Source organism: Octopus sinensis, linkage group LG14 (assembly GCF_006345805.1).
Source record: "Octopus sinensis linkage group LG14, ASM634580v1, whole genome shotgun sequence".
Taxonomy (NCBI): Eukaryota; Metazoa; Mollusca; class Cephalopoda; order Octopoda; family Octopodidae; genus Octopus; species Octopus sinensis.
In genome coordinates, this window is record NC_043010.1 from 45,130,428 (window position 1) to 45,202,516 (window position 72,089).

The following is a 72,089-nucleotide window of genomic DNA, read 5'->3' on the forward strand; positions in this document are numbered from 1 at the left end:
TGGGAAGGCATTCAGCCAGAAGTTAGGAATTTTATCCTTTCCTGGAGATTTCCATTTGCTTGACCTCCTGAGAGCAGATCTTATATCTTCTACCTTGACACCCTCCCACTTTTGCTCTTCTAAGGGGTCCAGTTCTGTAGATATTCTGTCAATCCAGGGGGCCTTTTCGTTGTGTGTTTTTTCTTCTGCCCAGATTTTATTCCAAAATCTCTGCACTTCTTCTTTTGATGGTACAGACCCTGCAGTAAACGCTGTTTTTCCTATCTTCCTGTAAAAATTCTTGGTGTTATTTTTGAACATGTTGTTGTCCTTGAAAAATCTAACACGCTTTTCATACCTCGCTATGCGGGCAGCTTGGCAGATACCTTTTGTTTGATGGTTTCTATGGTGGCATCAATATCAAGTATAGTTTTCATATTGTATTTTTTCAGTAATTTTTGGGTTTTTGTAGGTTTGGTAATCTTGTGAGCCTTAAGGTTTTTCAAATATTCAATGTCAGATCTAAATATTTTAATTTGTTGTTGCAGACGCTCTTGCCAAGAAGGCTTTTTGTGGACTGTTGCCGTTTTCTAATCTTTACACCACATAGGATCGTTGAGATTTTCGCGGATGCATAGTATAGGTGGTTGAGGTTTGTGATATCAACATCATTAACTGAAATTATATCCTTAAGTGCAAGTCGGATTTTACCAATTATTTTCATGTTTTGGTTAGAGTTGCGGATTTGAGGAAGTGTATCACGCTCATCCATGCTGGTTTCTTTAATTTTCAGCCATTCAATCATAATTTGATTTTTTAGCTCATGTAGTTCTGTTGGGTCAATATTTGTGTGACTTTCTTTATCTATTTGATGCTCATCTGTCTTAGTGTTTATGATTGGTTCAGGGCGTATTTCACTTTGCCTATCACTTATACTAACTCTTTCAATCCTCTCTTCGTTTTTATCCGCCCTGGGCTGGTCTATAATCATTTCCTCTGTATTATCTTCTCTAGCTGCAGCTTCGTTCATTTTATCCGATATTGCTTGTCTAACCTGATCAATCTCTACTTCAGTCAGTAATTTCTTTTTTATAATGTTTCTTCTAACATTGGCAAGCTTGTTACTGTCTATGTAGGGTCTTACTTCAGGGTGTTTCTGTCTCCAGTTTAAGTATGCTTGTACAGTGCTAGACTTATCTGTGGGGAAATATATGGCATGGTAGAAGGCCTCAAGAACTTCTTTATTATCTTCCCTAGACCATTTTTCCTTCTTTTTCTTTTGATTATTTGGTGATGAGCATGGATGGCCATCTGTTGGAATATTCCGGTTGTGGGGTTCGTCCAGCTCCTGTGTGTTGGGAAGATTTGATCCAGTAACTGATTTTTCAATCAGGATTTGGTTCAATTTTCGGGTACGTGGTCTTTTGTAATCCGCGCAATGACCAATGCGGTTTATTGTTTGATTTGTTGACCTTGAAGCATGACGAGCATCCATTCTTATATTAGGAGATGGATCTGTCAGTTTAGGGTTCACTACATGTAAGCATTGCTCATAGCGCCGCTTCTTAAGACTAGCAGATCTATATTCGTCTGTATTTTTTTTTGTTGATAGTTTTATCTCCGGACATTTTTTTTTTTTTTTCCTTTCCTCCTCTTCCTTTCTTCAAGGCTTACTGTGTCTGTATTAGTTCGAAATAATGAGAATAAAATACGGAGAAGGAAACGAAAAGAAAGGGAAAAAGACGGGATCTGTCAGTTATTATTGTTATTACTATCATCTTCACCACCATCACCATCATCAGCAACATCACCATCACCATCATCATCTTCAATGACATTGTTTTATGTGTAGCCACAGCCACCATCAACACTCCATTGTGTTGGAGAATGGGTGGTTAAAGAATTCATGTTCTTTGGGTCTATAAATAGCTACGGTAGATGGTGGAGACAAAGGACGTTAATGGTCAGTAAAAGGTCAAACCTGTTTACGTTTATTTATTTATTTATTTTTTTCCTTTCTCTTTTCTTCTTCACCACATGCATATGTATATGTATATATATGTATATTCACTCACACATATTATCTGATGTTTTCGTCGAAGATTTTTTTTTTTTTTTTTTTTTTAAATAACTTTCTGAGTTCAATGTTATGTATATATTTTTAAATTTCTGAATTCAGTTGTATGTATATAGTAGTAGGTGCTTAATTCCATAACTTTTTATCGTGCATTTAATTGTGTTGTTACAATAAAAGGTAATTTAAAAGGCAATTTTACACATTCTTATAGTCATGAGAGACGACTAAATGTAAATGTTCACACAGAATTGGAGATATTTATGTTTCTAATTTTTCTAATTTTTCTAATTATTATTATTATTATTATTGAGTGAGAGAGCAGTTCATGCCATCAAAGTGACACTGGGGTAAAATATACGAAGCCCAATATACCCATCATGACTACCCGTCTGATAAAGGTACACCAGGCACATGCATCACAACCATATGTGCGCGACATGGTGATCTCATATCAAGATAAACAGCACATGACCTTGCAGGTGGGGCCCAGTTAGAATTTTCTTCAGGTTGAGTAGCCCATCCCGCTCAAACGGTCCCTGAATAAGGGTTGTTTAAGGATGTTGAAAGAACCACCCATGTTTCCAGAGGTGAACTATTCAAACCCCAAAGAATCCCTCTCAACACATGGCTATGATGCTCCCCCACTACTTCTGCTCGTGATCAGAGATGCACATATCGTCAGCCACTAAGGGACATGCTCAACTGGTTATGGTCAAACAACTGACAAGCAAATCTGTGGTATTGAGCAGAATATTATTATTATTATTATTATTATTATTATTATTATTATTATTATTATTATTATTAATATTATTATTATTATTGAGTGAGAGAGCAATTCATGCCATCAAAGTGACACTGGGGTAAAATATACGAAGCCCAATATACCCATCATGACTACCCGTCTGATAAAGGTACACCAGGCACATGCATCACAACCATATGTGCGCGACATGGTGATCTCATATCAAGATAAACAGCACATGACCTTGCAGGTGGGGCCCAGTTTGAATTTTCTTCAGGTTGAGTAGCCCATCCCACTCAAACGGTCCCCGAATAAGGGTTGTTTAAGGATGTTGAAAGAACCACCCATGTTTCCAGAGGTGAACTATTCAAACCCCAAAGCATCCCTCTCAACACATGGCTATGATGCTCCCCCACTACTTCTGCTCGTGATCAGAGATGCACATATCGTCAGCCACTAAGGGACATGCTCAACTGGTTAAGGTCAAACAACTGACAAGCAAATCTGTGGTATTGAGCAGAATATTTGCTGTAGCCCATCTTTTATACCAAGACAAAACAATGTACATGATAACACTTCCAATCAGTTAAGATCAGAAGCCATGAGAGCCACTGCCTGGTACTGCATCATTATTATTATTATTATTATTATTATTATTATTATTATTATTATTAAAAGAAGAAAAAAAAGAAGAATGCAAGTGTTATCAAAACAACAATATTTTGACATGTAGTGTGTCTCCTACAGGTTCAAAATTAAACTTGTCAATCTACTTCATTTTGGTAATATTTATAGGATTAATATCACTCCTCCAGAATTTAAGAAAAAAACAAAACAAAAAAGAAAAGTGCGACTGTTGTCAAATGAACAATATTTCGACATCTGGTGTGTCTTCTACAGGTTCAAAAATAAACTTGTCAATCTACTTCGGTTTGGTAATATTTATAGGATTAATGTTACTCCTCCAGAGTTTAAAAATAAAAGTACGACTGTTATCAAATGAACAATATTTCGACACCAATCCTATAAATATCACCAAAATTATGTAGATTGACAAGAAATACCGCTAAGTATTTCTCCCAGCGTGTTAACGTTATTATTATTATTATTGAGTGAGAGAGACGTGCATGCCATCAAAGTGACACTGGGGTACAAATATACGAAGCCCAGTATACCCATCATGACTACCCGGCTGATAAGAGTACACCAGGCACATGCATCACAACCATATGTGCGCGACATGATGATCTCATAACAAGATAAACAGCGCATGACCTTGCGGGTGGGGCCCAGTTAGAATTTTCTTCTGGTTGGGTAACCCATCCCACTCAAAAGGTCCCTGATTAAGGGTTGTTTAAGGATGTTGAATGAAACACCCATGTTTACAGAGGTGAATCATTCAAACCCCAAAGAATCCCTCTCAACACATGGCTATGATGCTTCCCCACTACTTCTACTCGTGATCAGAGATGCACATATCGTCAGCCACTAAGGGACATGCTCAACTGGTTACGGTCAAACAACTGACAAGCAAATATGTGGTATTAAGCAGAATATTTGCTGTAGCCCATCTTTTATTATTATTATTATTATTATTATTATTATTATTATTATTATTATTATTATTATTTTTATTATTATCATTTTATGTTTGACTTTTGCTTTACATTTGTACAAGTTGGATCCAAATCTCACCCAGTGACCTCAAGAGACAAGTTGGAAGTTCATTTTGGTGTTATGCCTAGGGTACCATATATTTGGTTTTGTACACAGTGTTGTTCTAGAGAAGGTTTAAGAAACCATGAGAAAATTATGTTTGTTTTAAAACTTGAGATTACATAGAAAGTATTTTGCGTAGGATATGGGCTGTTCCCATGAGCACTATCTTTTGAATTTCTGCCATTTTGGGTTTCCTGATATCTGAGTTAGGTAGCAATCAGCCCCTTTTACTATCATTCCCAGGGCACCTATGACAACAGGTATTGTTTTAGTCTTCAGGCTCCACATTTTGCTAATTTCTATTTCAAGATCTTTATACTTGTTCAGTTTTTGGTAGGTCTTGACAGATACGTTTATATCGATTGGGACAGTCATATCAATGAGGAGACGTGATTTTTGTCTGAAGTCTTTCAATATGATGTCTGGCCTATTTGCATCTATCTTTCTGTCAGTTTGAATAGTGAGGTTCCAGAGGAGTGGGATGTGATCATTTTCAAGCACTGGAGGTGGTTTGTGTTCTCACCAGTTTTTATCATGGGGCAAGTCCAGGCTTTTGCAAATTACCCAGTGAATATATTGTGCAGCTCTATCATGCCTGTTGAGATAATCTGTAGGCGCAAGAAGACTGCACTTGGAAACAACGTGATCAATGGTTTCATTTTGTTGTTGACATACACGACATGTTGGGCTACTGCCGTTCTTTAATATGTTGACCTGGTAGTTCCTTGTAGGTAGGCATTGATCTTGGGCTGCTATGATAAACCCTTCTGTTGCTGATTTTAAGCCAGGGGCCATTAGCCATTGATGGGCAAGGGCTTTGTCAACATCGGCATTATTCGCTCTTTTGGATTATTTGCCATAGAGAGGTTTTTCTTGCCATTTATCTGTCAGAATATCTAAGGCAGCAGTTTTAGCACGGGTTTTCATGCGCTTAGCTTTTTCTTTGCTGGTTTCTCATATGTCTAATTCCGGAATTTGTTGTATTTATTATTATTATTATTATTATTATTATTATTATTATTATTATTATTATTACCATGATTATTATTATTATATGAAAACTAACAGCTTATTTTGCTGGATATGATGGAAAGTGTCTGCTGTCCACAGCCAGCAGACTGAGGTGATACTTGTTTACTGGGTATGCTTCAAGAACCCTGCGAAGAATTCTTGCAGTTCCAAGCAATACTGATTTTTCTAGGTGATATACCTTCACACTTGCACCGATCTTTATCAGCCATGTTGCTAGTTGAGTGCTGATGCTTCCAAGTGAACCAACTACTACTGGCATCACGTCTACCCTCTTCATTGGCACAACCTTTGTATTTCCCACTTTCAATCGTCATAGTTGTTTATTTTTCCTTCTTCATTCACATTGATCATGTTGCCACCGAGCATGCTATGTCGATTATCATACATGTTCTTTCTTTTTTATTCACCACGACAATGTCCGGTTTCCGATGTCTGCTCAGGTGATTGCGCTGGATCATTACATGCCACAGGATTTTGCAGTTCTCATTTTCGGTGACTCCTTCTGGGGTTTGCGCATACTACGCCATTGCTCTTTGTAGGCTGTGATTTCCACAGAGCTACCAATAGCTCATTCTTTCCACATTGTCATGGCGTCTTTTGTATTTGCGTTTGAAAGAATGAACTGTTCATTCTTTCCTCCAAGCTTAACTTTACTTCTCTTAGCATAGCACCCCACTCTCACTATCGTACAAGGGCAGGGCACCACTCTATCACATCTCTCTGTACTAGATCTAACCCATGCAGTTTTATTTGTTTATTAGCATCATTATCTCCATATCTGCTCGCCTGGATTCCTCTTTTAGCCACTCATTACCCCACGGACTTAACCTCGGTAAATATTTCGGAGTTTAATTTCAAAATCATTTGAGCGTTACTAGATGTTTTCTAAACTGAGCATGTCTGGGTCTCGTCTGATACACACACACACACACACACACACACACACACACTCAAACACACACAAACACACACACACACACACACACACAAACACACACACACACACACAAACACACACAAACACACACAAACACACACACACAAACACACACACACACACACACAAACACACACACACACACACAAACACACACACACACACACAAACCACACACACACACACACAAACACACACACACACACAACACACACACACACACACACACACACAAACACACACACACACACACACACACACACACATAAATATACTAGGAAATAATAAGCTAGGGATTATAGTAGTAATAGTGAAATTATAATAGTGAACAAGAATTACCCAGAATGATTAACAAGTGGTCTTTGTGAAACCGTCGAGTCGTCGGCGACTAAACTGGAAACCCCACTAAACTTGTTTGTTGAGGAGGGTGGATTTTTGACACCCTGCAGGATTAAAAACAAAACCCAGCAAAGGAACTTAAAAGAGTCAATGGCCATTCCGAAAACGGGTACACAGAACTCGTGAGCCTTGGTTGACAGTCTGTCTAGGAGAAGGAACACTCTGATTTAAGAGGAGGGGGTGATACTTAGGGGAAAGGTTTATCGATGGGGAAACCAAGGACTAAGGGTGAAAGATGGTAGTGTCGAGCAATGGAGAGAAAACCATAGTGAACTGACAAAATAGAAAATTAGGAAATTGAAAAATGAAGAAAGAAAAATATGGAAAAGGTATGAACAATGAGGAGGTCTTTGGAAATCTTCTATTGAGAAACGCCAGAAAGTTGTTGTTTTTTTTTTATTTCCAAAGTTCAAAGGTTTATAAAGTTTAAAAGAAAGAAAGAAAGAAAGAAAGAAAGAAAGATAGACAGATAGATAGATAGATAGATAGATAGATAGATAGATAGATAGATAGATAGATAGATAGATAGCATTTGAAATGCAAAAATAAGTGCGTGCAAAGAAAGTTAAAGTCTATGGCTATCGGAAACGTTGCGCGTGTGAGCTTCCATATTTTCTTCGTATCTGTCGAAATGATGCTTCCATGGTCGGCAAATTCCTTGCGTGTCGGCAATGCTGCATTGTTGTGAAGTGCATCGTAGTGTGGATCGCAGTACAGAGTTTTCTGTAGCAGGACGAAGGAGGGTGCATCTTAGTGGTGACGAAGGTTGTCATTCTTCTCCTCTGGTTTAGCCATTGTTGATATGAAGACGGCAGTCCTTTAGTTCGAAGTCAGCAAAATGCAGCGGTATGTTGCATTAGAAAGTAGCAATTGTTTTCAGCCGATGTCACCAATGTAATCGATGGATGTGACAACTTTTCATGTGATGGTAAAGGTGAAGGCGAAGGCTGCAATTATTTAACTCGGGGTCACCAGTGTGAAACAGCAGATAATAATTGATACACAATAGGATGGAACGTCGGAGTCACCAATTTGTGATAGTTTGTCACCAACTACGTTCTCACCAACTTTTGCTTACGAAGTTCTTGTTTTCATAACTATCCAGAATTAGTGAGAATTAGTCGTAAATATACTCCGCGATTTTTATGGCTTTCTTCGTAGCAATATATGCTTTTTCAAACTTTTTAAGGCTAAATTATCAATAATAATATACCTTATTTGCCGGTTTACTGGACGCCCCTTCGCAGCTGAAGGTCCCTCTGATTAGAATAGCCGCGCATCACGTCGCTTGATTTTTCTTTTTCTTTTTCTTTTTTTTTTGATTCAAGTACACTGTATCTCGTATCTCTTATTCCTGCTTTCAATCAAAGCTTGCTAAGTAGTATAACGACATCTATCTATTATTCACACATACACGCTTTTTTAAAAATCATCGCTACATTTGATCATACACATTGTTTATTTCAACAGGTTAATTTTTAAGTTCGTGAGCCAATATAGCCTCATTGAAATTAAGTTACTTGCTGCCCCCCTTCTCTCTCTCTCTCTCTCTCTCTCTCTCTCTCTCTCTCTCTCATTATTATAGTGTAGATTACTGTATCTAGTGATAATACAAAGTATATTTTTCAAAACCATGATTATTTTTAATCCCCGCTCAATCTTCCATTGGTGGTATGCACATATTAGACGCAATGAAGTTTTTTTGTAGGTTTTCTTTTGGAAAACCTGCGTCCAGTAGCTATCTCCAGTATTTTGTCGAGTACAGTGCTTTTCGCAGCGTGTTATTAAAGCCCTAAGACGCCGCCCAAACACCAACTACTGGATATGTTCCAGGAAGGTAAAAGTTATGCTGCAAAAGGTCGCTATTGTGTTGTCAACGAAAGCACCATACTCTAGATAAAGAACGAGGTGAGATCAGGATTACCGTAGCTGTACGTTTCTGTGAAAGTGCCAAAAAGATAACGATTGTGAGAAATAAGTATTTCTTTATGATGGAATCTGTCAGTGACTGCACGAAAAAACATCCCCTTGAGCGGTAACATCATCCGTGGGAAAGCGCGCAATTTATACCAGGGGTCGACAGAGGAGGCGGATCAGAAGGCACCGAAGAACCGTAACCAAGACCATTGACAGCACCGGAGCCCGAAGATTTTCAAACCAGCAAAGGATGGTTTGGCCGTTTCCAGAAACGGTTTAAAATAAAGTGTGTTTCCCTGTATGGAGAGACAGCATCAGCCAACAAAGAAGCCACCAAGAAGTACCTCGAGGACAAGGGATACAAGCCGGAACAATTTTCAATATAGACGAGACTGGTTTGTCCTAGAAGATGCTTTCCAGAACATACATCATGAAGGACGAAGCCAGAGCCCCGAGATTTAAGGCATAGAAGGAAAGAGTGATGCTAACTATGTGTTGCTGCTGGCTTCATGATGAAACCAGGACTTACCTAAAAGTCCGTGAACCTGAATGCTTTCAAAAATTACAATAAAAACCTGCTGCCTGTCCACTGGATGCACTACCCCAAGGCCTGGATTAGCAAAAGTCTGACTTTGAATTGGTTCCACCAATGTTTCATCCCTCAAGCCAAGGAAGGCCTCCAAAATGTTTGCATGAATTCAAGGTGTTGCTTGTTATGGATAATGCTGGTGGTCACTTATTGCATGCTGGAAGACGGTGCGGCTAGAGTGTGACCAGGACTGCGAAGGCTTCTCACCTGAAGATATTCAGCACGAGACTGTCAACAATGTGGTGAAACTGGCGAAGGTTTTGACAACATCACGCAAGATGAGTTCAACGAGCTCATCGATACCCACCCTGAAACCCTGACAGACGATGATTTATTGGAGTTAACGAAGTCTAGCAGCGAAAAGGAGGAGGTAGCGCTAGATCCAGAGGAAGCGGTGGATGAGGTGAGCCTTACAACTGAACGTCTGTCCACGCTTTTTAAGGACAACAAAGGAATTGTAAGGGAAGGTGGGAACATGGGATCCCTATATGGTTCGGTCTCTCCAACTTAAAAATACCATCGATGCTGCCATGCAGACATATAAAACTCTCCTCACTACCAAGAAGAAACAACGCCAGCAAATCCCCATCACTATGTTCCTCCAGCCCACCAAGAAAGCCTTACAGGAAGATGCGACATCCCCTAAAACACCCGGAGAAGAGGCGTCAGCTGAAGAGCTTTAAATCTTTTTTGTTGCGCAGTCATTACCTTCATTATTTTCATCCTCCTCCTCCTCATCATCATCATCATGAAAAAATTGCCTGTCCTGTGGATCAACGAGACACAACTCGGAAGAGATACGATTACGGAGACCATCATCTGCGAGAAAGCACGAGCGCTGCATGAGGGTCACCTGAAGCAGAACCCTGGAACATTGACGAAGGAGACATCATCAGACGTATTTAAGACCAGTCGTGGCTAGTTTGATAATCTCAAGGAGACTGGTGTTCATAGCGTCGTCAGATATGGAGAAGCAGCAAGTTCTGACACGAAGGCAGCTGAGGATTTCGTGCGTGAATTCCATCAGCTTATCGCGACCGAGGGGTACATCGCACAGCAGATATTCAACTGTCACGAAACTGGCCTTTTATGGGAAAAAAATGTCCAGAAGAACCTCCATAACTGAACGGGGAGAAGAAAATGCCAGGCCACAAGCCTATGAAAGATAGGCTAACTCTCGCCCTTTATGCCAATGCGAATGGAGACTTGAAGATTAAGCCGCTCTTTGCCTACCATTCCGAAAACCCACGGGAGTTCAAGTGGTACAAAATACTGAAGGAGAAGTTGCAGGTCATGTGGAGAGCAAATTTTATAGCCTGGGTCACCAGGCAATTCTTCACCGCGTGGGTCGACCTTGTCTTCAGACCAGCAATGAAAAAGTACCTTCTGGAGAACTATCATCCTCTCAAGGCTTTCCTCATCCTCGACAATGTTCCTACTCACCCTCCTAACCTCGAAGATGATATCCTGGATGAATTTAAATTCATAAAAGTTCTATACCTTTCGCACAACACCGCCCCTATCTTACAGCCCATGGTCCAATAGGTGATTTCTAATTTTAAGAAATTGTACACCAAACACCTGATTCGTCGGTGCTTTGAAGTCACCGAAAATACAAATCGTGAGTTTTGGAAGGAATGCAACAATATTGTTAACTGCTTGAACATCATTGATATTGCCTAGCAGATTGTAATGAGTGGAATGCTGAATTCGACATGGAGGCAACTGAGGCCTGACTGCGTATCTGAAAGAGACTTCGAGGGGTTTGAATCTGAGTCACCTGTAGTCGATCAGTGTCTCTTGGCCAGTCCATGGCCTCGAGGTTGATGATGAGGACATTAACGATCTCGTCGAGGAACACTCAGGGGAGCTGACGACAGATAAACGCCTGCAGCAGCTTCAGAAGCAGCAGCATTCAGATGCGGTGAAAGAGATTGGTTTCTCGGAAGACAGTGTAGCGAAGAAGGCTATCTCTAGGAATGATATAAAGGCAATGTTGGCAAAGTGGCAGTATGTTTCTGAATTTGTAGAAAAAAAAACATCCTGAAAAAGTATCTACTGGTCATGCAACTGCTTTATTTAATGACACTGCTCTGGCGCATTTTCGTAATATTTTGAAAGGCTGGTAAAATCAGGCTTCTCTTGATATGTTTCTAACGAATCGACCTGCAAGTGTGAAAAGTGAAGAAAGTGTGTCCAAACAGCCAAAATTAAACGAAGTGAGAGAGAAAACGTCAGAAATTGTTCTCATGAAGTCTTAATGGAAGGAGATTCTCTTTCCAAACAATATTCCTCCTCCACCAAGCTCCATCGTTTACCTCGCGCTCAAATCGCCCTATCTTTAAGGTAATTTAATTGATAAAACCAGTTTACATATATCTTTTGCTTTCTCTTTTATTGTTTTTATAACTTTCATTTTCCTTGTAACTGCACCTTTTCTGTTTTAAGGCCTATAAAAAAATATTTTGGGGGTGGTTTGGCGGGGCTGGGACGGATTAATGATGTTTTAATTAATTTCAATGGGAAAATTGATTTGTAAAACGAGTAAATCGCAAAACGAGCTCGGTCATGGAACGAATTAAACTCGTATTGCGAGGTATCGCTGCATGTGTGTGTGTGTGTGTGTGTGTGTGTGTGTGTGTGTGTGTGTGTGTGTGTGTGTTTGTGTATTATCCTGATTTATAACCCAAACCGTTGATGACTCGCTGCTATCGCTATTGTCATTGTTTGTATTAATTTTTGGTTGCACCCATTTAGATTTGAGAGGAGCATGGCATCGTATATCTATGGTCAGTTTTTCTGTCCTCAACTTTATTATGTGACATGCAAAATTATTGATTATATGATAACGGGTGCGCTAAGAGATAAAAGTAAAAATATTGTACTGCTTACACATGGTAAGACACTGCTAAAACATGGTAAGACACGATATTGACTTATAAAACTTTAATATACTTGGTAGTATATTATGGTTGCAAAATTATATATTGTTACCTTACCAGCAATTAAATTTGCGTACCAGTTGCCAAGTATGTGTTTAATATGAAAATTGATCTATCCAATTATGTTACACCGTTAAAATTAGTGGTCATTTCAACAATGTGTTCGTAGATAGTTAGTGGGCTAGCTGAGGTGCTGATGAAATCGCAATAACCCTTGAAATATGCATATACATTCGTGAACTATTTTTCTATCTTCGATCGTATTGTCTACATAAATATATTCGTTTGCAAAACATCGTAACTTGCAGTGCTGGCTCTGAATTCTATAGAAAATCTATTGAGATGAAATCGAAAATTTTGTATCAGCATACTTCTCTGTTCAATGGTAATAAACTTTGTTTAGCAATAGATATATATACATAAAGGAGTAAAAGTTAACAAATGGGTAAGTTAATTTTATATACAATGAGCATTTTGGTTTAAAAGGAAATCGCCTATATTGCCCACTTACTTCTTTTGTATGACATAACCCACATCATTTCCATTTTTCTTTTAATTCGCTATGAACAACAGAGTGCGTGAGAAAAATATATATTTCGTACAATTTTCAGTAATTCTCTCTATTTTCCCAGGTTTCTTTATACTCTTTTCTTTTATTTTCCGTTCTTTTTCTTCTGCCCAGTAATACTATAAAACGACATTCTTTTAAAAAATATTTTAACGGAAACAACGAAAAAAAAACAAGCAAGTTATTAATGGAAGTCTGTGAATATTCACGTTTGAATGTATCGGACGTTAACGTTTCTGTACATTCTTTTATTCTAACACAAAAGACAACACCCTAACTCACAGCTGTTCAAGGTAAAAATAATTAAACAACTATTCAAAACTATAAAACCACATGCTTTTTTAAAAAGTATTTCAGTTGGCATCCTTTTTGTCTCGGGAGACAATGGAGTTGCGCATAAAGTAGTCTTATCCGGCTTTTACATTTCATGTCCTGATACATTTCCTGCTGTGGGTGTGTAGTCCTATCCTGGACAAACACTCCCTCTGTCATGTACCGCAAATGTAGCGAAGACTGTTCCTGGCTGGTTGTAATGCCATAGTTTCTTGTTGACGTCTCTTCTTTTCTTTCCATCTCTCCTCTCTCTCTCCGTCACTCCTTTGTATTCTCTCTTTTACGGTACGTCGCCATTCTCCACCGTTGCCGGCAACTGCCTCCCAACCGCTAATATTGATGTTGCAGGCCTTCATGTCCCTTTTGCAAACATCCTTGTAACGTAAGATCGGTCTACCCACAGACCTAGTACCCCTAGCAAGCTCTCCGTAGAGTATGTCCTTGGGGATTCTGCCATCTTTCATACGGCTAACATGCCCAAGCCATCTCATACATCTTTGTGTGAGGAGTACAAACATGCTTGGTATTCCTGCTTGCCTGAGGACATCTTTGTTGGGGATATGATTCTGCCATTTGATGCGGAGGATTTTTCGGAGGCAGCGCAGGTGAAAGATGTTTATGTGACGCTCTTGGCGTGTGCATAGCGTCCAAGTCTCACTTCCATACAGTAGAGTGCTGAGTACACATGCCTGGTAGATCTTCATTTTCGTGGTCTTGGTCAGCTTATTGTTGTCCCAAGCCCGTTTGGAGAGTTGGGCCATCGCAGCAGCTGCCTTGCCAATGCGTATATTGAGCTCAGCGTCAAAAGATAGGTTGTAGGTGACGGTAGAGCCCAGATAGGTAAACTTCTCCACCTCTTGTAATCTGTGGTCTCCAATATGTATGTTTGGGATGTCCGATGTAGCCTGACCCATGATGTTAGTCTTCTAAAGGCTGATAGCTAAGCCAAAGTCGTTACATGCTTGCTCAAAACAGTTAATGAGCCTTTGGAGGGCTTCTTCTGTGTGTGATACCAGAGCGGCATCATCAGCAAATAACATCTCCTTGATCAGGACGTTTCTGATTTTGGTCTTGGCACGCAGGTGCGAGAGATTGAACAGTTTCCCGTCACTTCTACTGCGCAGAAACACTCCATCATCTGATGTCTGAAAGGCATGTGAAAGTAAGAGCGAGAAGAAGATGCCAAACAATGTAGGAGCGAGGACACAACCTTGCTTTACCCCGTTTTTTATTTGGAAGGCTGCTGATGTTGAACCGTTGTGCTGTATGGTGCCTTGCATGTCATCATGGAAAGACTTGATGATCCTCAGCAGCTTTGGTGGACATCCGATTTTTTGGAGCAGGATGAAGAGGCCTGTTCTGCTTACCGAGTCAAAAGCCTTTGTTAGATCAATGAAGGCCATATATAATGGCATTTTCTGCTCTCTGGACTTCTCCTGAAGTTGGCGTATGGAGAATATCATATCGATAGTTGATCTGCTTCTTCTAAAGCCACACTGCGATTCCGGATAGATTCGAGAAGCAAGTAGTTGTAGCCTGGCCAGGATAACGCGGGCAAAGATCTTTCCAACAGTGCTTAGAAGAGATATACCACGGTAATTGTTACAATCACCACGGTCACCTTTGTTTTTGTAAAGCGTAATGATGTTAGCATCCCGCATATCCTGAGGGACTGTACCCTCTTCCCAGCACTGACACAGAAGCTCATGAAGGTGCCGAAGCAGGATGGTGTTTTTGCCGGCTTTGATGATCTCTGAGGGGATTCCGTCATTTCCCGGAGCCTTATTTCTTGCTAGGGAGTCAACAGCCTTGGTGAGCTCTACTATAGATGGCGGACTGTCAAAGTTCGCACATGACTGGCAAGATCTTGACACTCTCGACTGCAGCCTCAGCCTCTGTAGTCTCCCGTGAGTAGAGATCTTGGTAGTGCTCCACCCATCTATCCATTTGCTTGCCTTGATCCCTGATGAGATCTCCAGTAGTTGATTTCAGAGGAGCTGACTTGGTTGCGGATGGACCGAGGGCCTTCTTCAAACCGGCATACATCCCACGGGTGTCGCCCCTGTCAGCAGCTGACTGGATACTCTGACAGATTTCCTGCCAATACCTATTTGCACAGCGTCTGGCTGTCAGTTGGGTTTTATTTCGTGCCTTTCTGAGTTCTTCGAGTGACTTTGTAGAAGAGTCACTCTTGTATTGCATCAGAGCTGCACGCTTTGCTTCGATAACTAGCTCCAGCTCTGAGAGCCCAGCATTGAACCAATCTGGGTTTTGCCTTTCTCTCATGCCGAAAGTATCTATTGATGTCGTATACAAGGCTTCCCTGATATAGTTCCACCTACTTTCAGCAGAGGAGGTTAGGCAGCTACTGAGGGCAACTTTGATAGAAGCAGCAAAACATTTTCGCAGTGTAGGGTCCGAGGTTCTGGCGGTGTTGATGCGTGGTCGGTCCACTTTCTTGGAGCGATGGACTTTTTTAGGTAGAATCCTCACCCTACTTCTAATTAGTGAGTGGTCTGTGTCACAATCCGCGCTATGGTAACTGCGGGTCAATAGAGTAGAATTCAGAAAGGATCTCCGTGTAATGATGAGATCCAGCTGATGCCAGAGGTGAGATCTTGGATGTCTCCAGGATGCCTTGTGGGATGGCTTGTTGGTAAAGAATGTGTTTGTGATGCACAGGTTGTGGTATGTGCAGAATTCGAGTAGTCTCTGACCATTGTCATTCATGTTGCCAATACCAAAGTGTCCAACACAAATGGGCCACGAATCATGGTCAGATCCCACGCGAGCGTTAAAATCCTCTAGAAGGTAGATATTTTCAGTCGTTGGTATATTTTCTATGACACAGTTGAGATCTTTGTAGAACTGGTGCTTGGTCTCCTCTGAGCTGTAGAGTGTGGGAGCATAGATGCTGAGTAGATGTACTGAGCCAGAAGAAGCCGAGAGGCGCAGTGAGAGGATATGCTCAGTGCCTCCTGATGGTGGTTCTATTGAGGAAAGTAGTGAGTTTCTCACTGCAAAGCCAACGCCATGTTGACGAGGTTCTTCTGGATCGCTTCCCTGCCAAAAGAAGGTGAAATCCTGCTCTTTGAGTTTGCCGTTTGAGGGAAGTCTTGTCTCCTGCAGCCCAGCAATATCTATGTTGAGCCTCTTTAGTTCACGGTCAATGATGGCCGTTTTCCTTGTGTCTTCAATCCTGAGTAGATCATCAGATATTCCAGGACACATGGTCCTGACATTCCAGCTTGCCAACCGCAGAACTGGTGTTTTCTTGACTTTTAGTTGTTTGCCTGGTGCAGAGGTTGCAGGCCGCTTTTCAAGTCATACTCTTAGCTCCAAGCACCCAATGGAGCAGGCGGCCTGTGGCGGGTCAGCACCTTATTAACTGGGGGCTGCCCAGCTTGAGGTGGGCAGTAGCTAACCAATAGGACACGGAGGTCCCTCCCACCGTCAGAGGTAACCCGTAGCGCCCATATTTTACGCCAATCTGAATGGACTTATCACTCGTGACTGTTACCTCCCGTGTTGTTTCTGCAGCTTTTTACAGCAGCACTGAAGTGTCCTCTCCAGTTTTGCGCAGGTCTGGGCTATAGATAAGAAAGTCCTGGGTAGCCCAATCGTCAGGTTTCCTCTCTCGACCTTGCTGATGTAGTCCAAAGGAGTGCAGTGTATTACGTTTGGCACCAGCTTGGTTGCAGGAGCTGCCGGAAGAGTGTCGAGTCGAACACTAGACCGCTTTCGGGGCTCCACTCCGGATTTCTTTGAAGGTTGTCTCCTTTCCATAACCCTGGATAGGGGCCCATACCGGGTACTGTCAGCCGGAGCCAGCTGAGCCCGGAACTCGTGTCAGGCAGGGTCGTCACTCCCTGAAGTAGTGAAGAAGTTCGCTACCCACTACCTTTTCAAGTAATATTAAATTATTATTAGATTTTTCATTCTTTTGCCTACGTTTATTTTATATGTATATTTTCAACCACTAATATTCATCATCATCATCAGCAGCAGCAGTTGTAGTAGCAGCAGCGAACAAAGTCGGTGCGTCTCGGTCATCGTATGGCAGAATAAAAAAATGGCCAGGACTGCCAGCGAACAAGGTCGGTCGGAATTAAGGGACGATGGTCAGAATTTATGCAAAGAGGCATAATATATTGTAAATGGGTATTTCGTAGATACTTTGAAATATAAAACCTACTCTTTTATTATCACATTACAACTGATTTTCTAATTTTTCCTAGGATATCAACACATTAAAACTATAAAGCCGCTAATACATTTTCATTTATTTCTAGATTGTTTCAGAAAATATTCGACTCAGTCTTATTCTCCATGATCCAGATTACATTTCCAGTATGCCTAAAGTTACAAAGTTTTCCGAAATTGAACAAGGGAAGATTCTTGCACTGTAAGTGGAAGGAATGACTAACCGGAGAATTGCCAATTAGAATCATTGAACCAGAACGCCAGTGGATAATTTTCTGAAAGATCATGATGGCTACAACAGAGGTCCCAAGGCTACATCAGAAAGGGATGAAAGAGCCATCGTCAGAGCTGTGAAGAAATCACGCTGCTCTTCTGTTTCCAAAATCAAAGCATCGACAAGAGCCTCGACATTCACTGTTAGGAGAGTGATTTTGAACCCTGGTTTCCACCCGAAGAAGAGGCTAGGACGTCCATTATTGTCTCCTTCCTACAAAGCTGTTAGATTGGAGTTTACTTGGCAGCATCAGACGTGGGATGGTGAATGGACCAGGGTTCTGTTCCCTGATGAAAAAAAAATGTAATTTGGATGGCCTCGACAGTTATAAGTATTACTCGGCAGATAAATGTATGCAAAATTCTACTTATTCCAAGTGTCAGAACAGTAGAGGAGGTCTAATGGATTGGGGAGCAATATCTATCAATGGGAAACTGCTGCTTGTCATCATTGATGGCCCTTCCAATACTGCACGATTCATCGATATGTTGGACGGGTTCACATTCACGAAGAAAGAAGGATCCATGGCAAGAACTTCATATTTCAACAGGACAACGCCCCTAGTCGTAAAGCAAAGGCAACTTTCGATTTCCTTCATGCAATTGCGTTTGAAGTCGTGTCATTACCAGCAAGATGTCCCAACCTTAATCCTACAGAAAATGCCAGGGAATATCTCACGTATGTTGTGTACAACGAAGATAAAGAATAGTCATCTGTTGATAAACTTGAAACGGCAATAAAGAAGGCTTCTACTTGATCTGTTGCAGAAGTTGATTGGGAGCATAAAATCATGGGTCTTTGAAGTAATTCAGAAAGGCGATGGTCAAATACATTGTTCTTGGTGTATTGTATGAAAATATCACTGAAATACATCATAATTTTCCTGTTTAGCATCATTTTTGCAACATATTCAATCTGGCATAGTAGTTTTGAACAAGGGTTTTCTGGATCTGTATGTTTTTTTTTAATTATTATCTAATTTATTTTTAGATTTCAATAAATTTAAATATTACATTGCCTTTTTCTATTGCATTTCCTATCTAGAGGTGAGTTTCATGAAATTGAGTTGTATAGTTTACCTGAAAAAACAGACAGTGCACTGGCTTTATAGGTTTGAAGAGCAGTTGAAGTCAACCCTTTTTGATGTTACACAGTAAGTTCTGAAGATATATCCCAGCTAAGAATTCTGACAAATAATACAACTTGGCAGTTTTCATTCTTTTTTAATATATATATTCGTTTATAAATTTACTTAATGTTTTCTTTCGAAAGGCACTGAAGCAGATAGCAGAACTGAAGAATAGGTCAAAGTTTAAAAAAGTACTCTCTTGTTGGGTTGAAAGTGATATACTAAATATAAAGAAATACGAAATTATTTTCTGTCACTTTATTGTTAAGTGGGTTCCTCCCACTGGTGTGATATGTGACTGCCGTTGTACTGTAGTTGCTGTTTTACGCTAGTAGTCACAATAGTTACTAGTCATCGGATACCGCCGTGTCTCTTCGTACCGGAATAGTAATTCACTAATTTCTTCTGTCTTACGCTTACAAGGCAGCGACTAGAACTGTCGACTCTCAACTCATCGACTCTCGACCCTTTCTTGACGACCGGCTACTGATTAATTTATAATGGCTCTCCTACCACTTTTTACCGGGAGGGGTATACAGTTTCACCATACAACGTCTCCCATTTTAATCATTTTATTTAACAATCAATTTCTTTTATTCATCCACCTCCTCCCTTTTAATATACTAAATATCTTTTCTCCGTAGGTTCTACTTTTAGGCATTCAGTGTTCTTTCTTTTCCTTGTACGTGTGGTTTCGACTTCTTGTAACGGTGTTGGAACCTGATAAGTGTCATATAGCCAGTTACTTTTCTATGACTCTTTCCTTAAGCTGATTTCTGTCTCCCTTCCATTCCATTTCTGCTTCTTACACCGTATATCATTCTTCCTGTGTATGTTGCAATTTCTCCTTCTTCCCTGTATTGCTTGCCATTTTTGTACATTCTTACATATACCTTATCACCAATTCTGAAAAATGCTGGCATGTCTTTTCTAGCACGTATCTCTTCTTCACTAATAACAGTTTATCGAATACTGACTTCACCTTGCTGGAAAATATTAATTCTGCTGGTGAACTTCCTTCTGGCGCATCTGTATACTCTTAAGAATTGTTGGATTGCGATCCCATCTGTGGTTTTCATATTAAATTTCTTTAAAGCTCCTTTAAAAGTGTTCTCGAACCGTTCGGCCCTTCCATTCGATCTAGGGTGATACGATGTTATAGTTTCATGTTCTGACATAAACATCTCGCAGAATCTTTTAAACTCACAAGATGCAAACTGTGTTCCATTATCAGAGACAAATATTGCAAACAGCTCGTGTAAGAGGTTTAATACCGTATATTAGGTTGCTCGTTTACACCTCTCGACCTCAGGACATTTTGTGTAGCAGTAATAATATCCCATTTACTGGGCCTACAAAATTGATATGAAATTGAGACCATGGTATTTTCACTTCCGGCAAAGGTTCACGTTTTGTTGTAGGTAGTTTCGCTGCCAGCGCACATCATCTACAACTTTTTACCAGGTTTTCAACTTCTTTGTCCATGCTTGACCAGTACACGAAACTTCACATCAGCGCTTTCATTCCAGAAATGCTTGTGTGTTCCACGTGGAACTCTTTTAGCAGTCTCTTCTGTAATGTCTGTGGTATGACCACTCTCTGAGCGTACATTAGTACACCATCACATATGGAGTACGCGCTCACATCTTGACGGTTCTTTGCATCAGACCTTTCTTTATTTCCTTTTGTTGACCACAGTTTTCCTTTTGTCTCATTAATAAATTTGTCATTTCTCTCATTTCTTTTTATTTCTTCCAAAGTTACTGGTAGTTCACGCACGATGTTTCGCATCACTTTTTTTGCTTCCGCTTCCGCTCTTAGCGCTGCTATTACGGTGTCCTCCAGCGGTTCGTTATTTCTCGGAATTAACCCAGACAGAAAATCTGCATGCCCCAACTTTTTTGAAAGTAGATATTCTATTCTATTCTATAATCGTAGTTTAATAGAATGGTATCCCACTGCTGCAGTCTGTTTGCCGTATGTGTCGGAATTCCTTTCTTGGATCCGTATATCGTTATTAGAGGTCTGTAGTCCGTTTGCAACCAAAAACGTCTGCTATGAATGAACCTGTGAAACTTTTGCACGCCAAATATAATAGCTAACGCCTCTTTTTCAGTCTGGCTATATCACTTTTCCGACGGCAATAATGTCCTTGATGTGTGAGCTATGGCCTTTCTGCATCGTTATCCTTGTGTAGGAGCACGGCTCCTATCCCATACTCGCTAGCATCTGTAGCTGGTATTATCTCTAACTTTGGGTCGAAATGCGTAAGATACAAGCCTGAGGTTAACACATATCTTAACTCGTTAAATGCGTTCTGGCATTTCTCTGTCCAAACCCATATGCCATTTATTCTTTTTTAGTAATTCATTACCCCTGCTCTATATCTGAGGAGTGAAACCACCCAGGTATTGACAGCTTCGATCTTATTCCGTCCATTTAATTTCGACTTAAGGATCAATCTCAGTCTGCGTAAGTACTCCACCTTAAATTTTTCTGTAATTTCTTTCTCCATCAATTTATCCATTTCCAGTATCCCCAAGTACTTATAGCCCGTCTCTTCTATTTGTTTCATAACTTTCCCCGACAGTATCATTAGCCTGTCCATACATTTGATTTTGCCTCTCTTCAAGACTAACACACCACACTTTCTCAGTCCGAAGGTATACACCGCATCAACAAGGGAACTGACTTGGCTTCATCTTTATCACAAAGTTTGAGGTCATCAATGAATAACAAATTATTATTATTATCATTATTGTTATTATTATTATTATTATTATTATTATTATTATTATTTTACTTGCCCCCAAGGCGAAGGGTGAGGGGGACAATACAAAGATAGACATAAAGTTTGGGGGTTTACATATAATGGAACGATAAAATAAAAAGTATACACAGAATACATTAGATGAAGGGAAGTATACATAGTATATGACATAAAAAAGTGATCCTGATGGAATCTCCGTCATACAGGAGGACCTCTAGGGATAATCAAAGGACATCACCATCTAAGAGTACCCTGTGTACCAAGAACGAGAGCCCACTCCAACTCTTTTCTAACAACCCACTGGTCAACACTCGGAGTGCCACCATCCACTCATATCATTTTCGCAACTTTCGCCCACCTTTTCATAAATTCACTCGAGGACAACACTCACTTTCCTTTTCAAGTAGAAATTTGAAAAGTCGTGGCGTCGATTTGTTGGACTAAAGGTGGTGCTCCAGCATGGCCGCACTCAAAATGACTGAAACCAGTAAAAGAATAAAGATAATGGTAAGTCTGAGACTGAATACGAGTGAATTGCCAATCACTTTCACGACCGGAGCTCCGGTAGACAATCGAGTCAGAATGTTAAAACTGGTGTACACTTTGTCACGGCAGGGCTTGCACGACTCTACGGGAAGTCGAAGACCCAAAAGAAGGAAGGAAACATTCAGACTGAACTTGAGAGATATAGCAGGAATTTCTAGCAAAGCGAGTAATCACATAGAGGCTCATCGTGCGTTAATGGGTGGAAGTTCACTAATTAACTAAATAGTAAATGTGTAATATTATCAAGTCTAGATATCTTTTTAATATTTTGCTCCCAGTTATTAAAATAGTACTTCATATGAGAGAATTGAACATATTAAACGGATAATGAAAATCGAAATCAGTATGATACAACTGATTCCTCTTAATCTTCAAGTCTCTGATACGTATTTCTCCATATTAGTAAAAATAGATTCGCATGTTTCAATAACCAAAGTCAGAGGAGTAGAAACGTTCAGTTAACACCGGCTGTAAACATACGCACCACTGTCTTTAAAAGACACATTAGATAATATGATCCTGAATATCTGTAAAATGATAAGGCTGACTGAATGTCTGTAAAACGACAAGGTGATCATGGCTAGACAAGGTAGACATGATACTGATCATAGGTCTGCTCACCAGAGTTTAGTTTGATTTCGTTAATAACAATGAGAAACACCGTTATGAAACGGAAATCATACGTTAAAAAGACTTCCGGTTTCCATGCAGGGGACACAATTAGGTAGCAAGAAATTTTTCGCTTTATTTAGAACACGTTGGACTGAAATAAATCACCGATATTATGGTAAATATATATATAGATTCTTTGTATAAGTTTATACTTACTAGTTTTGTAATATATACCAAAATGTTTTTCATTCATTTCTAGGTTAGCTTTTAAGAAAACTAGTTGTAAATGTATACATAATTCATACATTACTTATCAGATCAACATGGAACCTTATGCACGATCGCTTACCCTGCTAGAAATATATCCAAATGCCTATTTTACTGTTCTACAGTTATCAGTGTTTTTGTTTATGAACGAATGCTGTTGGTTATATATATATATATATATTTATATATATATATCGCCATATATTATATATATACCACCCAGTGCCAGCTTGAAGTAGATGCTATGAGTGCTCTGCATCGAGGCCCAGAAGTTAGGCAACAACTTTATAAAATAGGTACTAAGCTGCGATTACTGTTAACTTCTATGGAAGACGTGTCTAATGCTTTCCCTAAACTATTGAAGATCCTTTGTATCTAGTCAATATTAGGAAAACCATACTACTATAGTAGAGCCTGCAGTCTGGGCCAGTCATTTTTGGGTACAATTCATAAACATGTATGGTTTTAATTCGAATCCGTGTGATTAATGGCCTAGTATTTTAATTTCATTCATTGTTCTTGTGACGCCTAATTTTTTTTTTTATTAATATGGAAATGGGAAATATATCCAAAATAAATGAAGTATGCTAAAAATTAGAAAGATTCATCTATTTTTAAATATTTTATACAAAAACTTAAACGGAAAACGAGCACTCGCAAATATAAACAAACATGTCTGACGATACAGGATGGGGTAATTTACTTTTGCCAGTCAGATATTATTAATGATACGAGGGGCCCGACAATATCGTTTGCAAATTATTGATTGTTTTTGATCAAATTTTTTACTGCGCACACTGATTAGGGTTACAGAGGTGCGTTTCTAAAGAAGCGCCGTAATTTACAATGTATAAGCAAGTAGTTAGTGCGCAGTTTCAAAAGTGCTTAGAACGAACCGTTAACTGTACAATGTAAGCTTGGAGCATTTTGCAAAATACTGGTATACTTTGCTCATAAATTTTTATTCGTCATTGAAAATAGTTATAATTACATTTTATTATAATTTATATATACATATGTGTGTGTCATCATCATCATCGTTTAACGTCCGTTTTCCATGCTAGCATGGGTTGGACGGTTCGACTGGGGTCTGGAAAGCCAGGAAGCAGCACCAGGTACCAGTCTGATCTGGCAATGTTTCTACAGATGGATGCCCTTCCTAACGCCAACCACTCCAAGAGTAGTGGGTGCTTTTTACATGCTACTGGCACAGGATCCAGAGGGGGCTGGCATCGACCAGGATCGGATAGTACTTTTTATGTGCCACCGGCACGGGAGCCAGTCAAGGCAGTGTTGGCATTGGCTACGTTTGGATAGTGCTTTTTACGTGTTGCCAACAGAGAAGCTAGTTGGGGCGAGGGGGTTGACATTGACCACGTTTGGATGGTGCTTTTTACATGCCACTGGTACAGAGACCACATCTACAATTTCCATTTGATTTCATTTTGATAACAAGCTGACCTCCGTGGTGGTGGCACGTAAAAAACACCATTCGAGCACAATCGTTATCTGTGTTGCCTTACTGGCACTTGTGCTTGTGGCACATGAAAAAACATTCAAGCGAGGTCATTGCCAGTGCCGCTTGACTAGCTCTTATGCAGGTGGCACATAAAAAGTACCATTTGAGTGTGACCATTGCCAGTACTACCTGACTGGCTCTCGTGCTGGTGGCACGTAAAAAGCACCCACTACACTCTCGGAATGGTTGGCGTTAGGAAGGGCATCCAGCTGTAGAAATTCTGCCAAATCAGATTGGAGTCTGGCGCAGCCATCTGGTTCGCCAGACCTCTGTCAAATCGTCCAACCTATGCTAGCATGGAAAGCGGATGTTAAACGATGGTGATGATGATGATGTTGATATACTTGATTCAATAGGTCTCCTCAAGCACAGTATGTTGCCCTATGATTCACCGGTACTTTTTGAGTTGGCCGGTTATGCGAGATTGGTGTAGGTTATTTGCTGGGTCTTCTCAGTCACAGCATATTTTCAGAAGTCTCTGTCCTTTGTCATTTCCTCTGTTCGCAGGTCATGCTTCACCACCTTATCCCATGGCTTCCTGGTTCTACCTCAAACCCAGATTCCTTCCACTGTTTGGGAGTGGCACTTCTTCACACAACTCTCCTCATCCATCCATAGTACATGACCATATCAATGCAGACATCTCTCTTGCATGCCACACCTAATGCTTCTTATGTCCAATATTTCTCTGAGGACGCTTACACTCTGTTGTGTGTGCACACTGACATTACACATCCAGTGGATCATGCTAGCTTCGTTTCTTTTGAGCTTATGCATGTCTTCAGCAGTCATGGCCCATGTTTCATTGCCATTAAGCATGGCAGTTCACACACATGCATCGTACAATCTGCCTTTCACTCTGAGCGAGTGGCCCTTTGTCACGAGTAGGGGTAGAAGCTGTCTGAACTTTGCCTGAACAATTCTTATTCTAGTGGTAATGCTCTCTGAGTATCCACCCCCACTACTGACTTGGTCCCCTAGATAGTGGAAACTATCAACTACTTCTAGTTTCTTCCCCTGGCATGTGATGGAATCTATTTTCTGAGCACCTGTGGTATTTATTGCCCCTGTGCATCTGCCGCACACAAAAGCTATCTTCCTGGTTAATCTTCCTTTGATGTTGCTGCACCTCTTATGCGTCCATAGCTTACACTGGGTACATCTTATGGAGTTTCTACCTACACCTTTTCTACAGATCGAGCAGGGTGACCTACTTGAAGGGGTGTGTGATGTGTTCACCTTCCTACTTACTAGAACTTTGGTCTTTGTGACATTGACTCTAAGGCCCTTCAACTCTAAACCTTTCTTCCACACATGGAATTTCTTCTCTAGTTCTGGTAGTGATTTTACTATGAAGGCCAGGTCATCAGCATAGAAGTGCTCCCAGGGGCAACCTGTATGGAATTCCTCTGTTATTGCCTGGAGGACTATGATGAACAAGAGGAAGCTAAGGGCTGATCCTTGGTGGACCCCTACATCTACCCGAAATTCTTCACTGTACTCATTGCCAACCCTAAGCTTACTAACGGCATCTCTGTATAGGACCTGTGCAGCCCTTATTAATCATTCGTCAATCCCCAGCTTCCACATCACCCACCAGATAAGGGATCAGGGTATGCTGTCAAAGGCTTTCTCTAAGTCCACAAAAGCCAAGTATAGGGGTTTATCTTTGGCTAGGTATTTCTCCTGCAGTTGCCGTACCAGGAATATAGCATCAGTGGTACTTCTGTCTGGCACAAAACCAAACTGCATCTCATCTAAGCAGACTCTCTCCCTAATTAGTTGGACTATAATGCTCTCTGTGACCATCATCACCTGATCCAGCAGGTTGATACCCCTGTAGTTATTTCTATCTAAAATATCATCTTTACCCTTGTAGCAGTTGACTATGGTGTTGCTACGCCAGTCATTGGGCATGACTCCAGACTCCTGAACATTTCAGCGATATATAAGATTAAACCCTGTGAAGCTTGGATGTTAACATCCCTTTTAAGAGGTATCTATATCCTCAAAATAACAGCTGGATGCCCTTCCTAACACTAGCGACTCCACAGAGTGGGCTGAGTACCTTTTATGTGGCACTCGCACAGGTGAGGTCAGTTTGGCATGGTTTTTGCAGCTGGATGCCCTTCCAAATACCAGGTACTTTACAGTTTGGACTGGGTTCTTTTAAGTGACACTTTCACTGGCAGGGTCACCAGGTAACTTTGCAAAGCAAGAAATCGTTGAGAAGGGAGTGAGCATTGGAGGAAGTGATCTTGTGTCGGATGATGAAAAGTTAGAGTGTGACAGAGAGACAGAAACACATGTCTTGCAGAGGAGGTATATGGTTACCCCAGTATAATAACCACATTTCATTCTACTGTTGACATAAGGCCTGAAATAAATTTTTGAGGAGGCAGGTAATTAATTATATTGACCCCAGTTCTAGCATAGCCTAGTAGTTATCATTTTTGCTTTGCAGCCAAGTAGTTCCAAGTTTGTTCTCACTGTGTGGCATCTTGGGCAAATGTCTACTACCATAACTTCAGGTTAGCCATTGGCTTGTGAGTAGAATTTGGTAGGCAGAAGGTGCTCTGTGTTAGTGTATGTAAATATATATATACACACATACACACACACATATATATATATATATATATTATATATATATATATATATATATATATATATTATATATATATATATATATATATATACTCTTTTACTTGTTTCAGTCATTTGACTGCGGCCATGCTGGAGCACCGCCTTTTAGTCAAGTAAATCAACCCCAGGACTTATTCTTTGTAAGCCTAGTACTTATTCTATCAGTCTCTTTTGCTGAACTGCTAAGTTACAGGGACGTAAACACACCACCATTGGTTGTCAAGCAATGGTGGGGGGGGGGACAAACACAGACACACAAACTTATACACACACACACATATATATATACATATATAGGACGGGCTTCTTCCTGTTTCCGTCTACCAGATCCACTCACAAGGCTTTGGTCGGCCCGAGGTTATAGTAGAAGACACTTGCCCAAGGTGCCACGCAGTGGGAATGAACTCGGAATCATGTGGTTGGTAAGCAAACTACATACCACACAGCCATATATATATATATATATAATATATATATATATATATATATGTATATATAAAGGAATACAAAAAAATGGGACAAGAACGCAAAACATTCAGACAGATGATACAAAAAGGGTCACCAAAACATCCAGACAGATGATAGGCACATGTGTAGGTGTGTAGTAAGAGGTTTGCTTCCCAACCACATGATTCTGGGTTCATTTCCACTGCATGATGCCTTGGACAAGTGTCTTCTACTATAACCTCAGATCAGCCAAAGGCTTGTGGTTGGATTTGTTAGATGGTAGACAAGCTGAAAAGAAGGACGTTGTGTGTATATATATATATAATATATATATATATATATATATATATATATATATATATATATATTCACACACACACACACACATACCCATATACATACATCATATATGTGTGTGTGTGTGTCTGTCCTCCACTTCCACTTGATGACCAGTGTTGCTGAATTTATGTCTCTGAAACTTAGTGGTTCAGCAAAAGTACAAGGCTTTAAGAGAAAAACTAAGAACTGGGATTTATTTGTTCAACTAAAATCTTTCAAGTGGTGCCTCATTATGGCCACACTAATGATCGAAACAAGTAAGCAATTATATATATATTAATATAGAATTTACCATACAGTTAAGGTAGGATCAACAAAAATGTACTCCATCCAGTGAGAAATAAATATTATTTGATGTACATTGTATTAAAACAAGAGTGACTAATCGTTTCTTGCCATTGAAACATGTGGTAGGTAGATTTTTATAACATGCTTTGTGTCTACTATGCAGATTTTAACATAATGTACATTAAATGTTATATATATCTATCTTTATGTGTGCGTGTGTATATATGAACCAATATATAAATTATTATTTCAGGCATATCCAGACGCTAGTGCTGATAATTACACCAATTCAGTAAGTAATATTTATGTCTGTTTATTTACTAAATCTTCCTAATGTCAACTGAATAATTATAGAGATACTAAAATGATGTTGCCTGAGTTTGCAACCTTTCAAATTGAGAGTAAGTTATGTGGTAAGTTTGGAGTTAAGTAATATATATATATGTATATATAGTAAGAAAAGGGGAGAAGGAGAATTTTGATTATTCCAAATGGTGAGTTGTAATGCAAAATATATATATATCTTGGGCAAGTGTCTTCTGCTATAGCCCCAGGCCGACCAAAGCCTTGTGAGGAGTGGATTTGGTAGACAGAAACTGAAAGAAGCCTGTCGTATATATGTATATATATATATTTATATGTATGTATGTATGTGTGTGTGTTTGTGTGTCTGTGTTTGTCCCCCTAGCTTTGCTTGACAACCGATGCTGGTGTGTTTATGTCCCCGTCACTTAGCGGTTCGGCAAAAAAAGAGACCGATAGAATAAGTACTGGGCTTACAAAGAATAAGTCCCGGGGTCGATTTGCCCGACTAAAGGCGGTGCTCCAGCATGGCCACGATCAAATGACTGAAACAAGTAAGAGTAAGAGTAAAGAGTAGAGTATATATAAGGCATGATGTGTGTGTGTACGTGAATGTAAATTATGCACATCCACAAATTAGCATGCATGTCGCTCCAATTTTAGGAGGACGTTCGTCACGACCCTAGCTGTATTTTCGTCAAATTATTTTCCCCCGAGGCACCATAACTTAACAATTTTCACAGCGGAGAAATCCACCATTGTTTATACAAACATGAGTTAAGTCCCCTTCTTAAGAGAGGGGAGAGAGAGAGAGAGAGATAACAGATTTTTCAAAATTTCATCTTTTTACTGAGTGATTGACAGGCAAAAACAGACAGACAGATGTTGTTATGTATGTATGGCTTCAGTCACACACACACACGAACATGTATGTGTACAAAACACATGTATGCAATGTGTGTGTTGCCTTTATATATATATATATACTTGACTGAAGATTCAAGGTTTCGAATGTCCCGTCCGTGTTTTTTGTATCGTCTTCTCAATGTTTCATGTTCTTTGTCCCAGTTTGTTTTTTTTTACATTTACACACATATATATATATATATATATATATATACACACACACAATATAAATGATATTCTCCGTTTCTCCACAACTAATTTCCAAATTAGCTGAATCCGTTGCTCTACTCATAGCAGTATATAGCTGGTTGTGCGTGAACATGGGAGAGAGTAGAGGTTACCAGGGCAAAAGACCTACGTGTTGACTATAGACACGTTCCTTCGCAAACGATCTGCTATTATTTTGTAAACGATGTTTCGAAGCTGTTCATGTTTTCGAAAGGAGAGATCTGACTCTCATATCTCTGTGGGAGAAGGTAGCCCCCCTCTATTCTACTTACAAAACTTACGTCTGGGTGTTTACAAATTTGCATTTTGTAAATAATGTTTCGAAACTGTCCATGTTTTCAAAAGGAGATCTGACTCTTTTCAACCATAACGTCTACCAATTTTGATGTATTTTGTTCAAACTTGATGCCAGCATAACTTAGGACTCATGGGTACTTTGAATTCTTTAAGTTCTCCAAAAACGCAAAAAAAAAAAAACAATTGATGAGTGGAAAAAATCGATAAACCGATTCCTTATCGGATTTCCCAATCAAATCGTCTGCAGAATTTCAGCCAAAAGTTTACCAATTTCAGCGGATTTCACTCAAATTTGACGTCGATGTTACTTAGTTTCCTTTGAAATAAAGAGCTTGATTAGCTTAATAATCCTAACTTAATCCCGAGCAATGCCGGGCTATACAGCTAGTATATATATATATATATATATGAAATAAAAGAAAGAACATGCACACAGTTTACATAGTTTTAATATATTTATGAAAGCAAGAGTATTGTGTTTGTCGGCTGGTTTTGCTTTCGCATAGAAATTCATCATCATCGTTTAACGTCCGCTTTCCATGCTAGCATGGGTTGGACGGTTCAACTGGGGTCTGGCAAGCCGGAAGGCTACACCAGGCCAGTCAGATCTGGCAGTGTTTCTACAGCTGGATGCCCTTCCTAACGCCAACCACTCCGAGAGTGTAGTGGGTGATTTTATGTGCCACCGACACAGGTGCCAGACGTGGCCGTCTACCAGCCTCGTCTGGCACCTGTGTCGGTGGCACATAATAATTTCGTATCTTCTTTAAGAAGGTTTTAGTTCATGTTGTTTATGGAAGTTTATGAATGAAATGATTAGTGTCTGATGGAAATACCCAGGACCTCCGTTTTCAAGACCTCAGAACAACACTTATTGAGAGACAATATCCACCTGCACTAACAGACGATGGAATTAAGCATGCCAAGAAATTAGGCATTAAAATATCATATCACATCCCAGAACACTACCGTATGTATCAACTCACAACCCTAGAAACATTGAGGCATACAACACTCATATACAAAATCAACCTATGCTCATTAGGGATCCAAAAATGAACAACACTCTGGAAACAAATTTATGAAATGTATAAAGCAACACAAATTGCTGAAAAGAATTCTGACAGCGAGGCTTTACAAAACAACCATGAAACCAATGGTTAAAGAATGTGGACGCCCAAACTGTTGGACCTGTTGCAAGGCTCAGAATTCCTACTCAAACAAGGAGAGAGTTTCACAATTAAAACCAACTTCATTTGTGCTTCCAAGAATCTATTCTAGTCTATTCACCAATTACCTCCCCTTAGATTTTTCTACCTGTTGATTCATTTCATTCACAAACTCCCATAAACAACTAAAATATTGTTATGAAAATACAAAACTATTATGATAATTTCAATGTCATGATTAGCGAAAGCAAAATCAGTCAACAAACACGATAGTCTTTCTTTCATAAAATATATTAAAATTATATGGACTGTGTGCATTTTCCTTCTTTTATTTTATGTATGTTTTTTGCTTTATATATATATATATATATCATCATCATCGTCCATTTTCCATGCTAGCATTGGTTGACGGTTCGACTGGGGTCTGGAAAGCCAGGAGGCTGCACCAGGCTCCAGTCTAATCTGGTAGTGTTTCTACAGCTGGATGCCCTTCCTAACGCCAACCACTCCGTGAGTGTAGTGGGTGCTTTTTACATGTCACCGGCACGGAAGCCAGTCCAGGCAGCGTTGGTATCAGCCACGTTCAGATGGTGCTTTTTTACGTGCCACTGGCACAGGTATCACAACTACAATTTCCATTTGATTTTCATTTTAATGTTGATGTACTTGACTCAATAGGTCTCCTCAAGCACAGCAGGTCGCCCTATGATCCAAGGTAGTTTTGAATGGGCTGGGGCTGGTTATGCGAAACTGGTGTAGGATACGGCCATGAACTCACTTTATTTGCTAGATCTTTGCAGTCACAGCATATCTCTAGAGGTCTCGATCTTCCATTATTGCCTTTGTCAGGCCCAACATTTGAAGGCCATGCTTCACCACCTCATCTGTCGGTTGAATAAAGTGTCATCAAAGCAGATGTTCATTGGTAATTATTTTGTAACACTTGTGCGTATTCATCAGCTTTGTTTTTGCTGATAAGAATTATCAACAACTTTCCTGTGATCGAGATTTGAGAAGACATACAGAAGTATGCTAAATATTGGACATAATCTCTTGTGGGCAAGAAATGTAAAATAAAGTTTATTAAAAACAATAGAAACTCTTCATAATTTAATAGCTTTCAATGTGATAGCTGTTAAATAGAAATTATTTTTATTTAATGAAAATTTAATAAAATCTAACCATAAGTAATTGAAATTATGCTAAATACTACTAAATTGAAAACCTTTTTCCCCTGGCCATATCGATAATTCTGGAGACTTTTGGGTACGAATTTTACATGAGTAGAAGCATTTTTTGATCATTTTTATCCTGAAAATCACCTGCATAAATTACACAGGTGTGTAAATTACATGGGTTTTTATGGTGTATATATGTATATATATATATATATATATATATATATATATATATATATATATATATATATATATATATATCATTATCATCATCGTCATTCGTCTGTTTTCCATGCTAGTATGGGTTGGATGATTCGACTAGGGTCTGGGAAACCACGAGGCTACACTGAGCTCCTGTCTGATCCAGCAGTGTTTCTACAGCTGGATGCCCTTCCTAATGCCAACCACTCCGTGAGTGTAGTGGGTGCTTTTTACATGCCACCGGCACAGATGCCAGTCAAGGCAGTGCTGGCATTGGCCATGTTCGGATGGTGCATTTTACATGCCATCACAACTACAATTTCCATTTGATTTTTATTTTATGTTGATGTACTTGACTCAATAGGCCTCCTCAAGCACTGCAGGTTGCCCTACAATCCAAGGTAAGCACAGCAGGCCTGTTTCTTTGCTCCAATGGCTTTGTCTACCGTATTATTCCACCACCACGTAACTCTAGGTCTGGAAGGGATTTTGCACCATTCGCAGACTTGGTCTGTGGCACTCAGCAAGCTGTCCTGTAGGAATTTCCAGCTACCTTCTATGTCCGATGTCTGTAGCTCTTCCTCCCTCTCCTCAAATTTCTTGATGAGGATGTCCCTAAATCTCTGTCCATATGAAGGGTTCTTTAGCTACCAAATCCTTCTTTTTTGGATTGGTCCACTCTTGGTATCCTTCTGGCCTCGAGCCTAAAGTCACTAATGACTAGCCTATGCTGGAGGGTACATTCTTCAAGTGTCTTTGTATTTAAGAGCAACCCTGCGTCCCTTGTCTGGTGAGGATGAAATCAATGTGGCTTGCAGAGTCCCCTGATTGATAGGTTATAAGGTGGTTTTCTGGCTTCCTGAAGTTAGGTTACATGCATCTCAGAACTCCAGTAGCCTGGTTCCCTCATCATTTCGGGTGCCAATACCATAGCCACCGTGTACCCCAGTGAAGATACAAGATTCCTGCCCAACATGCCCATTAAAACTTAGGTAAATATGTTGTTTTTTTTTTTATCAAACACTAGTCTTGGAACTTTTTGATGCTCTCTCGTATACAACGGACATCTTTCAGTTTCCATCAACCAAATCTACTAGTATGTGAAGGGAGATAATCCTCAATGGATTTAGTATTGATTGTTTCCCTTGTTGTAAATTTAGTGTGGTAGAGTATTGAGGACTGTTGTTTGTCGTCATATTGTCTGAAATGTTTATTTAGTCTTTCCACAATGCTTCTAGATGTGTCACCTATGTATATCATGTTCTTGTCTTTACAAGAGCCCTCTATGCACCTTATGCTGTAGACTACATTTCTAGTTCTATAGTTAATGCCAGGGTTAATCTTACATACCATGCAGTTGTCATTGGTGCATATGGTATTCTCAAAGGGATACATTCTACATAGTTGTGATCTGATGGAACTCCCTGTCTTTTCAACGATCTTAATGTTGTGTTTGGTCTCCATCAGAGCTTTTCTACATCTACGGGCTAGTTCTCCATGGGCTGTGGCGTCTACAGACATCAGTCCCCGATATTTGTTGATCTTGTACCATGTGGTCACCATGTTTGCTTTGTCACGAACTCTTTGTGTCCTACTCCAGTTTTTGCTTCTATATCTAGGACAAGTACCATTGGTTTTATTACATATAATGCTATCTAACTTCTTTCTACCTTCCCTGTATACCCGAACCCTATCTTTCTGATCATATCCAGAGAATTGCATGCAGTGCATGAAGTTCTGTACATGTTTCTTTGTTTCATCTGGTTTGCATTGTGGGGACGTATTCAATATCCTAATTAAGTCTATCTGTATGTTGATTTTCATGCGTGACAAAGCTGAGTTTTTGTGAACAACATATTTAGAAGCTATGGGTTCCATGTAAAGGGAGTGGAGGAGCTAGTACTCTGTTATTCACAGTCTCTAACCAAAGTTCTGTATCTAGGACAGGAAGTCTATTGTTAGGGTGTCTAGTGGGGTAATCTATAATTACTTTGATACTTTGATGGATGGAATTAGCTACGTGCTGGATTTTTTTCCATTATGCTCCTCTCAGTTTCTACATTAGTCACTATATATATATATATATATAGATGAGTGTATTTTTCCTTTGTTAACAATTAACATGGAAACATGTGCCGGAAGTAAAAGTATTTAAATTATACCTGCTTTAAACTCCATTTATTTATTTTTATTTATATATATATATATATATATATACACATATATATATCATCATCATCATCATTTAGCATCTGCTTTCCATGCTAGCATGGGTTGGATGGTTCAACTGGGGTCTGGGAAGCCAGAAAGCTGCACCAGGCCCAGTCTGATCTGGCAATGTTTCTATGGCTGGATGCCCTTCCTAATGCCAACCACTCCGTGAGTGTAGTGGGTGCTTTAAGAAACATACATTTTCAGTATATAGTTCCTCTTAATACAAACAAGTTCAAGCGTAATATCCATATGAGGATTTTTTTTTTCTTTTCGTCAAAGTTGAAGTTAAAATTATACTTATATTTGTATTTATATCCATCGAGTTAATATAGTTGCGTAGAATAATTCAACAAAAATTTTTTTTCAAATAATAGAGCTTTTGATTATGTATGATAGATATGCTATATGTTATAGTAATATTTTAGAGTTTCAAAATTATTGGGGGTTAGGGAGCGATTATTTTAAATCATAAGTTATTTCTAATTGGCTTATACATTTGAATTTATACGCTTAAATTACTGTTAGATAATAGAAGGTCTGATTATTAAGTAAATAAATCCTGTTAGTCTCTTGTATTAACAATGTATATCTTTAAATTAACTTTTAGATATTAAAAGTAAACAAAGCGTTCCTACAATAATTAATACAATTGTAAGTTAAGACATCATCATCATCATCATCATCGTTTAATGTCCGTTCTCCATGCTAGCATGGGTTGGACGGTTCAACCAGGGATCTGGGAAGCCAGAAGGCTGCACCAGGCTCCGGTCTTATCTGGCAATGTTTCTACAGCTGGATGCCCTTCCTAACGCCAACCACTCCGTGAGTGTAGTGGGTGCTTTTTACGTGCCACCTGCACTGGTGCCAGGCGAGGCTGGCATCGGCCACGGTCGGATTGGTGCATTTTACGTGCCACCTGCACGGAAGCCAGTCGAGGCGGCACTGGCTTCGGCCACAATTCGGATGGTGCTTTTTACGTGCCACCGACACGGAAGCCAGTCGAGGTGGCGCTGGCATCGGCCACGATTCGGATAGTGCTTTTTACGTATCTCCAGTCCAGGGGTCCTGGCATCTTTACAAAAATAAACCATATAAAACTCCGACCATGTTTTATACAATCGTAATGTATACATACATCACATATAAACATATATCCGTTGAAATATACAGATCATCATCATTATCATCATCGTTTAGCGTCCGCTTTCCATGCTGGCATGGGTTGGACGGTTCAACTGGGGTCTGGGAAGCCAGAAGGCTGCACCAGGCCCAGTCTGATCTGGCAATGTTTCTACAGCTGGATGCCCTTCCTAACACCAACCACTCCAGACGAGGCTGGCAAACGGCCATGATGATCGGATGGTGCTTTTTACGTGCCACCAGCACGGAGTCCAGGCGAGGCTGGCAATGGCCAGATATATACGTATATACCCACACATGTATTTATATATTCTCACAGAACGTCACAATACATATATATACAGTCCTACCTGTGCTTTCACTACATGAATAGCTTATAAGCCCCATCCCCACAAAACATACTTAAGTATCATACACAAATTTCTCTCTCTCTCATTTTATCACATCTCCTTTTCTAATTTCCTCTATCTTCTTTCTATCGCTCCTCTCTTTATTTCTTGCACTATCTCTTCCATACCTGTTTATTTTTCACTCTCTGCTCACCTGACTGCAGACTCTTCTCTCTGGTCCACCTGCTTCAGCTCAGCCACTGCATTTTCCTTGCATGTCCTTATAAGAATGACAGAAAGTGTTTTGCCAGATCAGACTGGGCCTGGTGCAGCCTTCTGGCTTCCCAGACCCCAGTTGAACTGTCCAACCCATGCTAGCATGGAAAGCGAATGCTAAACGATGATGATGATGATAATGATGATAATGATAATCCTTTCTACCTTAGGCACAGGACCTGAATTTTGGCTGGAGGGGCTAGTTGATTACATCAACTCCAGTGTGCAACTGGCACTTATTTCATCGACCCCAGGGGATGAATGGTAAAGTCAACTACAGTGGAATTTGAACTCAGAAAGTAAAGACAGACAAAATATCATTAGGCATTTTGTCCAGATTGCTAATGATTCTGCCAGCTCAATGCCTAAATAATAATAATAATAGTAATAATAATCCTTTCTACTATAGGCACAAGATCTGAAATTTTATGGAGGCGAGTATAGTCAAATACATCAACCATTACATCAAAAGGATGAAAACTCGCTGCCTTAGTAGTAGTAGTAGTGGTGGTGGTGGTGGGCGGCGGTGGCGCAAAATAGTGACATGTAACTGGACCTTTCACATACACTTTCTCATTATATTATTTAATTTTGTCATCATTTTCAGACCAAGTTTTCGAACATGCTCATACAATATATTTATTATCATAAAAATTAGCTTGTTTTTTGAAACAAGCATAATGCCACATCAAATTACAGTGTTATTATAAAATGAAAACTTACTTTATATGATTGTCATAAATCTATTATTCTTGAAGAACAAGCTTAATTCCAGTCTAATATTTAATGATATAGAGAATATTTAGATGATGGAAACTAAGTTGGTTTGGAATCTGTGTATGTTAATCACTAAAGCAGCAAGAGATTAAAGATGTGTTGATTTTCCATATTAATGTTGGATTGTTGTTTTGGAAATTTTGGAGTGGATTTTTTTTACCAAAAGGTATCATTATCAATAAAATACAGTAAAATGGAATTCATTTCCAGTTAATTATATTGGGGTAGATAAGTATTTTCGTTAAGGATACAAAGCAATACTTGTGTGACTTGATGTTTTGAACTTTAGATAATTTTCTTGGATTTTTTATCTTCAAACAAGCATGTTTAAAATAAGGTCTCTATACCTAACTTAAGTCCAATTTGGAAGCTTCTGACATTATTGTGGTCTTGGTCGAAAACACGTTACTCTTTTTGCTTCACCCTATCAAATAGAAAATAGATATTGCTCTAAATTTGCCAGAAGATATTCTGGTTGTAAAATATCTGCTCCATCAATCAATGCAAATATGCAATACTTTTGAATCATCTGAGTTAATTTATCATCAGTTGGATGGATAGGGAACATGAACATGATTTTGTTTTCTTTTTAATTGGAAATTAAATATAATATTGATACAATTAATTATAATATTGATACAACAAAATTTATTTATTTCCAGAAAGATATAGAATACCAATGGGCCATGAAATGTCATGATAATGCAGATGTCCACTACAGTGTAAGTAATATTTAATTAGACATATAACAGAATATTGATAACTCCTACTGCTTGCTATGAAGTTGCAGTTTGGGATTGAAATCACAATCAGGCATTGTCTTCATATCCATCTTTTATGTACAGATTCATTGACAACATGACAACTGTTTTCCCTCCAATATCACGAAGATACACTGCATATCAAAAATCAGTTTTGCACTGCATGCTCCATTTACATAAATAACATACAATTGAAGTGTCTTCAAATGTTAGGTCTCACTATTTCTGATCTCTGGCTCTCACACACACTTACGCAACACACATAGGATCTCTTTGTACCTCATACGCTCTACCATCTGCTTTTCTGTTCTGTCAGTTATCGCTCCTTTCCTTGCACCACTTGTTATTGACCTCTACTCCACACATATTTATTTCTATCCATCACCCCTCTCTTCTCCTTTGCCACCCTTTCACCCCAATAATTTTTGTTTCTACCATCATACTTAAGCTCCCTTCACCCTTTCATCAGGTGTTTGCCATCATTTTCTCTTCTGTTCATCTTTTCCATTGTGTTACCTTGAGCAAACAAACTCGACATTGAGTGGTATGAATTCTCTAAACTTACAAAGTAACTTCATTAGTGCTGGTGTCACAATAAAATACACTCATTGTACTCTGTAAAGAGTACAGTAATAGGAAGTGCATCCAGCCATAGAAGCTAAGTCACAAATGAAACCTGCTGGTGAGACATGATCCTCTAACCCATGTAATTGCAAACAAGAACTGATTCAGACCTTTGTGACCCTATCCAACGATGTCAGTTTGCAAAATGGACATAAAATGATGATGATTTAAATGTTATACACACACACGTGTGTGTGTGTGTGTGTGTGTGTATCAGATTCTTCATTTTGAATCAGAAAATACATCAGTTCTGCTCAGTTGATGACTCTTTACAAAATTCATCTATGATCTGCTTTGTAAGAATATTACACATACAAACCTTTTTGACCATATTGAAATAAAGGTCATTTAAATTTAAAATAATTTATATTAAGTATAAGCAGGGATTCACAAACACAAATGATTTATGTTTCTTCTAACACTACAGCAACGACTTTGGCTCATCTGATTTAGTAAGATGTATGCTGCTACTTCCACCTAAACCCAACTAAATACCTATATCTCCTCCAAACAATCACTCATCCATAAAATTCTGCCATTAACTCTTTTTCCCAATAATTCCTCCTCATCACTGTAACTGTCTGACATTTTCTCCCTATTCGTGTTTCCCCTGCAGAAATCTAAATGGAACATCAAATGCATCAATCTCAGCTCCCTAAGGGAACTGACTAACTGATATTGATAAAGCAAAACAACAAATGCAAAAGATTAAGCTTACTCATACTTAAGAAGTGTAACAAGTAGTGTTGTTGTAGAAGTGGTTAAAACTTGTAGCATGGTTAAAAAGTTCATTCTTGCTTGATTATACTGTATGAAATTTGACAAATGTTTTCAACCATATCCTCATTGAGTGACATTGGGTGATCAGGACATCTGGCAGGCTTCAACACAGACTCTGTATTGAAGCCAGTCAGATAAATTATACCTGTAATTTTTAAAGGTCCAGCTTTGTCACACTGAGTCACCCTGATTCCATCTCAGGACTATGTTAAGGATACATGTGTCTGTAGAATGCTCAGCTGCTCTCATACTAACACAATGAACAAGCAGCTCAGTTAATTGAACAACTGATTATCGAAACTTATGGAGGTTCATTGTCATCATCATTTTAACCTACACATTTCCAAGCTCACTTAGGTTGAACAGAAGTCATTGCGGTCAGATGTCCTTCCTGTCACCAACTCTCACCTATTTCCAAGCAAGATACTATTTCCCAATAGTCATATATGTTTTTACAGTATACTGGAAATGAATTGCACTGCTTGAACGTCAATGACATTCATTCACTATTTCCATGCAGTGTCATGGCAAGGAGACCCAAAGCACACACACACACACTAGCTCAAAGTGCAACACAGTGAAACTGAACCTGGAACCATGTGGTTGGGAAGCATATAGCCATGCCTTCTTTTTTGTGGATCTACCTCTGAAAGCAGCTGAGTCTTTTAGCAGAATGTTTCTTCAGAACTCACTCATCTATGATGAGAATTATGAAACCAGTTATAGTGGAAATATATTTACCATAATCAATGCATTGTTAATGCTTTGTTTGCAAATGTTCTTATTATTGAAGCTGCTAATCAACCTGCATGTAAATGTTGTCACCAGTGCTGAGTGATGTTACATTTTACAGTATTACAGTTTGTGGAATTGGGTAATTTTGTCCACTGTAAGCTTTATGGTCTTTCCAGCAGCATGTGCTAAGCACTACCGTAGTACCTATTTGATGCTCATTTTGCAACTCCATTACTTGAAGATAATGATGAGTAGCACCTTGGGCAAATGTCTTTTTTTGTAATCTTAGGTTGATGAAAGCTTTGCAAATGAAAAATTTGGTGTGGAATCCCATTAGAGAGATGGTTTCTGTTCTTGGATGATAGATTTAACCTTTAGCATTTAAACTGGCCATATCTGGCCCAAATATTCTACATGTTTTACATTCCAATTGGCCATATATAGCTTTTCACACCTACCCTACAATTCTAAAATAAACAGTAACATCGTCAAAACCTCAAAGCTATAAGAGAATTTTTAATTAATTCAAAACACTTTGAATAAAAATATATTTAACAAATATATCTGTTGCTTATTTACCCACATTATTTTGAATTAATCATGCATTATCTTCTAGATTTGATATTTCAATGATGTATTTCTTTATCTTGAAAATGATGTAGGGTAGATGTGGCCAGATCTGGCCAGTATGAACATAAAACTAGTAGAATATTTGGGCCAGAAACAGCCAGTTTAAATACTAATGGATTAATCCATTGTCTGGTTTAGCATTTGGGTTCCTATAGCAAAGTCCACTCTGTTGCAAGCATTCAGATGAGATCTCTGATTTTGGATTACTTCCTGTTTTTCTCTAAGAAGCATGAATGCTGTCTTAGCTCCTCTGAAGAAACCTTAATTGTTTTTTTAGATGCTTCTCCATTTCCAATTTGCTGAAATGTTGGAGCTACTGAGTTTTGGATTATCTCTTCTATTTTTGTTACATCATTGTTATAAAGAGCATTTCAGTTGATGGGAACTAATGTGATAGACAGTTACTTAGTTCATTACAAAACTGCAGGTGAAAATATTGTTAGCTTCATTTGACCATGCTTCCCATCAACTACAAAAAATGTTGATAAAAAAAAAACTATGTATTATCGCTATTTTATTTTTTAATGTCTTTCTTTTGTTTTACAGCTTATTTCTTCTTTAGAACCTGCTTACCTCCATCTCTCAGCTTTTGATGAAGAAATATACAAACATTTTAAAAGTTCATTTCCAGATTTAATCATTGATATCTTAAATGAAGATGAGCTTAAGTCAGAAAGTAGCAAAAAAGTGAGTTTGTTTCTTTGGTGTTATTTTACAACAGCCCTTTTTTTTTCATGTTTAAATTTATGTCTTATTTCTCTTACTACAGAACTTTTTTTATTGAGGAAAAGATGTAACTAATTTAGCTTTAGTATTTTACTGATATTTATTTTAGCAATCCCAATGAAATGAAAGCTAATCAGTTTTAGCTGGATTTGAACTCAGAACCATGTGATAGCAAAAGCATCTTGCCTGTTTCTGTACCATCTGTGCCTGCACTTTAGTGCAATATTCTAGAATGTTATTAAATTTCTTTGTACTGGACTGGTTGCTTTGATTTCTACTTCAGTATGTAACAGTTCTACCAAGGTCTTTACTTCTATATTCTATTGAGGTGGTCAGGAAAATTACTGGAACTTAATACCACAGCTGGCTTAGTTGATAGTATTCCATCTCTGTTGTATTCATAGCTAGAACACTTTATGGTTTACTTCAATGTTTTAATTCAGCAAAGGGCCATGTGCAACTGATTATTGCAAGTTATAAAAAATAAACCTTGTATTTCAATATTTGTGAGATACCCATTCAGGCAGGTAAGAAGAATATTTGCCAGAACCTTGCCAGCAGCTGATAGTAGAGCAATACCTCTATAGTTACCACACATTATTCTGGCTCCTTTTCCTTTATAGAGAGGAAGAATAATTGCACCCTTCCAGTCCTTAGGCATTGCACCATCCCTCCAGACTACACTAATAAGTTCATGAAGGGACTGTATGATGTAATCATCACCAAATTGCAAGACCTCAGCACAAATTCCATCCCTTCCAAGTGCCCTACCAAGATTCAATTTGTTTATTGCTATCATTACCTCATCTATTGAGGGCTTGGAATTTAAGGAGCCAATGATAGCTTTTTGTTGCATAGTATCAATCGCTGTTTCATCCACAACTGACTCATAGTTCAGAGAAGTGGTCAATCCAGCAACCTGTGATTTCTGTTGATTTAGTAAATGGAGAAGAAGACACCTTGGAAAGCAAAGGAGCTGATGCAGAGCTCTTAGGCCCATAAACTTGTTTCATAAGATGGTAAAGCTTCTTGCTGTCATTTGCATCAGCAGCAACCTGAACATCACGAGCTAGATCCTCCCACCAAGTGTTCTGCATCTTCCTGAGAGATCACTGTTGTAGTGATTTTACACTGCTACAGTGGGCAAGTGCTAGATTTTGCTGCATAGCTGAAAGTCCTCTGTGCTGCAATACATTGTGTGCATGGCACTTTACAATCAATAGTTGCTGAGCTTCAGCATCATTTTCATCAAACCAGTCTCTGTGTCTGACAGTAGCATAATCCCAGTGTTTCAGCAGCGCATTGAAGAACCTGGTCTCGAAAATCTTCCCATACTGTACTATTTCAATGCTGGACAAGCGAGTCTGAAGCTCTTTCCTCAACACAACATCATATATCTTGTGGACATTCAGACACTGAGGAATGCCAACTAGCCCTCTTCTCTCTTTCACTCTAATCATCATCCGGAACTTTGCTTGCACCAGACTGTGGTCTGTCCAGTATTCCGATCCATGAATGAATTTGACATTACAAATATCATAGATGTCATGCTTGTGGATGATGACATAATCCAGCAAGTGCCAAACTTTAGACCTTGGATACAGACACTTTGTGCATAAAATGAGTCCTTGCAATGTAAAGTCCTTGTTCATCGCAAAGCTCCAGCAGCATGAGACCATTGCTATTCATTTTCCCTACACCAAAACGTCTTAGAGAGTTCCATGTTTGCCACTCTGTTCCAACCTTGGCATTGAAATCTCCCAGTAGAATGACTTTATCAAAATTGCAGATTTTCCTAAGTATGGCTTTCAACTGAGTATAAAAATAGTTTTATCTTCATCACAACTAGTCAAGTAGGTGCATAGGCACTTATTAGAGTTGCAAACCGCCCATCTTTCAGGTGCAATTGTAGAGTCATTAGGCGTTCATTTATAGGAACAGTAAGTTCCTCCAACTTCTTAAGGATAGCAGATTGAACTACGAAGACAACACCAGCCTCTCTGCGTTCCTCCTTCAGCCTTCCCTTCCAGAAAAGGTGTATCCACTTCCTACTTCCTCAAGCTGACCATCACCTTCTATACGAGACTCTGAAAGTACAGCTATATCAATGTTATAGTGGTTCCACTCACGAGCAACAAGTGCAGTGTGTCTTTCAGGCCTACAATCATTCGTGTTATCCAACAGTACACATATTCCATCCAGATATTGTAGAAAAAGGTCTCTTTGTTTCTTGAGCGCAGGATGGACATCCATCAGTCGTGTTAAACTGACCAGATATAGAAAGACAGGCAATTTTTGGTTCACCATTTCTAGAACCTCCCAACCTCCAGGTGAGCAGTGCCCCCTCTAAATGGAGCTGCTCAGACACCCATGCAGCAACTGAATCCTATCACTGTCTTGGGCAACAAGGGGATGACTTTATATCTAGCATGGGCCGCCTATGTGCAGGTTACTGACTACATGCTTCCAACCCATCAGGTCTGCATGCTTCACCACCTTCCCATTGCCACAGGACATCCAAATAAAAATAGAATAAATATATACTAAAAATAATGATACATATATACTGAAAATAAAATAAATATATATAAGTTAAAAAAAAAGCACATATCGAGTGGAGGTCAGCAATACCTATGTTTTAGGTCCAATAAGGCTTGCCCAACAGCTCATAGACCCTCTCCACTCTATTGACATTATCCAGAGACAAGCCAGAGCAAGATTTCTGGTACCAATATGAGTCGTAGGCTCAGGGATGTGGGAGCGCCATGATCTCTAGCACAAACCAAAGATCCACAAAATGTCCAATGCCATTCCCTGCATATCTGGTTTTATATCAAAGTGACCTTCTCCTAGAGACATGCTTCAACAGAAGCTGAGGGGTGCCTCACTCCCAGTAGTCTTCTAGCATGCTGGATACCATCCTGGAATTTTTGTGTACTCATGCTATTGCTAGATAGCTGTTGAGCCTGCACTAGGTTCATCTGACTTTTCCACAGGTTTTTAATCCTCCTGAATTTCTAGCAACCCTCCTCACCAGGGTAGTCTGTTGAGGTGCTGGTTTAGTCGCCAACAACGCGACCATGCAACATCTACTGGACTCCATGTTACCAGTAGCATTTGTGAGAGCCTCATAAGTGACCTGACATATATATATATATGTACATATATATATATATATATATTATATATATATATATATATATATATATATATATATATATATATATATGTGTGTGTGTACATATATATATATGTATGTACATATATATAAGTATATATGTGTGTGTGTGTGCACACACACACACATCTATGCATATATATATATATGGTAGACAGATGTTAAATGATGATAATGATATACATATAGATATATGTGTGTTTATATATGATGGTCTCTCCTGTCAAAGGTGATGTGAGTGTTCAGCTTTTACCAAGCGACCTGCACATTAGCTCACTCTTTCCATCAAATTGACATTGCCTGAACAGGTATATGGTGTGCCATGCATTCGGTGTTCAAATGATTGCAGAGCAATGTGAGATGAAGCGTTTAGCTCAAGAACACCATGCACCCTTGGTCAAGGAATTGAAACCATGATCTCATCTATCATGCTAGGTATGTTAAGGTTGGGAAGGAAAACTTTGAAGACAGTTTAGATAAAATAGACTAAGATGGTTTATAGTATCTAGTTGCTTTACAGTTTCTTTATCATACTTCTCATCAAATCTTGTAATAATGAATACATTTACCAGATTTGCCTCTGCACATCATGCAGTAGATACCAGTAACATCCTTTATTAGGATATTATCTATTACACCTCTACTTTGCAAAGATCTTTTCAGTGAAGAGAACTCTACCTTACTTTAGTGTTCAGTTAGAACCTAACTGCTTACTTCACTATTGACTCTGAAAACTATTCTTTTTACCAATGTTATTCAGGTGCCACATTTGATCCAAATCATTTTTACTTCTAGTAACTTTTACAGTTCAGTAATTATACTTCTATACTCTGATGGTACAATACCATAAAGTCACAAAACCCATGTGCACACCGATTGCTTGTAGCATCAGATTGAAACTTTTCCCTAATACTGGTTATTTCAACTGTGAAGTGAATACTAATACTTACTTCCAGGTGGGCATTTAAGGTAAACAAAATGCATTAACTTAAAATATAATGATGCTACTGTGATAGGAATTCTAGTAAAATGTATTAATATTTAGACTGTGCTTTTTAAAGCTGTTTTTATTCTATTAGAGTGTCATTTCTGTTTTAATGCTTTTCTTATGTCTCTGTGAATTCCACTGTAACAAAATTATGAACTTTTTGCAGAAATGGCGAGAATTTTGTGAAGAATACAAAGTGGATGTAGAACAATATAATTTTGGTACACTTCTTCGCTTAGATTCTTCCAAAGACTATAACCCAAACAACACAACAATTGGTAAGTTTATGATGTAAACTTTCTTAATGAAACTAACTTTTTTTTTTCAATCTCAATCTATTGCAAACAGTTTCAGTATGACACCTTGCACTACTTGGTCCAAGGAATGAGATCATAGCATTTCCAGTGTTCTATTTATCTTTAAATAAAATATTTCACTTTGATCTACTTTGTTGAAGTAAGCTACATAACTCTTTAATTCCATTGATTTATTTCCCCTTGCAACCCAGTACTCTTGTATTACAAAATATGTTGTTTACCTTCTGTACTTATGATGATGATGATGATGATCTATATAAAATTGATCCTAGATTTAATAATCAACTAAGTGGTTAAAATGAGCCAACAGTGGCAGGATAGCAACTGGGAACTTCAGTTTTATGTGCATAACATTGGTATGGTGTTTTTGCAAAATGTCACTCTGATGAAGATGCCTCGCTTATTGGTTAAGGGATTTGGCTCATGAGTTTGATTCCTGGTGATGCATTATGTTCTTTATATCACATTACTCCAATCCATTCACCTGGCAAAGGTGAGTAATATTTGTATTTCAAAGAGCCAGCCTTGTCATATTCTGTGTCACACCGAATCTAACTGGGGACTACATTAAGGGTACACATGTCAGTGGAGTGCTCATCCACTTGCATGTTAATTTCATGAGTATGCTTTTCCAGTGATCTGATCAGCGGGAACACTCGTAACCGACAGAGTATCAGTTTACATTAATGACATTTGCATCACCCAGAACTTGTTTCCTAAAGTATTTGCAATGAAATTAGTCAACTTGTAATAACTAGAGAAGAACAATTCAATTTCTCGTTGCATTTTCATTATTACAAAGGCATTTTCAAGCTGCTAATTCAAGAGCAAAGAATTGATCGAAACATAGAGACCGTTCTTACCATTTCCAAATAAAGTTAACTTAGCAGTTACAGGAAACTACAGAGGCGTCGTATTGACAACAGTGGCAACAAAATTTTACGACTAAATACTCCTGAATCAAATAAATCCCATATTGAGCTGCTTCTACATGAACAACAAAATGTATTTCAGGGAAGTAGAATGGCAACAGCACAGATACCAGCACTAAAGCTTCTCATCAAAGGTATCAAATCAAAACAGCTTTCAGCAGTACTGACATTCACAGATTTCTGAAAGGCTTTTAACTTGATCCATAGAGGTAAGCTAATGGATGTCCTGTTTGCTTACAGAACCTCCTGTAAAATGGGCTTGGCTATTGAAGTGCTCTACAAAGGCCTCTGTGGAGATACTGTTTCCTGGTGCCAACATTGATTCCTTTTGAAATTCTGGCAGGAATGCTTCAAGGCAACACCCTTTGTTGTTAATTATTGGTTTCTTTTGAATTGTTGTCATGATGTATATGTCTTCATGCCTTTCCTGAGGCATTACCAGCATTAGTGAAGTAACTTTTTCAGGAGTTCTTATTTGCTCTGAGGTTCTCAAGTTGTACTATTGCCTTAATTATTCCAAACAGCTTTTTCTCTCTACCTTTTTCTCATTGATAAAATGTCTATTTCATTTCTTTTCAGTGCCTCGGATTCAATTTCTTGCTATAGAGATTGCTCGCAATCGAGAAGGCTATAACGATGGACTGCGTGCTAAGCGTGTAGAACAGCATAAAGCTATGCAATCGTAGCATTGTGCTTTAGCTTTCATTATCATGAAAACTTGCATATTGAGTAATTTACATCATACATGAAAATATACAAGACTTTTCCCCTAACAACAAATGCATGCATTCATCATTTCAAGTTCAACCTGACTGCTGTATGTTTAAATAGTTACTTCAATCTCTTTCTAAATTAAACCTGAAATATTTCACCACATATTTTGTTTGTGTCAGTATTGTTTTTCTTTACTTCCTTTGTAAATTTAAGCCTTTAGTATTCAGATTACTCTGTCAGATGTAATGCTTATTCATTCACATTATTTTGAATTAATCATGAATTATCTCATAGCTTTGAGATTATGATGATGTGATTGTTTAGTTTTAGAATGACATTGTAAGGTAGGTATGAGATGTTTGAGCATGAAACAAGTAGAATATATTGGCTGGATATGGCCAGTTTAACCCTTTTGTTACTATATTTTTGACCAAAATATACCCCTCATGAGTTTCAATTAAATTCTAAAATAATCATGAATTTAGACTAGTTTCATTAAACAACTGTAACTTTTTTACTTATCAACATATTAATGTGATATTTGGAACATAATTAAAGAAAGGTTTCTTAATCAATTCTATTGCATAACTTTTGTCTCAAAGTGACTCTAATTACAAGTAAATCCAGGTAAACTGAGCAAAAGGTAAAAATATTAAAATTTTGTTTAAACATCACCAGAGAAAATGAATCATCAGCTAATATCCAATTGGGTATGCAACAAAATTTTGATATAGAAGAATTGTGCACATCACTAGATTATCAGTTGAATTTAATGCACTACAGAACAGGTGTACCATAAGGATGAGTAAACGCAATCACCTAAAAATGGATTGTGCAATCCTACTCTTTTACACTTTACTCTTTTACTTGTTTCAGTCATGTGACTGTGGCCATGCTGGAGCACCGCCTTTAGTCGAGCAAATCGACCCCAGGGCTTATTCTTTGTAAGCCCAGTACTTATTCTATCGGTCTCTTTTGCTGAACCGCTAAGTTACATGAATGTAAACACACCAGCATCGGTTGTCAAGTGATGTTGGGGGGACAAACACCGACACACAAATATACACACACACATATATATATATAAATATATATATATATACATATATATGATGGGTTTCTTTCAGTTTCTGTCTACCAAATCCACTCACAAGGCTATAGTAGAAGACACTTGCCTAAGGTGCCACGCAGTGGGACTGAACCCGGAACCATGTGGTTCGTAAGCAAGCTACTTACCACACAGCCACTCCTACACCTATGGATTCTAAATTGTAATTTACTGGAAGTTTGAGGATGGTTTTTCAGGAGTGATAACATGTGAAGAGGTTGATGTTTAAAAAACAAATAGTTTGAGATAGATGTAAGGCTAAGAATAAACTCACTGCAAAATGTAAATCATTAATAGTTGATGGAAGGAGGCATATGAGCGTTGCATCTTGAGGAGGTAGTGACAACATGGCTCATCCATTAAAGATGCTGTAGCAACATCTGTGGTGTAGAAATTGAGTGTCAAATATGGGTATCAAAAAAATTTCAAAGCTAGTGATGGCTGGTTATGACAATTTAGAAATTGCCATAGAATGGGAAATAAAATTACCCATGGTGAAGCAGGCACTGCACCAACTGAAAAAAAAAAAAAAACAGAAATCAGAGGACAACACTGAAAACAAGCAATAATGGATAAGGTCCTCATTGGTGAAGCAGAAACAGTAGGAATGACAAAAATGAATGAGGCAATACCCATTTAAATACTGTTGGATTTTTCTCATAAGGTATTAGAATCTTACATATATACCATTCTACCTAAAAAATGGATCTAAAAATTCCATATCCCTACATATCTCACATCTATTTTCTTTCCTCCACCTCACTATTTTGTATCCTATCTAAATTATTACTTAACCATCCACTCACACCGTCTCTCATGAAGGGATATAATTAATAAATATCCTGGAAACAGCTGTAAGACCTATCTATAAATGTTTTAATATCTACACAGCCTTGGTTTTTTATCTCATTATGCAAAAAATTCTTATATATATATATATTACATATAATATATATATACACTACCGTCAGAAATTAATTAGCACCCTTGATTTGCTCTTCACTCAAGGTATGTGCTGTCACCTAGTGGCTATATCTCGAACTATTGCTTTGTTGCGAGTTCACTGTTGCGCAGAACGATGACGTAACTTTGTTTGCAGAGCAGTTTGAGAGTCTACAGCCTTATGATGTTGACATAGCAGTGCAACAACTTGGAGTGCGGATGCAGACAAATCTTCCTTTGTTTAATAGATATAGGTAGCGCCTCGCAAGGACCAAAATCACACCATACTAAGTTTTCTCATCGCGTAAGACGTTTTGAACAGCTCATAGGTTAATTGATTTAACCTATTTAATGTAGAAATTTGAGAAGTGCTAATTAATTTCTGACGCAAGTGTATATATTATATATAATATGTATATATACATAGGCACAGGAGTGGCTGTGTGGTAAGTAGCTTGCTTACCAACCACATGGTTCCGGGTTCAGTCCCACTGCGTGGCATCTTGGGCAAGTGTCTTCTACTATAGCCTCGGGCCGACCAAAGCCTTGTGAGTGGATTTGGTAAGCGGAAACTGAAAGAAGCCCGTCGTGTATATGTGTATATATATATATATGTGTGTCTGTGTTTGTTCCCCTAGCATTGCTTGACAACCGATGCTGGTGTGTTGATGTCGCCGTCACCTAGCGGTTCGGCAAAAGAGACCGATAGAATAAGTACTGGGCTTACAAAAGAATAAGTCCCGGGGTCAATTTGCTCGACTAAAGGTGTTGCTCCAGCATGGCCACAGTCAAATGACTGAAACAAGTAAAAGAATAAAAAGAGTATATATTTTTTATTCTATTATACTTTGACTAGTTTAAGTCATTTGACTGCAGCCATGCTGGAGCACCGTCTTTGGTCAAGCAAATCGACCCCTTATTCTTTGTAAGCCTAGTACTTATTTTATCAGTCCCTTTTGCCGAACCGCTAACCTATGGGGACGTAAACACACCAGCATCGGTTGTTAAGTGATGGTAGGGGGACAAACACAAACACACACACATATACAATAGGCTTCTTTCAGTTTCCATCTGCCAAATCCACTCACAAGGCTTTGGATATATATATGTGTGTGTGTGTGTGAGTGTGCATATAATATATATAATATACATATGTGTGTGTGTATATAATATATATACATATATATATATAACATATATGTATATATAATACATGTTCCGTTTTGCATTCTTGTCTCATTTTGTATTTTATATATATAATATACATACATAATATATATATTATGTAATATATATATAATTATATATCTCTCATGCACCAAATGGCAATTGCTAAAAAGCATTCGTGAAGTAAAATCATGTAGCAACACCAAATGGCAGTGCCCCAGCATGACCACAGCTCGTGAGCTGAAACTAGATAAAATAAAAATAAATAAAAAATAAAATAAAATCTATATATAATATTATATAATTATGTATATATTTTATATATTATATATACATATAATTAGATATATATTTTATATATATATATTATATATAATATATATATATTATATATCATATATATTATATGATATACATATTATATATTATATAATACATATATCTAGATAAAAACAGATCCTTCCAAAACAAGAGGCCTTTATAACTATTAAAGACCATAAAAAGAACTTACTATCTAATCCTATATATAGGCTTATTAACCCAGCTAAATCAGAAATGCTACTAGGTTAGTACACTGGTCCAGTAGTATGAAAGTCATCGACTGGTTTAAAGCCATCAGGAATTATAATAAAGCGAGATTTACGCAAATCGATATTGTTGATTTCCATGCCTCTATCTCTAAGGAACTACTAGATAAAGCCCTCACCTTCACAAGCGAATTTATAGAAATTAGTACACAAGATAAGGACATAATTTTTCATGCTAGAAAGACGTTACTCTTCAGTGAGAACACAGAGTGGCTCAAGACTACCGATACAGAGGGCGCTTTCGATGTGAACATGAGGTCATATGATGGAGCAGGCATATGCGATCTCATTGGACTATTCCTGCGTGATACGTTGGGCAAGACTTTTCCTGGCGTATATTTCACCCATTTACAAAGATGATGCCCTCGCTTTTTATCCGCTAATACAAATGGACCAGCAAAGGATCGATTTAGGATGGACATTATCCATTTAATAAAAAAAACCTCGGACTTAGTATAACTATAGATACCAACCTGACGGTTGTCAATTTCCTAGACGTATCCTTAGATCTAAATAAGAACATTTATAAGCCTTATAGGAAGCCCAATGATAGATTTAGTTATATTAATGTAGGTTCATGCCATCCCCCCTATAGTATTTAAAAATTTAGTTAAAAACATTAGCAAGAGAATTTCTAGTCTCTCCTCCGATAAGGACATTTTTAATAGCGTTGCCCCAGTATATAATAATGTCCTAAAAGATAGTGGATTTAGCGAGGAAATAACCTATACACCTGTCACCAGTCCAATAATAAAGAAAAGGAAACATAGGAATAGGAAAACTATCTGGTTCACACCCCCAAAGTGACCTTTAGTATAGGTAAATATTTCTTATCACTTATAGATAGGCATTTTCCAACCAGTCATAATTACAGAAAGCTTTTCCATAGACTTAACTTAAAAATCGGTTTTTGCTCAACTACTAATTTTAAAAATATCGCACACAACACACAAAAACAACAAAATGAAACCAGCTGTTCATGCAGGGATAAAAATTTGTGCCTGCTAAATAGGGATAAAAATGTGTGCCTGCTAAATGGAACTTGCATGTCCAAGACCATCATTTATGAAGCCACCGTAGACTCTACAACCACTAGGAACATAGTTTCATATAAGAAATATGTGGGTCTCACAGAGGGGGAATTTTAAAGCCAGGTTCAACAATCACACATTGAGCTTCAGGCACTGGAAAAAAGAAAAACAACCAAATTATCCAGTTACATATGGTCCTTAAAAGAAAAAGGTGTCAATTACAACATCCATTGGAAGAACTTAGCCAGGTGCAAGCCTTACACCAACGGCAGTAGAAAGTGCGGTCTTCGTTACATGTCTAAATTCAAGAACTGAACTTTTTGGGTCATGTCCACATATGGCTAAGTATTTGTTGCATTTTTGGTCCCTCTAAGAACACAGATAGAACCTGCTTTTTATATTGTGTCCACCTACAAGCAATTTATCTCTCTCTATTTTTTTCTATATTTTTTACATATTTCTATATATATATATATGTGCGTGTGTTTATATATTTTTATTGCTTCTAATATTTTTTACATATTTTTTCAGTATATTATCTTTCACCTTGCTTTTTGTGCATGTGCGTATATAGACGTATATACATATGTATATGAACATATTCGTGCGCATATGGGTATATATACGTGTGAGTGTGTGCGGGTGCGTATATGTGTACGTGTGTATGGTTGCATATAAATGTATACATATAGGTGTGTGTGAGGGTGTGCACTCACAAGGCCTTTTGTCCAGCGTGCTAACGATTCTGCCAGCACACCGCATTTATAACAACAACAACAGATTCAGCCATAGAGATTCAGACGTATACATATTTATATTGAAAACGAAACAAATATATTATTAGAAGCTTCTAGCTAAATAACAAAACTATATTTAAATTGATTCAATACTTGAACATACATGATTTATTCAAAAAAAATAATTAATAATAATTTTTTTCCTTCTATATTTGTTTCTTATTCATTTTTGAATATCCCCCCTGAGCCGGGCGATTTTTGAGTGGGAGATTTTTTTGAATAAATCTTATATGTTCAAATATTCAATCAATTTAAATATAGTTTTGTTATTTAGCTAGAAGCTTCTAATAATATTTACCTTTTTTTTTTTCGTTTTCAATATAAATATGTATACGTCTGACTCTCTATGGCTTTTTTTTTGAACGTGTTGTTTATATCTGCTACACACACGTGTTTTTGTTTCCATTATGTTTCGTCTCGATCTTTCACTATTTTTTAAATATATCCTTTAAAATTTTTAGGTTATAGTTTCTTGCACAAATAGACTTGCATACACATTGATATATCTTTCTTTTTCGTCTCTCTTATTATTTTTCCCTTTTACAACTTGTTTGTAGATACCAACTTTAATTTTTCCCTATTACCACATCTGTTTTTCTTTATAAAATTTTATTAATAACTTTTGTGATGTTCTTCCTAAGAAATTCTTCTAGCGATGAGAATGGCAATGCATAACTCTCATTATAATTATTATTATTATTATCATTTCTTAAATATTTGTATTGTCTTTTGAAACGTGCGTATGTATTGAATTAAATTTTGTTTTAAAATTCAATTTTGATTTTAACATATTTTCTCCATTTTTATACTTGTTTAAGGTAACTTAATACCTATAACGATTTTTTTAAACACACACACACACACATATATATATATATGTATGTATATAATATATGTATATACATATATATTATATATGTATGTATATATATATGTATATATTATATATGTATGTATATATATATATATATATATATAATATATATATATATATATATATATATACACACAATATATATTATATATATGTATATGCATATTATTTATATATATATATATATTTCCTAACAAACTTTAAATGCAAACCTAGCCTTTTCTATGGTCTGCCAAAAATTCATAAAAGTCAAATTATAAATGAAACCATTAAAAAATCACCAAAGACATACATACACACACCTAACCCGGGGGACCTAAAACTACGACCCATTGTAGCTGGCCCAACCTGTGAAACACACAGACTAAGTCTACTTATTGACATCCTCCTGAAACCCTTCCTTAAACATATCGATAGCCATATCAGAGATGACTTAGATATGTTAAACCACCTTCCACAAAAAGCCAAGGAAGAAACAATCCTGGTTTCATTTGATGTAGTCAAGTTGTATACCAGTATACCTCATAATTATGGACTGGAGGCAATACAGTTCTGGTTAGACCAATTTCCGGAAGAAATACCAAAAAGGATCAGTAAAGAATTCATTACTAAATCAATTGAATTCATCCTACACAATAACCACTTCATGTTTGACAATACATTTTACCGTCAAAAATCCGGAATTGCTATGGGTACAAGGGCAGCACCAGTCATTGCGAACTTAACAATGGGATACATGGAAATAATCATTTACCAGGAATCTTTATCAATCTTTGGAAATCCCCTCTCTCAATACATAAAAGAGAACTGGAAACGATTCTTAGACGATTGTTTTATTCTCTGGAATGAAAACACAGATAAACTCCTAAAATTTAAAAACCTATTGAACAGCATAAACCCAAATATACAGTTCACAATGGAATACAACCAAAAGGAGCTCCCGTTCTTGGATATACTAATTAAAAAAATTAACCTTAAAATAGAAACAGACATTTTCTACAAAGCCACAGACGCCAAACAATACCTTCTCTTTAATTCATGCCACCCAAGACACACTAAAACAAACATCCCCTTCAACCTTGCAAGAAGGATATGCACAATAGTGTCAGAACAAAATACCAGGAACTTTAGACTGCAAAAACTCAAAAACACCCTAATTGACAGACATTACCCAGCTCAACTCATAGAGGATGGGATCAGACGTGCAACAGAAATCAACATAGAAACTTTAAGAAAAGTTCAACACAACAACACACCTTCCCCGAAAATACTACCTTACATATCTACATACAACCCCAGAAACAAAGAAGCCTTCACCATCATCACCCAGAATTTACCAATACTTCATAAAAACCCAAATTAAAGGAAATTCTAAACATACACCAAATCATTAAAAGCTACAAACAGCCTAAATCACTTAAAAAGATTCTCACAAAGGCAAAATTGTCTTCTGAAATTACGGATGCAAAAGTAAAAAAATGTGGTAGATCGAACTGTGCAACATGTCCTAACCTGCTAGAAGGATCAGAATTCCTCTTTAAAGAGGGACAGAAATTCAAGATCAAATCTAACTTTACTTGTGCCTCTGAAAAATAATTTATGTCATAAAATGCTCGGGCTGCCACCAAGACTACGTGGGTTCCACGGGACTATCACTCAGACGTAGATGCACACTGCATCGACAACAGATTGCATTCCCAGAATATAGAATGATACCTTTTAGTGAGCACATTGAGAAATGCGCAAAGCAACTACTACCACAATTTTTAATCTTTCCATTTTACCAATGTGCTTTCGGATCATCAACACAAATTAGACTAAACAAGGAAACATTCTTCATTGAAAAGTACAGTCTCAACCATCCGAACATACTGATACAGAGAAATTCACATTAAGGGAAAGGAAAAAAAATTTTAAGCGATTATCTCCCTTACACCGGAAGAAATCACCCACTACCTTCCCTTATTTAGAACTCTCCGGAGCTTAAACATAAGGATAACTCTATTAAACATAAACATAACGTCACAAGAAATTTGAAAAGCTAAATGCGAAACCGGTCTTTCTTTAAAAATTATGTCATTATAAAGGAAAAAAGATTTGTTTAAAAAATTTTCTAATATTCTTCAGACATATTGACGCAAATATATATATTTTTTAACATTAAGCCTTCTGTCGTTTTTTCACTCTTTACTATTTTATATATATATATATATATATTATATATATATATATATATATATATATATATATATATATATATATATATATAATATTTAGGAGTGGCTGTGTGGTAAGTAGCTTACTTACGAACCACATGATTCCGGGTTCAGTTCCATTGCGTGGCACCTTGGGGAAGTGTCTTCTACTATAGCCTCGGGCCGACAAAAGCCTTGTGAGTGGATTTGGTAGACGGAAACTGAAAGAAGCCCGCCGTATATATATATGTGTGTGTCTGTGTTTGTCCCATCCAACATCGCTTGACAACCGATACTGGTGTGTAACCTAGCGGTTCGGCAAAAAAGACCGATAGAATAAGTACTAGGCTTACAAAGAATAAGTCCTGGGGTCGATTTCCTCGACTAAAAGCGATGCTCCAGCATGGCCGCAATCAAATGACTGAAACAAGTAAAACAATAAAAGAATATATATTATATATAAATATATATATTTGTATATATCTTGTTGATCACTACTAACACTAATGGACTTTGTATATTTAAACAAGTTGAAGCACATTTTTTATGTTCTTGACTGTGATGAACATTTAAACTTGTCAACTTTGAAACTTTTCAACATGTTTTTCTAATCCATAATTCTTAATTTGTCTGTTATGAATATTGAAACTTTTAAATATGTTTCGCTAATTCTTCATTCTAAATCTTTACCATTGATAAACAAAAAAAAATATTGTTGAAATTAGTTTGGTATATATGTAAATAAATTTATTTTAAACAATTATAAGTTTTTCAAAGTTAGGTGCATTTTCAAAAACAAATTTGCCTACATATATATATATTACAACAACATTTTATAAAGAGTTACCCAACGTTTCGTACCCACAACGCCAAAGCCTTGTGGACAGCTCGTCGGACTGTATGAAAACAAACTTTAAATATATCTACGTTGCAGACATGAAGAAACGCTCAGAACTCGAGGAATACGGAAAAAAAAGAACATTAAAGAGTACTGGTTATTTCCCCTGAACCAGAGGGGGGAAAAACCTTTATAGACTCGGAGAGGCCTAATGAGCAAACGGGGAGATTCAATTTTCTAGTAAGTAGCGCTTGAAGTGGATACATTTAGAAAACACTTCTTTACGGCTGATTAATGCGCCAGGTTTCTTATAGCCCTTAGGAATCTTATTCTCTCCGCGATGCAGATCTTGCAACGGCTCGGATAATCCATTAATTTCCACTTATAGAAGGGCAGGTTGTATTCCATCTCATGTGACTCTACTCAGAAGGCTGTAATATCATTTGACAGGAAACCCAGTATAAAGAATAAACAAGGCTGTGACTTTATATACCTTTAATGTAGCCAAACGTATATACACAATCTGAATGATAAATGAAAATGGTTTGATGAGTGGAGGCCATGGTCTTCTGTGCGTTAGCTCCTATCTGCTACTGGTGTGTGGTGTGTGAGCGAGATAGTTAGGTTACATCTTCAGTTTCGCGTCCCGACGCTGAAAGAGAAAGTCCTAAGGCCTCGTGCCAGAATCTCATGCTCTGGCATCATCTAGTGCCAGTTTGTTTAAACCCGCTGTCAAGTGAGAGTAACTGCGCCTACAGAACCGCCCCACCGTTAGACCGGAAGTGTTCGATTAAAAGTAGTGTAGGTGGAGTGTGCACTAGAAGGGCACAGAAGAACGAACCATGGCAAAAACAGTTGTATGAACAATTGAAGAAAATTCAATGCAAGTATGTACAAGGAAAATGTTCAGCAAAGAAAGGTGTCCACTCAAATAGAACAAAGCATATATATGTACAATGATACAGAAAGAGAAAAAATGTGAATGCAGTGTCTATAACAACATAAGTCTATTCCCTGGAACAGTCACTGGCGAGGCAAAGTTAAGAAATGTAAATAGTCTGAGGCACAGAACGTAACATGCAAACGTGATAACAACTATCCAGGAAACTGGAAATCACAGGATGCTTGCAGAGGCTAGTATTGTAAGCGTGCAAGAGCGGTGAGTCGCTTGCAGGGGCTGGAGGTGCTAGCATGCAGGAGCAATGACAAAGCAACTAAAATCTTATAATGTGGTGCATGTGTGTATGAACATTGAAAGAAGTTAACATATAATATACACAATATTTAAAAATATGTGCATACATAGGCAAGGTCCTGAAAAAGGAAGTGATATGTATAGAAAAGTGAAAAAAAAAAGACAACTGAAATGCAATACAATGCGCAGGCAAGGAAAGTTTCTAGTCTTTAAAGCAGAGTTCAATTAAGTCCGAAGTGGCCAATATGTCCAACGGCGTCATTCACATGACGATGCACCTTGGAATGCTGACATGGTAGACAGGCACGTGACCAAGCAGTGATAGACCGTCGCATATTCGGCCAGAAAAAGCGGGCTGCGATAAGCTTTACTGTGGCCGCAATGCCGGGGTGAGACAGTGAATGCAGTGCTTCAAAACAGCACGACGGTGACATTCAGGAACGAGAGGTCGTGTGACCCGGTAGAAACATCGCAGAGAAATGTTCCTTCAGAAAAAGGTAGAAGCAGGTGTTCAAACTTGCAGCAGGAAAACTGTGGTGAAGAGATGTCCAGAGAGTCCAAGGAGGGTTGGTCAGTAGTTGGGGTAGTTAACAGAGAGTGTGAAAAATTCAAATTAAATAAATTAACCTCGGATTTGTTCAAATGTCTCAAGCAAGAAAAGATACTGATATACATTCCCGTATATTAACAAAATTAGGACAGGACCAAAAATTGATTCTACAGGCAGTGGCTGGAGAATGCCAGAAGATTTTAAATTTAAGACATGACGCGGATAAAATTGAAGAAAAGGATTGATCTCAGATACATGCATGTCGACCTAAAATGGATAAGGAAAAAGAAAAACGAACGTCAAGCCCAAATCTGTGCTATGGTTACAGAGGTTTACATTTTAAAAGTAATTGTCCTTTTAAAAATCGTAAATGCCTTGATTGTGGAAAAATTGGACATAAAAGCTCACATTGTATAGCGAAACAAAAAAAAGAGGATCAAACAAAAAAATTCTAGAAAGATTGTATTATTGAAAAAAATTCTAAGCGAGGCTCAGGAAAGAAAATTTGTGTTCATAAAAATGAATAACGTGAATATCAAGTTACAACTGGATACATGCAGTGACATCACGATGATTAATACAGATACATGGAGAAAAATAGGGAAACCTAGATCAAAGGAAACTTCGAAAATTGCGTGAGATGTTTCAGGAAAAACATTGCATTTATGGGCGAAATGATAAGCGATGTTACATTTCGTGGAAAAACTTTGAAAGCCAAAGTTTTTGCGTTGAAAAATACGACAAATTTATTTGGAATAAACTGAATGGAACTATTTAACTTATGGAACCCCTCTATAAATATCTTTTGGAAAATGTGAATGGTTCTTCCGCCAGTACAAATAAGGCGTCGGAGGATTTAAAAAGAGAATTAAAACAAATTTTTCCTGAAGTTTTTCTGAGGAATTGGGTCTTTGCACCAAAACAGAGGCGAAGTTTCAAGTGAAAAAAAACGCTTTAGCGATATCTAAACCAAAAAGAACTGTACTTTTCGCAGCGTTGAAACAAGTAAACGAAGTAGATAGACTTGAAAAGCTTGGTATTATTAAAAAATTGATAACTCAAAATGGGCGTCCCCTTCGGTTTATGTCAAGAAAAAAAAAATTCCGAGTATGTGCTGATTTCTCAACGAGATTAAAACGAATGTTTGATACCATGTAATTACCCGTTACCAAATCCGGAAGATATTTTCGCGAAGTTGAATGGAGGAAAATTTTTTTCAAAGTTGGACATTTCTAAAGTATATTTGCAAGTAAAAGTCGATGAGGAATGTTCAAAATTATTAACAATAAATACCAATAAAGAGTTGTATAAATTTAATCGACTCCTCTTTGGTATAAAGGTAGCACCTGGTATTTTCCAACAAATTATGGACGTTATGCTCGCAGGTTCGAATTTTGCTGCGGCTTACCTTAACATACTTATAAACTGTGAATCTCGAAAGAATAAAAAGAGTATGATTTTAAGCTCAGCGAGGAAAAGTGTGAATTTTTTATGCCAAGAATAGAATATCTAGGGCAGATTATTGATGAAAATGGACTCAGACCAGACCCGGCTAGGGTGAGTGCAAAACAAATATGACTTCCCTAACGAACATTACAACGTTACAAACATTTTGGGGGCTTGCAAATTACTACTAGATATACATAGTGAATATGCACGATTTAAGAGTACCCCTGAATAACTTGTTTAAAAAAGACGTTAAGTGGAACTGGTCGAACAAATGCCAAAAGACTGAAGAAATTTTAAAAAAACCTCTTAACTTTGGAATTGTCGTTATCACATTTTAACCCGAATTTAGAAATAGCAGTGGCAGCAGATGTTAGTGAAATTAGCATTGGATCTGTGATTTTACACAAATATGAAGATGGTAGCCTGAAAGTAGTAGCTCATGCTTTGCGTTCATTATTGCCGGCTGAGAAAAGCTACAGTCCAATAGAAAAAGAGGTATTAACCATCATATTTGCGGTAAAAAAAATTCCATAGATTTATACATGGAGGAAGGTTCCGTCTGCAGACAGACCACTGCCCATTATTGTCGATCTATGGATCAAAAAAGGGTATCCCTACTCATACAGCCAACAGACTGCAGCACCGGGGAACGATTCTGCTGAATTACGATTTCAAGATGGAGTATTTGCCATCAAAAATATTGGGACATAGGTTTGTCAAGATTAATACCAAAAACAGTGAACCACTAGAAGACATGGTGACAGCGGCGTTAAAAGCCGAAAATGAAATAAAAAATATATTGTGCAATGTTGTGTGTGAATTGCCTGTAACATTGGAGAAAATATAAATTATATAAATTAAGGCAGAGACGGACGAGTTTATAATAAAAATGAAAAAAATAGTGAGATCAGAAGGATGTGTGAGGCTGGACGTAACACAATTTCGAATTTGTATTCGATATGTAATAATGCACTTATGTATGCACAGAGGGTCGTAATGCCTACCTCACTATAAGGTCGAATGTTAAAAGAATTCTACACTGGACATCCAGAAATTTCTAGAATGAAGTCGCTTTTGAGGAGTTATGTTTACTGGCCAAAAATGGATCTAGATATCGAGAAGTTGGTAAAATCCTGCAGAGGATGTGCTCTTCCAACAAACTCACCACCTATACAATTTCAACCTTGACCCAAAACCGATATTCCATGGTTCAGAATGCACATAAACTTCGCAGGATAGCTATACAAAATGGCCAGAAATGTGTAAATGTAGAAAACCGACATCCACGGTAAGAGCCGAATTTCTAGACCAACCTTTTGCTAGGTATGGTATCTAGGATACCTCAGTCTCTGATAACGGTACACAATTCACAACGAATGGATTTAAGAATTTTTGCAAGATGTACACAATTGAGCATATTACTACTCCATATTACCGAAGATCTAACGGGCAAGCGGAAAGGTTCGTGGATACATTTAAAAGAGCATTAAAGAAACCAAGAAACGTGTTAGTCGGTGACATAGCATTGGCACAATTCTTGAGGGTCTATAGGATAATACCAAACCCAAACGTCTTTTCAGGCAAATCGCCTGCAGAACTAATGTTTGCTCGAAAAATAAAGTCAAAGTTTGACAAGCTGCTATCAGTAAGAAAAACAAAAAGCGAAAATACGACAAGGTTTTTTAATCTCGGTGACAAGGTGTTTTTCAATATATATATATAAATGGAAAACAAGGCTGGGAAGACAGAGTAGTAGCAAAACGAATAGGCAAAATGACATATATGATAAGAGGCGAAAATAAGAACACAAAAGGCATTTAAACCAGCTAAAAATAGATATTGGAAAAAAGAAAAGAGATACCCATGGAAGTGTTCCATGACACTTATGATGTTCTAACGCCACAAGAAATCGAACCTTGTCGTAGCAGCACCAGAAAGAGGAAACAAACAGAACGGTTGGAAGTAGTACCTAAACGGAAGAAATATTAAACTTCTCTATGAGGAAAATCTCAAAAAGGGAGATGTGATGAAAGAAAAATAAATAAATAAAAATAATATTAACTTCCAACGGAAGTCAATCTCAAAAGAGATGTTGTGACGCGAGTCATTGACACCCCTGGCGAATTGGAGGAATGGACTAACCGAATTCTTATGAAAAGTAGTAGTCGGTAATAGTCGGAGAGAGGGTTTGGTACTCTGACGAAGTATGTCGTGTGAACACATTGATTAAACGTCCGCTGCATAATTTATCTATACCAACCTGTGGCAAGATATAAATAATATGTATGTATATATATATATATATATTTCAACAATTGAGGGCAAAATTAATTAATTATTAATCAATTTCACCAAGTGTTCAGTATGCAAAGGGACCATTCAAGGCGAATTCAAATTATTACATTATATAAAAGGGCTTAGTAAAATAAATTACTTTGCCGCATACTGAACTCATTAGAAATAGCATCTAAAAAACTTTTTTAAAGCTATTTCTAATACTTAAAGAAAATCTCTCTCATATATAGTGTTTGCTTAATTCAACTCACAAAAGTTTGGGGGTAAGGACATCGAAAAATCAAATGCTAAGGTTATTTGAGAACGTACGTTTCAAGATTAGTCAAAACAACACTTCTATCATCAGCTCAGAAATTCCTTGGTTTGGATTTGGAAACACTGAAATAAGAACATCCCTTTCGAAGATCTGCTCGTAACTAACAGTGCCAACAAATTCAAATAAGCAAGCGAAGAATCTCTGTTCTCCCCTTTCCACCAGCGTGGGTTAAAATCATCAAACACTATGCTTATTTCGGTAAAATCCGAAGCATTAATCAGAGGGATTTGAATTTGTTGGCACTGTTAGTTACGAGCAGATCTTCGAAAGGGTATGTTCTTATTTTCAGTGTTCCAAATCCAAACCAAGGAATTTCTGAGCTGATGATAGAAGTGTTGTTTTGACTAATCTTGAAACGTACGTCTCAAATAACCTTAGCATTGATTTTTCGATGTCCTTACCCCCAAACTTTTGTGAGTTGAATTAAGCAAACACTATATATGAGAGAGATTTTCTTTAAGTATTAGAAATAGCTTTAAAAAAGTTTTTTAGATGCTATTTCTAATGAGTTCAGTATGCGGCAAAGTAATTTATTTTACTAAGCCCTTTTATATAATGTAATAATTTGAATTCGCCTTGAATGGTCCCTTTGCATACTGAACACTTTGTGAAATTGATTAATAATTAATTAATTTTGCCCTCAATTGTTGAAATTATAATTAATCTCCCTCTGATTAATGCTTCGGATTTTACCGAAATAAGCATAGTGTTTGATGATTTTAACCACGCTGGTGGAAAGGGGAGAACAGAGATTCTTCGCTTGCTTATTTGAATTTGTTGGCACTGTTAGTTACGAGCAGATCTTCGAAAGGTATGTTCTTATTTTCATGTTTCCAATCCAAACCAAGGAATTTCTGAGCTGATGATAGAAGTGTTGTTTTGACTAATCTTGAAACGTACGTTCTCAATAACCTTAGCATTTGATTTTTCGATGTCCTTACCCCCAAACTTTTGTGAGTTGAATAAGCAAACACTATATATGAGAGAGATTTTCTTTAAGTATTAGAAATAGCTTTAAAAAAGTTTTTTAGATGCTATTTCTAATGAGTTCAGTATGCGGCAAAGTAATTTATTTTACTAAGCCCTTTTATATAATATATATATATATATATATACATATGTGTATGTGTGTGTGTATAAATATGTATATCTATCTGTTCCACGTCCTCGCGTTGTTGTGTTTTTTTGTACTTTCATGTTTAGATTAACTTTAACTATATATATATATGTATATATGTGTGTGTATATACATGTTTGTGTGTGTATATAAATGCTTGTGTGTGTATATACATATGTGTATGCATATATATATATCTTTCTACTTGTTCTACAATACATTTCAACGCTTCCAAAACAAACTTACGCTTGTTTACATTTGACGTAATATATCTATCTATCTATCTATCTTCTATCTATCTATCTATCTATCTATCTATCTATCTACTATCTATCTATCTATCTATATCTATATATATATATATATATATATATATATATATATATATATATGAATATGTATATATATGTATATATATATATGTTTTTTGTGTGTATGGCGAGTAACTGTGTTTAACTTAGTGTATGTGTGCGTGTGTGCTTGTACGTGCGTGTGTGTGTATATATACGTATGTATAATTGTGTGCGTGTATGTATGGTTGTGTGCCGTATGGGATGTATGTGTGGGTTCATTTGTGTGTGTGTGTGTGAGCTGCGGCCATGCTGATGCACCGCCGTTTTGTGCTACACTGTTATTACGACGAACCTCGTCTAATATGTGGCACTTGGTGAAGAATGGAGTTTGATATAGCTACTCTCATTTGCACCGCTTGCCGTGAGGTAGGTTCATCTGGGACTCTTGACAAGAAGATGTCCAGCTTTGATTTAAAAACCGCTACATCTACTTTGTGCAATTCCTCAGACTCTTTGGGAGAATATTAAAAAGCTGTGGGCTCTTGAAACCCAGGTTGTTGCAGAAGCTGGTCCTGAAGCGTGATGGCATTGCTGGGATCTTTGGCATTATGCAGTGTCGTCCCGTTCTAGCATTGGTGTAGCTTACAATGCCAAAATTTGGCACAATTCCTTCCAGGATCTTCCAGACATATATTACTGCATACCTCTCCCGTCTTCTCTCCAGGGAGTAGAGTCTTAGCTGTTTCAACCTTTCCCAGTAGCTGAGCTGTTGCAAAGAGATGATCTTCTTTGTGAATCTTCTCTGGATTGCTTCATGGTCCGCTGTTAATTTTACACTGGTGGGTGACCATAGCTGTGAGCAGTAATCCAGGCGACTGAGGACGAATGTCCGCCAGAGGACCATCATGGTTTCCTTATCTCTGGTTCTGAATGTTCTTAGGATCCACCCAGCCAGTCGTCTGCACTTTGTCGCCATCCTGGTAATGTGCACTTGGAAAGAGGTATCATCACTCATGTCGATACCCAGGTCCCTCACAGACTTAGGCTCTGGGATTGAAATTCCCTGTGGACCAGTGTATCCTGTAAGTTTAATATTCAATTATGGATGCTGGTAGCGCAGGGCCTGGAATTTTTCAGCATTAAACTGCATATTATTATCCTCAGCCCATCTGTAGATTGAGTCCAACTCCTGCTGCAGGTGTGCAACATCGCTGGGGTTCTGTATTTTCTACGAGACTTTCGTATCGTCTGCATAGCTGGCCAGAGTGGCTATCCGGGCATTTGAGGGCATATCTGAGAGGGCCACTATAAAAAGCAGTGGTCCGGAGACAGTGCCCTGTGGAACACCGCTCACTATTTGTGTGTTCATAGAGGTGCTCCATTAACCACTACTGCCTGACTCCTATCTTTCAGGAAGTCATGCAACCACACTCCAAGTTTTCCAGCTATGCCGAGGTCACGTAGTTTGTGGCATATCATACCATGATCCACCTTGTCAAAAGCTTTTGCAAAATCAAGGTAGATTACGTCCACATTTGATTTGTTGAGTAACTACCTCAACATCCAGTCATAATGCTGTAAGAGCAGGGTCAGGTAGCTCCTACCTGGTCGAAAACCATGCTGGGTATCACTCAGCAAGTTATTTTCCTCAAGGAATGCGATTAGTTTCTTTCTGACTATCCGTTCCATGACTTTGCTGATGTGTGAAGTCAGAGAGATAGGCCTATAGTTTTGGGCATCTGCTCTACTTCCCCCTTTATGTATTGGGCATATTATTCCCTCCTTCAGCTTGCTTGGCAGTTTGCCATTCGCAAGAAAGCTCTGGAAGAGAATCTTGAGGGGTTTTGCCAGGGCATGCTTACACGCTTTGAGAAGGATGGCTGGGAAAACATCTGGACCAGCAGCTGAGTTTGTGTCCACTTCATCTATGGCTAGTAGGACATCTTTTTCGCTAATGTCAATACATTCTATTGTAACCGCCTCGCTGGTTATAGGTGAGGCGGCAAAGAAGTCCACTGGTTCGTTCACTTGTCTGTGTTCCAACGGGGTGGTAAAGACACTTTTGAACTGGTCATTCAGCATCTCACTGATCATAGTTGGACTGTCTGTGAGGGAGCCATCCTTTTGGAGGAGGGGTCCTATCTTGTAGTGCACTGAGACTGTTTCTTTCGCGTAATGAAAGAAGGTATTTGGGTTTGATTTAATGTGTTTTTATAACCCAGGCTTCTTTGTCTGCTTTCTCCTTCACATAGGATTGTTGCAGCCTTTTTTTCGATCTCCATCAGTGTTGTTTTTAGGTGGGACGTTTCGCTACTTTTGGGATGTTGGTTGAGACGATTTGCAACCTTCGTCCGTCGTCTCATGAGGATCTTCCTGTCTCATGGAATCTTGCTCCTATTTGTTTTGGCCTTGTGCTCTGGGACATATTTCTGGCATACGTCTTGCACAGAATACATGAAACATTCTAGTTTCATGTCAATGTCTGGTGTGGAGAGACATTCCGGCCAGTCCTCTCTGAGGATCTCTTTTTGGATCGATTTCCAATCTGCTTTGTGGAAGTCCAGATTGGAGAGATTTCGGGTGCTTCTTTTAGGCTGTATGTCTCTGGTTACTTTCGGCCCAAAGATAGACAGCTCTATTATGTTGTGATCCGAAACTGATGTCGGTGTCACTTTCACATCACATCATGAATGATGTCCATATTATTCGTGAAGCAGAGATCCAGAATGTTATTCGCCCTAGTTGGCTTGAGTACAACTTGATCCATGAATAAGGCATTGGTGAGGTTGAGCAGGGACTCCACCTGTACTTGCTTGCAATGATTCATTCCTGAGAGTATGTGACCTTCGGGCCATTTGACATTGGGGAAGTTGAAATCACCCATCAGAAATATGGTCACGTGGTGTTCCAGATTCATGAGGATTTCTTTAATTCTTGTGAGGCAATCTTCAAACTTGCCTATGTGATTTGGGGCATCCGGTGGGCAATATGTATTGCATATGACTATATTATGTTGTCTTATGTATACAATTAAGGTGTCACATACCGAATTTGAGTATGTCATCAAGACCTGGGGTGTGAGGTCATCTCGGATGTATACAGCAACTCCTCCATGGCTCCTTTCCCTTCTGTCTGTTCGCAGTATGGCATAGTTTGATATGTGTACTTCTGCGTCCTCTATATCAGGGTTGGGGTGAGTATATATATATATATATATCTAATATATATATATATATTATATATATATATATATATACATATATATATATATATATATATACATATATATATACTATATATATACATATATATACATATATATATATATATATATATATATATACATAAATATATATATACACACACACACACTCATATATATATATATATATATATATATATATATTATATATATATATATGTATGTATGTATGTATGTATGTATGTATGTATGTATGTGTGTATGTATGTATGTATGAATGCATGTATGTATGCATGTATGAATGTATGTATGCATGTAGATCTATATGTATTTATCTATCTACATATATGTGTGTGTGCGTGTGTGTGTGTGTGTGTTTGTTTGTGTGTGTGTGTGTGTGTGTGTGTGTGTGCGTGTGCGTGTATGTATATATGCATACATGCATCCATACATACATGTGTGTGTGTGTATGCATGTATTCACATATACATATACTGAAAAGCAAAAACCGTTTACAGCAAGTAGTTTATATTTTTAAAAAAAGTTGTCATTTGTATTTTAAAACGAATGAATTGTTTTTAAAATTTTGAATTAGGGAAAGGCGCAAGAAGAAATATAGAAAAATAAAAATGGACGGAAGAAACGATAAAGAGAAAAAACAAAAAGATACGAAACAGCGAGTACAATAAATCGGAAAGTAGCAAAAGAAAAGAAAAAAAATCACTAAGAAAAAGAGAAAATTCAAGAATAATAGAAAAGAAAGATAAGGAAGAGAAAGACATGCATTGTATCATTATGTAAACGGTCGTGATAATAATAGTTTGTTTGGAAAGGGATATATCTATATATATAAAACTCTAGTTGTGTGAGTGTCTGTCCCCTTCGATTTAGATTCCTAACTCCTCCCACATTTTGCGGTGCAGTTTAACCAAATTCGGGTATCTTATAGTCGTGATTCATATCGAGCCCGTCTGACTATTAGCGCGCGTCAACGATGAGTCTACGATTTTAAAAATAATTTAACATCATTTTTTATTCCATTTTAATGCATAAAATGCATCGTATGTCGATGGCGGCGGAGTTGGCGTCCACGCTCACAGCTGCACCTGTTTGCTTCTCCCCCTTCCCTCCCTCGTGAAGCTGTGGGGAAGAGAGTGTAAAGAAATCAACGTCGTAATGCGTTGTGAAGGAAACCAGCGTTCTTTTAGAACAACGACTTCATGGCTTGAAGACACCAAAACAAAAATGGCTAAGAAAGCCCGAATTTATAAGGGAAGTAACTCTCTAAAAATGCTTATATAGTTATTTCCCTTACAAACCCGAGCAACGCCGGGCGATACTACTAGTCTATATATATAAAACTGTAGTTGTGTGAGTGTCTGTCCCTTTCGATTTAGATTCCTAACTCCTCCCACATTTTGCGGTGCAGTTTAACCAAATTCGGGTATCTTATAGTTGTGATTCATATCGAGCCCGTCTGGGTATTAGCGCGCATCTACGATGAGTCTACGATTTTAAAAATAATTTAACATCATTTTTTATTCCATTTTAATGCATAATTTTTCGTGTGTCGATGGCGGTGGAGTTGGCGTCCACGCTCACACCTGCACCTGTGGGGAAGGGAGTGTAAGGAAATCAACGTCGTAATGCGTTGTCAAGGAGACCAGCGTTCTTTTAGAACAACGACTTCATGGCTTGAAGACACCAAAACAGAAATGGCTAAGAAAGCGTCTACATGAGTCTCCGATTAAAAAAAAAATTTACCATCATTTTTGCCATTTTAATGCATTTTTTCGCTATTATATAAGGGAAGTAACTCTCTAAAAATGTCTACGATGAGTCAACGATTTAAAAAAAAAATTACCATCATTTTTTATTCCATTTTTAATGCATTTTTTTGCTATAACTCTCTAAAAATGCTTATATAGTTATTTCCCTTACAAACCCGAGCAACGCCGGGCGATACTGCTAGTAGTTTATACAGAAGCAATGGATGAAATGAAAAGACATGAAAAACGGCCGGTAGGGCAGTTTGAAGGGATGATAAAGTCTAAATGGAGATGAATTAGAGAAAGCGAATTGGTGGACTATGATTAAAAATTAGTTGTAAGTGGAGAAAATTACATGTATAATGTTTAGAAATAGAAAATTCGAAGCGCAGCATAGTAGTAAATTTAGGTGGCGAAAACTAAGACAATGGATCAGAGTTTAGGAGATGCAAATAGGAAAGGCTGTAGGATGGGCGCAGAGGGAGAGAGAAAATGGTCGTTTTAAGATTGGAAAATATTTACCGGTGTATGATCAGTACTACTACTACTACTACTACTACTACTACTACTATATATATATATATATATATATATATAAACGGAGGAAACAGCAAAAAGAAAAAACAACACGAGGATGTGGTATACGCAAAGTATTAATAAGATCTTCAGAGAAGGAAAGTAAGAGTGTTTTACTTCTCGAGAAAAACTCTTCTTCGGAAACAGGAGAGATGGGAAAGTCCAAAAGAAAAAGAAGGAAGAAAAAAATGCCAACAGTCCACGTGTAGTTACATTTTGGAAAGACCGGAAGTAGATGGACAAAGATACATGCATACATGCATGCATGCTTACATACACACATACATATATTCATACATACATACATACATACATACATACATACATACATACATACATACATACATACATACATACACATACACATACACATACATACAAATATACATACAGGCATACATATATACATACATAAATACATACGTCTGTGTATTTGTGCATGTCTGAAACTTCAAAATATGCTGTAAAAAGACAGAATGAAACTGAAGAGAAGAATTTAAGTAGAGCAAAGTAACATAACATGACATTGTTCATTGTTATTTATGGAAATTGTTGACAGTTACGAAGCTTTCATATAGGAGATTCACAGCGTTTTGACTAAATGTGATTAAACATAAAACGAAATTACTTCAAAAAGCATGTAAAATGTTTAGCACTTGACTGTTAGCGTCAAAAATAGGTTATCATTATTCATTCGATAAGTAAGGAATAAAGGGGTACTTTCTCTGATGAGGACATATAATAATATAATTCAATAAATCAATGTTATAATCAGTATATTATATTTTTCTGATAATCAGAACAGACATTTGAATCCTTTTATGTAAGAGGATGCAGTTTCTGTGATTGAGCAGGTGATCTTGAAATTATTAAAGCTCCTTTCCCTCAGATTCTTGATATATTTAGAGGGGGTTGTAGTATAGTATTTTCTTTCTTTATTCGTAACTGAATGTAACCATATGCTTAGTATAGCGTGTTTTAAAGGTATTTTCAAGCGGACCCATGTAATGTTTAGCACAATCGTTTTCACAGTGGACTACACTTTTAAAAAGAATTTATCTTCTGGATATGTCAGTTTTTCCTTTTGAATTCAACTAAGGCGGTAACGAAATCATAACCGCAACCTTAATTGAGTTTTTGCCAAGACTTTTGTTGAACTTAATGGGAATGGAAATTTTTTCATTAAGATTAGAAAAACAGTATTATAACTTACATTTAAACTAAACGTTAGTTTTAATTATACAATCTACTGTTTTCTTTTTTTACTTGTGTTTTCAATGTTCTGTCTTTGTGTGTAATCTGTTCCTTGAATCAGCTTCTTTTCAATGTATCATTATAACAGTTGGCAGCGTTGTTAAAAGATTCATCTGAGGATATATGAGAGATGTGTTTATTAATATTACTAATTTTTTTCATTAAATATCAAGAGGAATATTGAGGTATTTGATTTTTTGCTGTAATTTTTCGTTCGATTCTATGTAAGGGTTATTTTTTCTTGAATTTTATTTAAAATACTAACAAAACTGATGTTTATGCGACAGTGATTTTTAACTTAAGTTTTTGAATGTGTTAATTAAGTATTTTCAAAATCTATCTAGTTGGTGGTTATTTTAATTACGAGAAACCAATTCATTTCCAAGTGGATCGGATTTTGTCCAGAATGAGTTTAGAATGATAAAACCCTATTAATTCACATACTTTAGCTTCATCGAAAGAGACCATCGGACCGTCGAATAGATCAGTCCCCTGTGTTTGACACGGGATGAGTTATAAAAAAAATCAGAAATTTTCTAACCTGCATAATTACGCTAATGCCTGAATTGCTAATTGTTATGATTTTGTTATCCAGATTATAATGTTTTAATAGAAATTTGATTATGGAAGGATAAAATTCAACAGTAAAAAATTTTGTAACTTTGCAGTTACGATTGTCATTTATGAATTTGCAGTTATGCATATCAAACCATTGGGATGCTATTACTACAAAGAAGCACATGGTGGTTTATTAGTAACAATAACATTTAATATTTTGGCTGCTTTAACATTCAAATTTGCAAAGAAATTATTCTTGCGGGCATTTAATGCTAGATAGTGTTCCGAATTTTGAG

At 37.6% G+C, this 72,089-nt stretch overlaps 1 protein-coding gene and 1 long non-coding RNA gene across 2 annotated transcripts in view; both read left to right on the forward strand.

Moving 5' to 3' along the window:
* LOC118766136 overlaps positions 1-7,207 on the forward strand; it is a 9,031-nt gene extending 1,824 nt beyond the window's left edge. Inside the window, exons 2-3 of the long non-coding RNA XR_005002046.1 lie at positions 2,374-2,377; positions 7,087-7,207. This is a non-coding gene — a long non-coding RNA (uncharacterized LOC118766136). The remainder of the gene's footprint in view (positions 1-2,373; positions 2,378-7,086) is intronic.
* Positions 7,208-28,378: 21,171 nt separating this feature from the next.
* On the forward strand, positions 28,379-47,844 carry LOC115219500 (protein PBDC1). The gene is made up of 6 exons (XM_036508976.1): positions 28,379-28,399; positions 28,531-28,569; positions 37,958-38,017; positions 41,372-41,512; positions 45,884-45,995; positions 47,546-47,844. Exons 3-6 carry the CDS (start codon positions 37,982-37,984, stop codon positions 47,650-47,652), a joined length of 396 nt encoding a protein of 131 aa, XP_036364869.1. The 5' UTR covers positions 28,379-28,399; positions 28,531-28,569; positions 37,958-37,981; the 3' UTR covers positions 47,653-47,844.
* The last annotated feature ends 24,245 nt before the right edge of the window (positions 47,845-72,089 follow it).

Coding starts and splice junctions, on each gene's coding strand:
- LOC115219500 (XM_036508976.1), top strand. CDS start 37,982: ATGAAATGTCATGATAATGCAGATGTCCACTACAGT. Junction 41,513..45,883: donor AGTCAGAAAGTAGCAAAAAA/GTGAGTTTGTTT, acceptor AACTTTTTGCAG/AAATGGCGAGAATTTTGTGA. Junction 45,996..47,545: donor CCCAAACAACACAACAATTG/GTAAGTTTATGA, acceptor ATTTCTTTTCAG/TGCCTCGGATTCAATTTCTT.